Raw genomic sequence first — 72,089 nt, forward strand, 5'->3', positions numbered from 1 at the left:
TTAAAACAACTGGTGGCTTTAAATAGAGGAAGAGGTTCTTTGTAAAGTACAAATAAATTCTTCAGCTCTCTCTGTGAAGACGTCACTAACAACTCGTTTAAGCACTTCTAATAAAAAGAGCGTTTGTGCTCTGACAAGAAGTTTTGCAATCTGGAACAAAATGTCACTGATTGGGGAGATTCGGTTCTCAGCTACTCCTGAACGACTCCAGATTTCATTCCACTCATGCCAGTGCTGTTTTTCTGTATTGGCATACGGGCAATAGACCATACTTCAGAGAAGCTGGCATTACTGAACCATTTATTGGTTTAAAAAAAAAAAAAGCAACATCTTTTGTCCCCAGAAGCAGCATTGTTATGCCTTTTGCAGCAGAGAATGCCTGAAGTAGGTGAAGGCAAAGCCATGCAACTGGTATTGCATTTCATGAAAATAGCTGGCTGTGCAGATATTTTCCTTTCCTTTTGTGGCTTCACCTGTTTGTGCAGCCTCTGTGCTGCGTGGGGTGAGAGTATGTATCTGGTATGGCCTAGCAGCAAATGCTTTGTAAAATAAATCAGCCTGCCTCTGGTATCAGGAAGAAATTTGGATTATCCATAGAGGAATACAAAGGCTGGTACAGCACTACTGTTATCTGAATGAAAAACAGTGATCAAAATTGATAATAATTCTTCCATTAAGTGACAGATAAAACTTTAATTAAGACAGCCTACTCGAAGCTCATGATGCTTCATGTGTGACTAATTCTGACTGGCAAAAATACTGATTTTAACTAACATCAATTAACAAATTTTTTGTCTGTCGCAGGGAAGGCAGTTGTATGCGTGCCTATGCGCATGTGTCTGCGTATATGTGCACATAGGGGTGTGCATGTGACATCTTGGGAAAAAGCACAAGGGTTTTCACATATCCTGTAACATTTAATACAAGGTTGTCTGGTGTCTAAGCAATGTGTCTAAACACATGCATGCATGAATTTCTCGGTATGATAGGGTGCACTTAGCATACATAAACACTAGGAAGCCAGTGGCTAACGCGGGCTATTCATACAGTAAATGAAGCACAAAGATTAGCGTGGCGATACCTTATTTCTTCTGTGGCACAGTATCTGTAGCCATGCACCTCTAAAATGCATAACCATGCTGTTCCTCCTAGGAGGCTGTGGCAAACTGCTCAAGAAAAGTGGGCTCTGGAAGCCCTTTTGGGAGTCTTGGTGGTGCTTATAGATGAGGCTGCATTAGCACCTTCCAGTGGCTCATCAGTTGAGCACCGAGCTGGGGTTTCTCCATTTTTGTGTGCCTAAACTGAGGCAAATTGGGTGAAAACCTGGCCCTACTGCTGGAGGCTCCTGGCAGCCCCAGGGAGAGGTGACAGCTCGGCTCTGACCGCTTTCCCCTCTGGCTGAGCAACCTGGGGCTGTTTCCACCTCCCGGAGCCCCAGCACGTCCCCATGGCTCATAGCCCTGAGGGACTGCGTTGTCTCTTGTCTGAGAGCCAGATCAGGCTGAGGTCGGCAGCATAACGCGCCGTCCAGTTTCTGGGGACTAAGGTTACACCGCTGATGTTATGGGAGAAACGCTAAATGGCAGAATCAGCTGGATGTAGTGGCTACTTTGGAGTACTTTAGCCCCTGGCTTGAGCGTTTGGGTTATATTTTAGCAACTGAGATGACCATTCTTTACAGATATTAAGAATGCAGAGCCTTGTGAATAGCGGAAAATTTAACATTTCATGGATATCACAACTCATGCTCTTTTTTTTCAGTAATACTAGTGTGTGTTGTAATTCTTTTTTGCCCTCTATTATCCCTTTACTCTGCTACAGAATGTACTTTCATCTTTTGGAAATGACCCTTTAATGTAGTGACTAAAATTTAATTTAGGATATTTTGTTCTAAAAAGCACAAGCTTTGTTTCATAGGAGTAACACTGAGGCTTCCATGTTATTTACTGTGTCTTTGAGAAGCAAAAATGCATTTTGGAAGACTTTCTTTTTTTTCTGACTGCTCAGTCTGCAAACTCTCCTCAGACTTGTGTGCCATGCTGAGCTCCCACTGAGGTGTGTGCTCTTGCTAGCAACACAAATTCTGACTACACATCCTTCCAGTGATGGCTGTCTTGGCTCTTTCATGCTAAAACAAGCATAAAGTAATTTAACCTTAATTTTGTTTGTAAGATATGGAAGGAAACATGTTTCTAAAGCACATGGGAAGAGTCTTTTGAGAAAGAAACTGATTTTTTATGGGAGTTTTTATTTTTTTTTTTCCCAGTGTAATGCAGAACTTTGGATTTTGAATGAATTTTATTCTCCTGTGTGGGCCCTAATATAAAAGTTGTTACCCACCCTCATCTCCTGGAAGCTTTCAAACCATGGAACACCAGACAGTCCCTTCAGCTGGCCAAAGAAATTTCAATTTCAAACATCTTTATAAAGAAATGCAAGAACAGATGCTTGTATCTTGTTATTGTCTTAGTGCCTAATTTTCTTGACTTGTAACTGCAGAGGACTTCTGCCTGTATTAATGTAAATTTCAGTTTTTTTTTTCTGTGCAGTATCAAAGTTTTCTTCCTTTCCAGCTACTGATGTTATTGCTTAATGCTGGCAATACTCAGTTATCTTTATCTCATCTTGATCTATGCTTTTTATTTGAGTTGCAAAAAACCACAGTCACAATTCAGCCTAAGAAGATAAACTAAAGTAATTCAAGCCCAGTGAATGGTTTTATTCTCTTGTGTTCATACTTTCATAACTTACTACTTGTCTGATCCATTTTCAGCTGTAATGTACATATAATCAACCTTTTCAGACTTCTCACAAGAAAAGCTTTTGTTCACTGTGCAGTAATCAGTATTAAAGGCCTTTAAAATGGTGGAAGTCAATGACACTGGCACATTGTCCAGATACATTGTTGTTGATGAAGCGAACTGATATTACTGTGAAAGACCAATTTCATCTCAAAGTTCTTTCATCTGTGGTGATCACAACATTTTTCACATATTGTTCTTCACAATCATGTAAGTTGGTACCCACCTCTGATATTTCATTCTAGCTTTTTTTTTTTTCTTTTCCCAAGGTAGCTACAAAATGATTTGATAGCTTGGAATAGCATCGAAAGGCCTCAGTCCATTAATGGAGGCTCAACAGACACCATTTTTTTATATGGGATATATGTATTATACCATTCGGATCGGTGAAGACCTTGGTGTGACAAGATAGTCATCATGACTGTGATTGTGTCACTATTCGACACTAAGAGAGCAGCTCTTTAAAAATGAGCAAAAGCAGTGAAGTTATTAAGTCAGATTTCTCTTTCTAGGGGAGCACAGTACTGCATGCTTGGTTATAAACCTAAAACATAGGTTTCAAATCCTTTAATGTTAAACTTTTGATTAGATGCTTCAGTGTATGGAATTGCTGGGGAAATAATCATGTATTTGTCTCCCAATTTAAAATGTTTATTTTTGACCCATTTCAAATTAGATTTCTGAGGTGTTGGATGTCTGAAATGAGGTCCTTCAAATTTTAGTCACCATTAATAAGCAACTTATAATGGTCTCCACTGCTTTATAGCCTGTTGATTCAACTGATATTCAAAATTTGGTTCTATACTAGGGTGGGGAACACCCTTGCATCACCCAAAGTTGCCCCACAGAGGAAGAAAACACTGACTGGAGTCTCTGGCTCTGATTACTTTCTGTTTGCCCTTAGGGTGTCCAGCTGCTGAAAGGCAAGCTCTTATTAGTTTCACCACTATATGAAGCAGCTTTGAAGACAGTTGGTTTTGGGGCACCTTTTTGACTAGGGTACCAAGTAGAAGGGCTTACAGACAGTGGCATTCAAAACGAATTGCATCTGATGCAGTTTTATACCTTGATGTTGTCTGAAAACATATTTGGATGGAAACATTGGTACTTTTTAATCTAAGTCAAAGCTTATTAGGTGCAATGTTTTTTGTTAGATACTATAATAAAACTGGAAAGAACAGACAGCTGTTGGGCATTGGAAGCCTTCCTTATGTCTGAAACACAGCATCAGGCCTGGCTAAATAGAGTTGAAAATAGTTGCCACATGTTAACTATATTGGAAATGTTAATTATGGAACTGTTTGATACTCATGAGAAGAAAATAAAGAAAAAGCTTCTTTTCAGGTTTTCCTACTTCCATCCTGTTTAAAAAATAAATACCTATCTTCTAATTTTTCTCATCAAAGAGAATAAATAACGGTTTGGATTTTTTCCATCACTTTTTTTTCCCTCCTTTGCAGTCCCATCCTTCTCCCTGTTTTTACTAGTTTTTGGACTAACACTTTCAGATCTTTAACTCTGGAGAAGTTACAGAAGGGGAACAAAAGAAAATTGAAACTCTCTAAAGTGGTTGTGCTAGTTTCATTTTTCTTTCTGCTGTTACAACTTTTCCAAACCAAACTGAAATTTTGGATATCATTCACTTATTCAACTACACTAACAAAAAGGAAAAATGAGAGGAAATGGACAGGGAACAAAAATAATTCCAGCACTTGCAAAAAATATCATGTAAACAGTAAAAAAAAAAATCAAATTATTATATTTTGGACCTTTTCAAGTGGAAAACACGTGAGTTTTGATTTTTTTTAATGAAAAAGTTCTTCCATTTTTCGGCTGCTTTGCAAAATCTGAAGACCTCAGCTGTTTTCATCACTAGTGTTACTGCATTTCTACTTGTCTTGGATCTTGCTTTTACAAGATGCTATCGCTGCTATGCTGTGTCTCTTCTGAATTAACTGAGCTTTTCAGCTGCATATTTTAAGTCTACACGAGTCAAACGTTCATTGGACTCATCAGTCATCAGCCCCATATATCACTAATGCCAACTATGATACTAAGATGACTCATGTCCTAATTATTTTGAATAACAAGTGTGCTCTTGTGATAGGACAATATGATTTTGCTTGCTACAGAATGGATTGGCAGAAAGTGGCCACATAAAGCAGGCTTGCAAAACAATCATGAAAATGCATGTTGGCACAAAATTGCTCACTCTTCCCTATTTTCACAAGTTTTTTTTTTCCCCAGTGGGTCCATTAAGCCCCTTTCCCCTGGCTCTTTGTAGGTAACAGGTACTTGAAAGTTTAAACCTGACAATAAAATACACACTTTTAAATTACTTTTATGCAGTTGAATTATTTCAGCTGTGATGTGTTATGAAAACTAACTAGGCAAAAGATCCACCAAAGTGGTTGTATTTTTTTGTGACTGTAATTCCCTTTTGATCACTCAACATCTATAATGCAAGAGAACCCTGGTAACACTACTTTATGTGTATTACATCTTCTATACCTGTTAATAAAAAAGAGAAGAAATCTCAGGCAGACCTGGTGGACATCATGTTGGCTTTCATCATATGAGATAAATGTGGAGCCCAGGGAAACTACTGGACCATGAAATAGAATAGTTCATGTGGAAGGGACCTACAGAGATCATCAAGTCCACTGACCACTTCAGGACTGAACAAAAGTTAAAGCATGTTATTAATGCTGGACTGTAAATTGTAGTGTCTTGAGTGGGGGCCTGTCCTGTTCAGAGCATGGCATGTGATGGTGTGAAACACTTTGGACCGTAATTGCTTGCCCTCTTCTGGTTTAACACCTCAGTGATTCAACACCCCAAGATTTTGCCAGGAGATAGGTGGTGCTGAGCTCTGCTCTCCTCCAAGCAGCCTCACTCACAGCAGTACCCGAGCTAGCTACTTTAAAGCATCTCTATGCTGTTCTGTAGTTTACTGAAGACTTTATATTTACAACATTGACCACGGAAGGCTGCCTCTCATTTGCAATCTTCAGATGTAGTCAAAGAGGTTGTTATGTTCCAGCAACATCTATCACTCATTGACCAGGAAGACCCTTGTGCAGTTGTTGCCCCCACCTCCATACCTTGTAGCCACATGTTAATAGGTGGCAATTACTTGGTTGTGGTTTTATAACCATTTGGTTCCCACAGTACTTCAAGAAGCAATGAGCAGAGTTTTGCTTCCAAGTGAGCGTATTGGGAAGTTTCCTTTCATTCTTTGAGATGTGAAGTTGTCCAGACTATCCATGTTGTAGGCGGGTGACAATGAAACGCTTGGCAAAGTTATCCTAAATCCCCACCAGCAGAAAACAAACTGTTTCTGAGACAAAGTTGCCCTTTTAAGCTCAAATGGAAAACAAGAAGGTAAAATGTAGAGGAGCATGTGGACCACACAAAATGTAAACCGCTAGCTGATCTTTGGCCTGATCCAAACAAATACTGTTGAAATCATTGAAAATATGCCAATTGACTTCTGTGGGATTTGCAGCAGGTTCTAAGTTGGCAACTATCCTTTCTAGCAAACAAATCTTGTCTACTTTTACATTTCAGGCTTGTAGTTAATCAAGTTACCGAGACAGAAATGTCTTTGGCATGGACATGTTTCTCTGTTTCTTTTCCCTGCAACTAATAATGTTTCCACACAAATCACTTCCAAAAAAACTCAAAGGCCAGTATTTAGATAAGCAATATCAAAATGCTTCAGCATTAAGCTGTGATAAGTATTTCCTCCTGTTTGTTGTAAGAAAGAAGGTTTTACACAAGCCATGTAGTCTTAACTTTCACCAAGTTAAATAAAGGTTTAGTAAAGGATTTTGTGCCCTTTTAACCCCCAATAACCAGAGTGCATCCTGTGTGACCATTCATTACGTATGAAATGGCTGTAATTTATACCAAATGGGGTAGGTGAATTCAAACAGAAAGATACCAGCGATGATAAAAAGATAACACTTCTCCGTAACAGATGCTTCATTTTATGATGGAAATGGGGAAGCTGAATGCTGCAGGTGCCGGGCTGACACTAGGCCTGTGGAGAATCATTAGAGCCTCCTCAGAGATCTAGGTTTACTCTGTGTTTAATCAGCCACAGTCAGAAGAAATGGCTTCATTTCAGCTTGATGAGAGCCAGATTACAAAAGGAAGATAGATGGCCAATAAGGTTCATCACTATAAGCATATTGTCTTAATTTGAAGAAACAAGCTGGCATTCTGTGCTGAGGAAAAGTGAAGTGCAATATGGCTAGTATCAAAAACTAGTTATTTAAAGTCTCCCTGCTCCCCACAATGAAAATATTCTGGCTGTTCTTCCTTTGACTAAAATATTACAAAATATTGCATATGCTGCAAATGCCCAAGTTTACTCAGAAGATACCTCTGCTTTGGGTTCCGAAATGCTGAAACCTCTCAAAGTCATTTTGCTTGTCTTAATTCTCCAGCCACTTATTTATACTTACATATATTGTAAGCATAAATATGTTTCTGTGTAATCACGAGTGAAAAGGTTTGAATGGACTATTGATCAAAAAAAGTCTCTGAGCATAATATGAACACGCACCGTCTAAAAGGGTCGCGGTGCAGCCATCTATCATGACTTTCCACGACAGGACAATGAGGCTGTCAGCTGGGGGCTTGCCGTGACAGGGGATGGGCCTTTGGGAAAAAAATAATAAAATAAAATAGGGACCTATGCCAGGGAACTTGTTCGTATAAAAGATAAACACAACCAGAGTTCTCTGCTTCCCGAACGAACCGTGTGATTCATTGCTATTGCTTAGCTTTTCCTTAGAGCTGGCTTTTTCCTCTTGTGCATGGACTGACTTTTATAAGGTTCAGGAGTGCTCCTTTGAACCAGCAGAGCTCTCAGGATAGGAGTATTGGGGCCTAGCAGGATGATAGGAACAGTATAATTATTACTGTTTATTTTACAGTAGAATCCAGATGTTTTTATTGAAGTTGGAACCTTTTAGTATCAGGCAATCTGCAAATATGTGCAACAGTGATTTTTCTTCCTGTTTTGAATTGTGAATCCATAGGAATTTTCTCTTCAGTGGTAAATTTAAACATCCTAACAATAGGTTTACTTTTCTAAATTCTCACAGATCTCTTAAAGGAAGTCCTGTGCCCTGGGGCTACCCAGATCACTCGTGCAGAGCTTGGGGAACAAAACCATTGAGCATGATAGCTATAGTTAGGGAAAGCTGGGGACTGAATTCAAGATAAATTGGGAATTGTAGTAAATGAATCCCTGTCTCAAAAGAAGTGGTGTGATAAGTGCTTGATCCATAAAGCCTCAGAAATCAGACTTTCCAGTAACTTACTGGATTTTGGAGCAGGCCCAAAGGTGTAAGAAAGCAGAAGACTTGGGGAAAAAGAGAAGACAGAAGGGAAAGCAGGAGACAGAAGAACATGGAAAACTGAAAGCATTAAAAGGATGCTTTAACAAATGCTATTGTGTGTATAATTTTGTAATTGTAATGAGCATTGTAATGATTTTCTATGTGTTGAAGAATTAGTGTGTGGTGGATTGTTTTGACGGGTGAAACTATAGTTAATTTATGGAGTTTGGGAAGCTCTGAGACTAATCCTGCTTGAGGGAGAAGTGGATAGTCAGGTTGAGCTCAGGACAAAAACGACTGAGATGAAGGAATGGTTGTGGGGGGGCCCAACTGGGAAGCGTCCTTGGATTAAAACAAGAATTTTGCGCCTTGATGCAGTGGAGGAAGAAGAGGAACTGATAGAAAATATGAAAAAAGCATGATACAGCCAGAAGAATTGGGCCTTAAGTTGGTCTTGAACAATATTTTTGACAAAGTCCCAGAGGATATTGTGCTTTGCTCAAGACATACTGCAGCCCAGCGGAGTCACCATGGCAGAGGAAATGGAAAAAAGATGAGCAGAGTACTTCTCAGAAGACGGGGCCTGAATGAGTGTTCCCAGATAAATAGTATGTTATGCAGAGGAACAGTTTGCTTTTGTTTTTGTCCTGACCCCAAGAAGACTGCTGGTGTTTTTGCTCTTCCTTACACTCACTTTGTAAAAACAGGCTCATTTATTTTTTCCACCTTCCTTTGTTCTAACTTCACCCAACTTTGCATATTAAGATGAAAGTGAAGCAAATCCTACTGACTTTACAGGTCTGAAGGGAATTAGGAATTTGACTCATCAAAATTATCTCTACTCCCACACTGTTATTTTTTTTTTTCCTGAAACGCTGAAGAAATGCACTCCTTCATCCCTCCCACATTTTCCTAATGTCTATTTGGAACAAAAGCAGAATGATCCCAAGCAAGCGGCCACTTTCAAACAGCTCAGGCTACACCACATCTGTGTTTCTGCTGTACCTGCTATCCTGCTAGCCTGAGACAGCCTGAGCTGCCGCCTTATTTTATGGCTGTACTGACACAATCCTGCAGTGAACCATGCGACCCCTGAAGTGTTTAGAAAGGTGCATTTGTGTAGGGGAGACTTTTTTTTTTTCCCCTCTGGAGTAAATCAGAGGCTCCTAGATAATCTCGCATGAACGCATTATTGACTCGGACCTTTCCCTAGGCAAGGAAGGCTGCATTTTTTTCAGAAAACGATACGCCGAAGCGTTCACAAAGTGGAGACTTAGGAAGCTTAACAATTGGTAGAAATATTATCATCAGCTATCATGGTAACATTATCCAGCCATTCCCACCCACAGATACACATGCACTCACTCTGGATTTCGGCTCAGAAAGCCTTGCAAATAACGCGCTGTAGGTGTGTGGTCCTCAAAGTGTTTAAATGTTTGAGGATGAAGTGAGCAGGAACATCTTGCATGCACCAGCTGAAAGAGGGTTGGGAGAAGTGGGGGGTGGATTTCCCTGGACAGATGATAATTCTCTATCCTTCTATGTGCTGCCAAACTACCTCAGCTAGTTGGGGTTTATAAACTTTTTTTTTTTCTTTTTTTTTTTTTTTTTGTCTCCAAAGAGCAGATTTTCTAGTGTTTTTGGAATGCATCAAATGCAGTACAATTAAACAGGAGAAAAAAATATTCCCAGGGCTCTTCATTCACCTCCTTTCCCCTGTCAAGATATTGCTTAATTTAAATGCTGCCAAAGTTAATAATGAAAGACAGCATCCGCCAGCGTGTCAGAGCTCAGTGCCCAAGCAGAAAAGTGTGAGTGGCTTTCTGCACTCTTACCTTTGCTAAATTCAACCCTGAAAAAACACTAGAGCAAATTTAGGGATACCGTAATTAGCAGGAATTAAAATGTTCTCTTCAGGTCACTTATTTTGGCCCAGAATTGCCCAAGAACTCAACACCTTTGCCAAATATCTGATGCTGCCTACAGCCTAAAGTCAGAATTGCCATCAAGTCAGTGAGTCCAGGAACATGCCACCCACAGACAGCCTGTAAAAGTGAGCTGCCTTGTAGCAACATCTGCCCCTTATAAAACCCGATGGAAAGTGGACAGTGAACAGGTCATAGATACGCACCAGGATTTTGTGAATGTAACTGCCAGGGCTTTTAGCATGAGGAAGGAAGGGATTTGGGGCTTGCTGAGGACCTGGGAGGTTTTGGGGTTAGGGAGGTGACAGCAGTGAGGGCAGCCTCCACATTTTCTCCCTCCCCCCCCTTCCCACAAACCTAATACGCCACTGAGGTGATGAGCAGAGCAGATAAGCGGTGCCAGATCTCAGTTCTTTGTGTTTTTTTAGGAAACTTTTTTTTTTTCTTTTTCTAAAAATAATTGTGTGTGAATCAAAGGGGAAAAAGAAAGGCAACACACAATGATACAGAGCAGCTTATTAATTAGTTTGAGGTGCTCTCAGTGCTCCTGTAGATATGGAAGCACTAAAACCACAAAATACTGAGGTAATGTTTTTGCCACCACTGGGCCTGTGGAGCATCACTGTGATGTGCTCTTTGCCTGGTAGCTCACTCTTGGTGTCGTCCCAAGTGGGGTCATCCAAAACCAAGGGAAGGTTGCTCAAAGGGATTTGTAGTTTTGGCATGGTGACTGGGGATTGGGAATTGTGCTGGATTTGGGCAAGAAGGAATATTGTCCCACAACACGTCTGCTGTGTGCAGGTGACATTTGGTGGGTTTTCTGTCCCCTGTCCCTCCCCCTAGCAAACCTGTCTGCCAAAGCCTTCTTGCAGGAGGTACTTCGTGTTCTCTAGCTTAGCAGCCTTTGTAGGCTTCCTGGTGCAACATGAATGTCCTCTCCTCTCCTCCAGCTATGGCTGTAATCTCTGTTCTTTCTCCTTTTGCTGTAGAAGATTCCTTACACTTGGAAAAAAAAAAGGCAGGAAATTATCCTAAAGTATACTTAAGTTGTTGATGAAATCAACTGGGGAGCATTGCGTGTACGTGATGAAACAGAGAAGTTGCATCTTGTGCTGTGAGTACGAAGGACGGGTTAAACTTCTCTCCTCAGTGCAATGTGTTTAGGCTGAGGATGGTCCAACTTTCATCTCTCTTTAACCTCTCTTCCCTAAGTAGCTACTCTTGTTTATCAGCTGCAAGTTTTGGTCAATTAATAGTTTTTTGTTTTGATGAGCTAGCATAGCCTGTGTCATGGTAAGGTAGGAGAGAAAAGGTACCAAACCAAGAATTTCTATTTCTGGAGTTACTCTCTTCTATAAGATCAAATTTTACATAGCTTTTCCAAAGCAGTGAGTAGGCATGCCTGGATCCATCACCCGAACGCTGTGTACCTGCTTTCCTGCTGCATGTCCCCTCATTTCTTTGCTAGGTAGAGGGAAGAAAAAAGGCCAGTAATTTATGACTCCTATTAATACAGTAGGCTGGATGTGTTGACAATATGTCAATAATTATTTCTGGCAAGACCTTAACAATATAGTATGGGTCTCTGTAGGATGACTCATTTTACCAGAAGACAGATATGTGTGACCCGAGTTTTACGACAGATGTCAAATATATCGAAATGTGGTGTGAGGAAGATCATCTTATTGGCAAAGTAATGAGAGGCCAGAGGGAAGATTAATGCTAAGGCTGAATGGTGTGGTGCCTCTTTCATTCTCCTTTTTTGATAAGTGAAGCTGGGGCAGAAGGGAAGGGGTTTGTCTTCTGCCTTGTGTAGGCCAAAAGTAGGAGAAGTCTGGGGGAGCAATAACATTAACCAGTCTGACACCTTAATTTTGATGGGCAATCAGAAAATAAAAAGTGTTTTGAAAGGGGAGAGAATTGTCAGAGGGTTTTGATAAACGTGACAGTGCTGGGGGAGCAGCCAGCTAACCAGACAGTGTGGCCTAAATCTTTCAAGGTGACTGCTGTGGTGACAACTTAAGTGGGTCTTATTTTCAGCAGGTGCTAAGCCTTCCACCTTCTGAAAATCAAGCCCTCGTGTTTCATGCTGGCTGCCATGACGTGGAGATCAGCTGCCCCCTTAGGAAGAGTGGGCTCGGAAGCCTCTCCTCCTGCAGGGTTTCTTTGCAAGCTCGGTCCCTTTGCTGCGGGATGCAGTTGTTGCACAGCCCTGGTGACACGGGCAGGACCCTTCCAGCAATCTGTGTCTAGCAAAACAAAATATTTAACACTGTGCTTGAATCCCAGAATTACACAAAAAAACATCTCTTTTGTACAGAGAAAGTGAAGGATTAATCTACCCTCCGTTCCTTGCTCCTAATGGAAGATGGGGAGGAGTTGCCTGTCCACGAAGAGACGGAGAAAGCCCAATGCTCGGTGGAAGCAGGGATGCTGGCTGGAAAAAAACACACCCTGTAGCTCCATTGTTTATGCCCTGCTAATGCTCCACAGGGAGGGAGTTGTCTGTTCCCCAAAATCACAAAGTTATCCAGGGAGCCAGGTTTTTGGAAAAGTCTGCATTGCGATGTGCAGGTATTTTCTCCCTGTTTGTGCAAGAAGGCCACTTTTGAGTGACACAGGTGCTTGGAAGTAATAACAAGGTCAAACTTGAAAAAATGATATACTTTGAATAATTGAGCTGTATTTTTAGCCCTCATTTTGTGATCTGTGTCACATATATATATATGTGTGTGTGGCTCATTTCCCTGTTCACCAGAGACGCTTTTGCCATATCCAGGTTTGCTACCTAGAGAAGAGGTACATGGGTACTTGGTGAGGTAAGGGCACCTCTTGACTTCCTTGGGCACAAATAGCATTGTGGAGTTTTTCTTGCCTTATCTTTTTCTTGGAAAGGTTGCTATTATAATTTCATCACAAATAGGACAATTTTCTTTCATTCAGCTTTAATAATGGCACAAATTTAACTATATTGTGCTAGCAGGCACTGATATATTAATTAAAATATAGTCTAATTATTTACCCTAGTTAGTTCATACAAATCTCAGTAGTGTAATCAGTGGGCTCCCTTAAGGATTTTTGCTATATTCAGCTGTAGAAATGGTTTGTCTTTTCTACTCTGTTCAGGAATAGTTAGTGTGGGGTTTTTACTTCCCGGTCACTAGTTCAGTGGCTGACATGGTGCTGGTCTAAGCAGGGGGATTGTGCAGCTGCAGCCACACTGAGCGGTGCTAATGGGTGTGTAAACCCTCTTTTCCTATTTTTTGGTAAATCTGTGCCTGCCATTCAAATGAGGATCAACTGAGTGTTAACTCAACTTAGCAATTATATAGTGATCTCCACATCCAAAGGGCTGTATGAGTGTTAACCAGCTACTTTATACATGGGGATAATCGTAGTTATTGTACGGATTGTACGGGGGAACTGTGGCAGTGGGGTGAAGCGACTCCTCCAAGTCTCAGCTTCGAAGAGACTGACCTCACACAGGTTCCTCTGTGGTACGTTTGGTCACACGTAACCAGAATGGTTTCTGAGAAATGGTGCTCTGATATTCCTCAGCGTGAACAGATGTGGAACAATGTTTACACGGGGAGAATGTTCAGCCTGTTTCGTAAGAAAGGAAAGGAATGCCTGCTGGCAAAACTGAGGCAGAACGCTGAACGATGGGGATCTGAGCCTTTATTAAAAGGACAAGAGAAGCTGACATCTGGAGCTGCAGCACAACTTGGGATGCCCAACTTGTGTATACTTAGGGCTTATTTGCTGTCAGGTGTTCATTTTAAACACAGGTGGTATGAAAGTTGCAGATGGCTTTGTTGAAAGGGAAGGAAAAAACATTGAAAGCAAAGAGGTGGAGGAGACGAGGTAAGAGGTGAGGCTGTGGAGGACCGAGACCAACCCATTCTGCAGCTCTGGGAATCTCAGCAGCGCCTTTTCTCCCTTTGGCATGCAGCCACCACTCTTCAAACCCTGTCTCCAGAGCATGGGAAATCGAAAAGAGTGGGTCAAGAATTTTTAGGTTTTATGCACCACCCCCCCCATTTTTTTTTTTAATGCCATTCCTCTACCTTCTCATCTCACCTCCACTTTTTTCTTTTGCTGAAGATCAAGCAGCACTGAGCACAAAAGGCCGTATCATTTAAGCTAGTGGAGTAGACAGCGTTGCAACTCCATGCAGTTCTTCATACCTGCGTTTGAGATGTAATTAAAAATGTGTCCTTCCCCCTGCTGAAGAGAGGGGCTTGACTGCTGCACTTTGGGGTGTTGAGCACCGAACCTGAGTTGTCTGTTGTCTGTGTGAGAAGCGTGGGTAGCACCTGTGAAACAAATTCTCCACAGGCATTCTGCCCCTCCTTAATTATATACTTTCTGCAAACAATCACTAAAAAGATCAAACAGAAATTAGCATATGAGCTGAAGAATCAGCAAGGTAGTGCAAGACTATATAAAAACCTGCCTCGAACAGCAGAGTCGTCAGCACTCCTGGTAGTGCAGCCTGAATGTCTTTGAAAATCAGGTACTCTTTAAGCACATTTTCATCATAATATATCCAATATAGCTTTTATTACGTTTCTTGTCCCTGTTCTACTCTTGGTTTAACCATGTGTGAACCAAGCTAACATGATTAGACACCTTGTTTTTCACCAGTCATTTCTGTTTGCAGTCTTCCATAAAGTGCTTCAGATGAATTTTAATACGTTGATGGTACTTACTGAAGAGATTAATATTCATAATAAATACCCCTTAGAAATAATCTCCAGCAAATCCTTTTGACAGAGGAGTCAGGGCTGCTAACGACAATAACTACTACAAAATGCAATTTGGTCAATTACTTTAATTAAGTTTCACTCTGTAATGTCTTCTCATTTATATAGTAAACTAATAGGGGAAAAGTACATCATCCTTATTTGCCTTTGCTTAAATGTCCAAAACTGTTTCCTTATGTTTTGTTTTAACATTCGCAGCTCTCCCAGCCCCACAGAACATTTGAGATAATTATGGGTTTTACAAATAAAGCTTATTCTTCACCAAGAAAAGTTGAGACTTTCTTTTGAATATGCTTTCACAGAATAAAAGCCTTCGCTTCACAGATCCTAATCTGGTATTTACAGACTAGCTGATTTTGGATGGTGCCAGCATTCTGGCATAAATGGTAGAAGTGTCTACATTTCATCGAATGCTTTTTTTAATTATATTGTTTGAAATTGGAGTAAAAAGGAACACAGCTGTCTAGAGATTTTGGTAGCATACAGGTTATAATGAACTCATGAGAAATAACAACAGCACTTTTTAATGCACTTTACTGCGTTGAGCAAGGAATTTTACACTGTGGGCTACATTCTCAGCTGGAGTAAATTGCCATGTCTCTGGTTTCCTCACTGTACGACAGTCTGGTTCTGAGCTCCTCGCTAAAAAATTTGAACTCTTATTTTCAGCAGTTCATATAACAGCAGAGGATCTGGCCTGGGTTTATTATGGTGCAATAGTGTGTAAATATTAAGGTCATCTGTTATCTGGAAAAATGCATGAATTAAGTTAAAATCAGTAACTCTGATCCCACCCTGGTTCAGTAAAATCAATAAAGCTGTTTCCATGAGCACTGTGAATATTCATGTGAACAATCATAAGGCATACGGGACTGGGAAGCAAGCATGTGTGTCAATTCACTGACAATTTTAGGGACAGAATTGTGCTGGGGAGCCCTGCATCTGCTGGTGCCATAATTCTGCCACAGCATTAGCTGCAAATAAAGCTTCAAAAGGGAGAAATAGCTCGTTTTTATTTTGGGGTAAAATGTGGAGGGATGGATGGGGGGGAACCACTCTTCCTAAGCAAATATGTTAGATGCTGAAGTCAAAACTTCAATCTTTTTTAACCTGAACTGTAAACTGCCTCAGTTTCTTCCCGGCTCTTCCAGTTTCTCTAAGGCTGCTATAAATTTCATTGAGATGATGAAGTCCTACAATGCAATTAACTCCAAAAGTGGTACAAAGCAACAGCGTGCAGATACCGGGCTGCAGTACTTAGCACTTAACTCTGAAATTCTGATAAGCCCTATCAACTCCGGGTTGTGTTTAATGTTCACTCCTGCTTATATACTGGAGATACAACCTAGCGGTCACAGTGTTAACACTCCCCAATATCTATTACAATTAGTTTTTGATTAAGAGGCCTAGCATGGCTCTTGAAGCCTTTTATGTTGTGTCAAATGGCTAGTGATGGAGTGAGATGCACAGACACCTCCCAGTAACAAAGCATCTTGTAAAAGGTTTCAAGTGAACTATTTTATCATCCTAATGGAAACCAGATGACTCTAACTCCCCCTTTAATTTCAACTATTTACTGAAGAGTCCTTGTTTTGAATTACTTAAAGATTTATTCCAAACCACTATCTCATGCATTAAGAATCACTAATAACAAAGCCATTCTGAGCGGAGCAAAGCTTTTAAAGAATGTGACTATGCCATTGCATTTATTCTTAAGTTTAAGCCACGCTTTTTAATGGCTTTCACATTTTTCTGTCTTGGTTTGTTTTCTTGGGTTTTTTTATTTTTTATTTTAGTATTTTTCTCCCTTAAAATCCTCAGCACATTTTTCTCCAGACACTTCTAGTCTGTGCTGTGGTTTGCCCCACTGACAAGGTCATTGGGCTGGAGCTTGGGTGGTGGAGCCAAACCTGTTCACGTGCTTCCATCTCCCTTCATCCCACCCTCTGGAGAGCTCTAGTTTGGGTTTCCTCAGTGGCCTTAACAGAGGAAGGACTGCAAAACAATGGACTTGTGGGGAAATCTTGTTCACTAAATTTAGTTATTTCCCCTGATTGGTAAAATTTTCAGAAGATGAAATTTGTCACTCCATGTTGCCCAGCTCTGCAACAATCCCCCAAACCCCCAGGAGGATGGAGGGGCCTTGCCCACTGCTTGCTTCAGGCACATCCCTTCCTCCCAGCCACTTCACCCTCTGCTTTGCTGCTGAGGAAATCCTGAAAGAACTGGGATTAACGGGATTAGCGGAGCAGAGCAGGTCTCCTTTCTCTGCTGCTTTGGCACCCGCTGCCTCCCAGACTGGGGTGCGGACCTCCCCATTTCCGTGGAGCCTCGCAGAGACACAGAAATTGCTCTTAATGAGCACAAGCATTAACTGGTTTTCATCCCAAAATGTGACACTGTTGCTTACATCTGCCAGTATTTTACCAGGCTCTCCTGCTCCCTGCGGACACTACCTTCTAAAATGTTTCAGGCAACACAGCTGCAATATTCTTTTGCCAAAATGCCCTTTTGACTCAGACTGTAAAGTGCTTCAATATACATTTTAGTGGAATTAAAAGGATTAAAGAATAGTGTAGTTAATTAAATAAAGATAGATTTTTTTTAAAGGTAAATTTATGAGAAAAAGATACGTGTTAGGAAAAAGAGGGTGAAGAAATACAGCTGTCCAAGCATAAGAATAGGTTGTATATTAAAGTGTAGTCATTAAATGTCTTGTGGAAACCATAGCTGTATTGAATAAGAAATTTATACAAATAGAAGATGCTTTATTTTTAAAAACATTAAGCAGACTTTTGTTACAATGGATATCAATAACTATTGACCTTTGTGACCATGAATCTTCTGAGCCCCAGAAACAAGCAGCTAACAAATCAAACACCCACTCCAAATGGAGAGCTCTTCATCCTTCACAGAGATTTCCACTGTGTGAATATGCATTTTCGAAATCTAGATCAAACAGAGGCCCTTAGTACCAGCTTGTGCTGGCTGTTGGGTAGACGTGGAGTCCTGGCCATGGGATGAGGAGAGGGCAGGAGTGAAGTGTGTCAGTGGGATTAAGTCTTAGGTGACACCAGACAGGCTGCCAAAAGACGAGGTGTATTTGGCATACAGTTGTTCGCATCTTAAAATTGGTAAGGGCAGGGATGTATCTGCCTCTTGTCTTCTCTCATTCTACCATAGCAAGAAATATTTTTAGAGCAATGGATGAAAAGATATTACTTAATAATTTACTATCATTAACTGGGCTTCCCTATCATACAGTTAAATGGTAGGTCTTAGTTGACAAACGGGGAGCAGGGGCCACAAAATAAAATGGTTACTTGTTTATGAGATGGTAGAAATGTTAATTCTCAGTTCCTTAGTCCAGTTATTTGGCTGAATTACATTGTAAACCTGTGACTGCCTATTAACTGTATGCATACATAAGTATTTCTGGATTTGCAAAATCCATATGCACACAAAGATAGTGACTTCTGCATATTGTTAAGAAAACTTTAATAAACTATGTTTTGGTAAAAGTTAGGGAGAGAGGGTCTCCTGCCAGTATAACATGAGTTTTCTGTTACTGGTCACATCTCTAGGTCCACAGAAGACTCCTAGTTCTCCAAGCCGAACATCAGAAACGCTTTCTATTACATGATGAAATATTCCTCTTACTAAATTTTCTTAGGCTTTCCTAATATGTCATTTCTCCTATTGCTCTGCTCTCTGATGTCACCTTCTAGATGATCTTAGATGTTATTACAATTTTACTCAATGCTTGGATAGCACTATTATACATAATATTCAAAATCATCATTTTTTTCCCTTTATACTAGAAAACTGTAATACTTGTCTGTAGGGATATTTGTTTACACTTTCCTATAGTATGAGTACCACAATGATGATTGTTGCACTGTTTGTAATTTCTACTACCTCCCAATCAGCAGTTCTATATGTTTTGTACCATTTTTAGTTAAAATAATAATTAAAAATAAGAAGTCAGCTGAATGGTATCCATTGAATTTGGTAGTATGAAAACAAGCTAGGAGAAATACAATCAGTCACAGATCTGTCTGCCATTATTTCCCAGCCTGTATGACCAGGGACCCATTTACAGTCAAGTCCACTAGGACTAAATGTGGACATAGGAGTGAGACTTGACTGCATGTATTTGTATCCATAGAAAAACCCTTTACCCATTGAAGTTTCACATCTACCATTAATAATTTTGGTATTAATCTGGAAAAAAGAAGATAGGGCTGAAAAGGAAAGCTGCCTTGGAAATGAAAAGCCAAAGAGTATTGAGAAAAAAAAAATCTTGCTTATTAGGAAGCAGGGCGCAAATGCTGAGACCTTTTTAGGAAAAAGTGTTGGTAAAACTTCTGCCATTGGCACTTTAAGTCTATTTTGTTTAGGATCAATAGGCAGTTCTTGCGTTTGTTGATGGAATGTTAAATCCAAATATTCATACATTTTAGTATCCTTCCAGTAATGAACAAAGGGAGGAGTTATTATTATTATTTTTTTAAAGCCAGATATATTTGGGGATGAAATCAATTCTTTAAATATTTTATGTTCTGCAGAGTTATCTGCAAGACAGCATCAGCCTGAGGATCAATTGCAGAATGAAAATCTGTACATTACTTTTTTTTTTTTAGTCATTCAAATAACTTTACTGCCCATGAATTAAAAAAATAATTTGTTTGTAAGTTGAGAGAGAGAACAAAGAATGAGAAATTAATGCCTTAAAGTTAGGCTCCTCTAGGTTTAATTTTTAGATTCTTTTAAATATTGGTCCTTGCCCTTTCCAAAGTTATTTCTGTTAGCTATTTTCCTAAGCCTGCTGTAAACTGCCAGTTTTCCTCTGTGTTAATTATTAATATGACCTGTTTATGTACCAGTTATCCAGCTAACCATTAATGTCTGTTTACTCATTGATGACCTTTGCAACTACATGCCAGGCTCTTGGCCAGTAAATGTCAACATTTTTTAATAGCCTAAAAATACTCTTCATTGCTTAAGATTATCTACCTTTTTTTTTTTTTTTTTTTAATGTGAAAAACAGAAATTAAATGCCTCTTATAATTCACAGACTTTTGTATAAGGCTATTTCAGCCAAATGGCACAGTTAAAATAAAAAAAACCAAAACTCCGTGATATTCTTTGCTCGTAGTCTTGTTTTAAAATGAATCACAACAGGAAAAAATACAACTCCATGATACAGAAATAATAAAATGTTTTTAAAAAAGAATTACCCTAAGTAAATCTTCAGGATTTTTCCTTCAGATATTCAGTATTAACCCAAACACAAATAAGATCTCTCCTACTAATAGCTAAAGGCTACACTGGGGACACAACTGATTCAAAGCTGAAAGTGGTGACACTGATTTTTACCCGTGATCACAAACTCTATGCGTATTTTAATATTTGCTCACTAAATGTGCCTAATTTAAAAAGACAAGCAGTAGACAATGACGAAAAAGTATTTGAGGGCTCTTCCCACTCAAATTGATGTGTAGGGTGGCCTCATCCAATCTGCCACCGAGATAAGTGGAACAGGCAGCTTTCTTCTTCCTTGGTCTACTAACATCCTTTTGTAAGAACTGCCTTGAAATATTATCTTTGTGATCACAATTTGCAGGTCTGAAATTGGCCTCCTATTGAAATATTTTCAAGTATTAGCATCATCCCAACCATAAGTAATGGTGATGGCATTTACAGGGATTGCAGCTTTGATGTATATATAGGTATACATTCACATTTTCTTGTTCATTGGAGTTCTAACTTCAGTAAAAATTAGGTGTTTTTTTTTTAGTTACAGCCTTGAACACTTGCTGTGACTGTCACTTCATGTTGAATTTATCATACAGAATGTAAGTAGTAATGCTGAGGAGCAATCTGTCATAAGCCATTGTATCAATAATCTCTGAAGGGGTTTTTTTTGGTCCTGGGTGGGAGGTAAGCTTTCTAGATCCCCACCCTCAGTTGCATAGACCGTTTGGGCTCAGTAGTATTTTTTCAAAGGGATTTGGCTGGGCTGTAACACATCTACTTAAACAATGTGCTTCTGTAAAGGATGGTTATACAGTACTTCAAGCATATAAATGCCTTTCAGGTTTTCTGTACTGAATGATAACTCACCTTGTCTTTCTCGGTGAGGTAGGTAATAAATAGAAATCTGGACTGTAACTGAGACATTCTGACTTAGTTAGATCTTCTGGTGTCCTGAAAAAGACAAGTAGACTCAATTACCATGCCAGCAACTACATAAAGATTGTCAAATTAAATCCAAAAACCTATGTTTAAATAACGTTATGACAAAAACTGAGAAAAGGCAAGAATATCAAGCTCTTCTGACATTTTGACCTGAAGTTATAGCACTGTGGAAAAAAAAAGAAAAATGCTCTTTAAAGTGTGCGTTATTATCTTGAAAGACAGAGGCACAGGACTTGGTCAAATCCATCTTAGCCTAGAGACATGGACAAGTGGTGCTGTAGCCATCAATCCATTCTGTGTTCCCGCTTTTCATTGAGCTGATCCAACAGTTAATTTGACAAATATATAAATATACAACTAAAAGGAAAAAAAAAAAGAATAATATGCTATTTTTTTTTTGAGAGTCTTTCAACCAGCACCTTAATTAAGCCCCCAAAAGCCATATGAGTTGGATAAGTGTTTTGTTGAATTAGTGTCACCCACCACCGACATGGAGCTATCCCAAGGTTCAAGCACAACAGCTGTCTAATGGTGTATAGTGACACTGCACAACAGGGTAGAAACTGAAGAAGCATACAGCATCCGATTGAAACTGCGGGGAGACCTGAGAGAGAATGCAATTATTCCTGTTGGAACTTCTTCAGAACATTGGCTTGGCACCAGAGTCTTGCAAAGCATGCCGTGAAAACTTTAATGAGCTGCAGTTGTAGAGGGTAGGCTTTCTTTTAGACATCATTGAAAGACAACAACTCAGCACACCTTAGCATCAGGCTACGAAATGAATTCAGTGCTGACTCAAAGGACGGTGCATAAACCAGAATCGTCAGCACCATTCCTCACAATAACTAGGTCTTCCTTGGAGGTCTCTCATCTGAGACTGACCTAGCTTGACACATCTTAGCTTGTGAGACAAGGGACGAGGCTCAAATGCAATATTCCTCTGGGAACTCCTGTTCTGTGTTCATCTACTTTTATATACAAAGCAATGACATATTTAATCAGGGCTTCCCCCTCGCCCCCTCAAGATACATATTATTTACAGGGAGCTGTTTAAATTTTCCAGATAAATATGTATTCAGACTCTTTCCAAGCTATATAATGTAGTCTATAGATCAGAGCAACTCCATTTAAAATTGTTTTTTAGAAACACAAATTATAATTTGATAGACTGGAACAGCTCTATTGGTTTCATAGATAGCCGGGCATTTATTTGCCACTATAAAGATCATAATATTTACCCAATGGACCAGAACAGCTCCTTCTTAGCCTTTACTCCCTCTATTATGCAACAATTATTTAAATACAGAATCTGCTTGCATTACTTATTTTGTCCCCAAGTGGATGGGGATCACTTGGGTGAGTGAGTAAAAGGGGCAGGTGTTGTCTTAGACATCCCATCATCTTCTGAAACACTGTTTAAAGATCTAGGTAAAATAGGAAGAGATTAAAAATTGATGGCTTCCATGACTATTTTTATTTATAATGTATCCTTCAGTTCTCTGTCTTGTTCAGTGGGAGAGTGGCTTATTCAGCCATGTGTTGTGTGCATTGCAGGTGGGAGATATTTTAAATGCCTAAATGCTGACAAGGTGAGTGGTTAGGGCATGATTTCATTATATACACACATATATATATTTATATGTGAAAGCACAAGAATAATTTCTATGATTATTACATTCCTGCTTTACTTTTGTATAACTGCAAAAGGCAGGAGCATAAATCCATACCGCAGGGATATGTGTTATCTTGTTATTTATTTTTGGAGAGCTAATAGAGTGCCTGATGCCATATGGACCACAGCAGAGGAGACACATGTTCAGAAGTGCTTTTCTTGGTGGTATAATGGAGATATTGCTGCTGCAGTGTTTTCCTCATGTGGGGGCAATGCTACCTTAGATTTTCAAAACTCGAGGAACTTTTACCCACTGAGGAAGATCATCAACTATCATTGTCATCAATGGGCATTGCCTTGGGGTTCCCTGATGCTAAATGATGGCCATTTGTGTACTTTCTTCATGCCCTTTTATATTGCTTAATTTATAATCTCACTTCTCAGGGTGTCTGATTTAAAAGAACCCTTTCATCTGGCAGCATATTCCCTGATTTTGGAATAGGACTTATTCTTCTTTTAATTTAATTTAAAATATATATATATATATACAAATATATAAAATAAATTAATACAGAGAGCCAAAGGTAACCATTATGGAACTAAGAGCAATACATATCGAACCCATTTTAACTTGTGGTGAAAGATATGATCTGTCAGCTTATTCCCTTCTCTAACTTATTATTCTAGACTTTGTGTCTCTCTTAGCAAGAATGTTCTCACAGCTGTCAATATTCAGCTATGGAAGTAAAGGTAAAAACCATTTCGGTATACACAGTTTCCCTCATTTAAGAGGTTAACCAAAGATGTTGCAGGGTGCGACTGCATTTTTCGCCTACATGTGATGATGGCTGAGCTGCAGGATGGCTGAACTGTTGGATTTCTTGTTTTTTATGTTGTATGTTTCATCCAGCTCTGTGACTCCTTTCTTTCACAGCCCCTTTCTTCAAAGAAAATGCCCTGTCAGCAAGTTCCCAGTCCTCCGTCATGTTCTCCCCTTCTTCAGCTGGTCCAGTTCCAGCTCCACTACAGGCCTCCAACAACACAAAATATTTTCTTACTTCCAGAAGGCTCACTCTGATTTATATCCCAGATGAGCAACTCAAAAAGCATATGAACAGTGAAACACAGTTTGGATTTCAGCGAAACACAGTTTTACAGAGCTAGAAGAACTGAAATTCCCTGAAGTTCAGGGACCATCTATTGTGGGGCCTGAGCCAAAGATATTCCCTGAGCAAGAGTTCTTAAGCAAAGGATTTTCCTGATTGAAAAAGGAATGGATGGATGTCAGATGTTTAATCTGGGTTGTAAAGAGTCTTTTTTTCCTCTGGATAGTTATGGTACCAGTTACATGATCAGTGTATAGTCAATCTAACTGTAGGCTGCATTTTTAAATAAAAAGCAGTTGAGGCCTTAGCTGCATACTCTTTCCACCTAATTTGCATTTACACTACTTCTTTGGCCAGATTAACATGACCAAAAGCTTCTGTCTTTTTTATCCCCCCAGTAAGGTTAGTTCTGAGGTGGTTCAGTGAACTGACCCTGTGCATTTACACCATTGTTAGCACTGATGCAACAGGGACTTCAGGGACATCCAGCCCATGGTGAAGATGAAGATGAGAATGGCAGCAGCCTGGACACCAGCAAAACCCCTCCATCTGGGCACAGTTTTGGCCAGGACAGGATTACAGTCATGGGAGTTCGGCCCATCCATTAATGTCTGTCTAAACAGGGTCATTGCAGGGTCTGTTAGAGAGATCTAATTAGGGGTCTGTTTTTTTCTTTAAAAGTCCTTGCCTAGTATTTCCCTTACTTTTCCAAACACCCTGAAGTAGACAATACATCATAATGAGGTCAAAGCAGAGGGAAGGGAAAAAAAAAATGAATCCCAGCAGCCCCAGAACAATGACAGTTTTCATTTATTATCTAGAAGTCATGTGAGTTTTAAAGTCACCAATCATCATCAAGAGAAGAATGGAGCTAGATGCTTGACAAGGAAGGTGCTGTCTGTGGCAGCATAATATTCAATTTACTGCCAAGGCTAACTGACTTCTGAAGCAATAGGAGAATACGCGAAATAATTGATTTCCTACCTCAAAGGTAATATGGCATCAGAATTACACTAGCTATGTTCAGTTGCCCCCTTTAAAAACAAAAACAACAAAGCAAACCCAAAAACTTTCCTGGTTTTATTTTAGTCCTTGAAAAATTAGAGGTTCTTAAAGCTGTCTTGGGACCATATAAAAAAAAAGTCTTTCTTTGTGTATCAAAGGTGCAAGAAAGCCTAAAATACATACCTACCTAAAGCACATTATGTTGTCTGCCTGAGGTTGCAAATAACCTGCAACAAAATTTAAACTGCTTCTTTGGCATTAATTTTATTTTGTCCCAAAAGCAGCATGTTCTTTGTGAAGTTTTTGGTGGGGGTCCTTGCAGAAATGAGGGCATCGGATTTCCTTAACATGACCCTGCCCAATTCCTGTGCCTATATATTGTCTATTTAGGGAAACATTCCACTGTCCTTGCTCATGCTGAGCACTCCCGTAGATATAAATCATTATGCTGGGGAAGCAGGCACAATTCAGCGTGACTAACGGACCCTTCTGTGCTGATGAACATTAATGGATGTGGCATCATACATGTCCACAGAGCTGAAACCAGTGGGACAGCTGGAGTAAAGTGTTACTCACTGCGAGTAAGTGTAGCAAAGCCTGAGCTGTGGATAAGTAGCCTATTTGGGATAGGGATCTGCCAAATTATAGAAAGGCACTTTACTGAGCTGGATAGGTTAAATAAGTTTTAACTTTTACATTTATGTCAATAATCACACTTCACAGTTGGAAGGAGCTGTAAGAATATCAAGCCAACACATACATAGGTGCAGTAGTATAATCTTACAATGTGGGATAGTCTGTTGTCGTAATTGTCAAACGTAGTCAGTAAGGAGTAGTTTTTAATGCCCAGCAAGTGGTTAAGTTCGACAAACTTAAATATTTTCCAAAACAATTTATATTTATTAATGGCTACTACAAAATCCATTTGCCCGTAATCAAGCGAAACTTGAAGGTGCTGGCTTTCTTAAGTGCTGAGAGTCAACAATATGAAAGTAAATAGTGGAGGACATTCCAAGATAGTATTAACACATTGATTTATTGATGATTGCACAATGGGAGGTTATCTTTTGTTAATTGACTCTGTAAATAAGCTCATAGGCGTCTCAAGCAAAGAAAAAAATCTATTGCTACTAGAAAGTCTACAGGGTGAGGTAGCTACACCACTCCATAAAGTGTTCACAGTGCTGTAAAACTCCTTGTGTCTGGCTGAGAGGTATTTCTAGCAACAAATCCCAGCAGGTGCTCATGCATATGTGGTGACACTCAAAATGTTGTTAGCATACACCCTGTATGTGAAAAAGTTTACCTTGGGCTTCATAGAAAAAGACAAGCAAGGAACAAGGAGGGATCATCCTGGAGCTCACAGATACATTTACAAATCTTCATACAACAGCCAGATCTGATATTGCTTGTCCTGTTTGATCTTTCCTGGTGATATCTTGCAAGTCCACTTTTCACTTTGAGCCAGGACCCATCTTTGTCACCTCAAACCTGAGGCCAAATCATTGCTGGTTCATCAAAGCTATGTTGCTCGCTACCTCCCTGTGAAATATTTGACAGCTGCTTAGACATCAGGACAGAGCCATAAGCAGTCTGAACGTCCTTCTTCACTTGGTGTAAGATCCAAGAGGGAAAGTCCTTTGCTCCTGATTCAACAGACCTGAGCTGTGAGCAAACATAATTTCTACTCTTGGCTGACAAAAGCAGATAGACAGGTGGAACAGGAGCGCTTTGGCCACAGAGCTACTGTACGGGGACAACCCAGTAGTGCATTTTTATTCCCGTAAAATGTCATGAGCTCTCAAAGAAATTGGCTGCTTCTGGCTGGTGACCCTTATGAACCACCTGCACTGAGTCACACTCCTTTCCCTGTCATATCAACAACCTCAGTGGACAAAAACCAAACAACCTGTGCCACTTCTCTAGGAAAGCACCCAGGCTGTGAGAACAAAGGCTCTGCTGTTTCCTAATCTCAATAACAATTAAGACATCAGATTAATAGAATCTTTAAATGCTTTGACGGATACATGTGGAATGCTCTCTGTTTGCATTACTATAAAGCCTATCAGTACCCCTAGCATTAAAGGGCACAAGGGAACATAAAGTATCAGGGTTGCAAAAAAGACCAAGCATGAAGCCTTGCACTGAAATAAATAAATAAATAAACAAAGCACGTGTCATTTCTTGTATGCCTAGCTTCCTGAATTTCTGCTCAGCGTCACTGAAGCCTGAAGTTTACCTCAGAGAGGACAGGAAATTCCCTTCCTTCATGAGATGTAGTTTCCTTTTTTATCTCCTTCACCTTGTTCCTCGACACAAAATTGCATTCAGTGGTTCACTTAATGACTGTAATGCCCTTGGTTAATAGGATTTCGCTGCAATTCCTATCCTTTAACTTGGCATTGGAGCCCCGTGTGCATTTAGTTTTAGCTGGGTATTTTAAAGTGCTGTCTGCCTGGGAACAGCATGACAGCGCTTTCTCCCAATATTCTGAGTAGTAATCCTTGGAATTACCCCGGATCAGGCAGAAGTGTAGACCTTGTGTGGAGGACTCAGATTTCCCTGCTGGGATCACATCTCATGCAAAGATTAAAGGCCACATCCACAAAGATATTTAGGCTCTGCTAGGAGTGAGGTGCCTGAATACCTTTTGTGGGACTGGCCCTAGCTTCATTTAGCACACCTGTCTGACAGCGGGAGTCAGAGTGCTGACCTCCAGAGCTGGTGGTGAATGCCCACCGATTCCCTTGAAAGCAGCTGCTGAATTTTTGCAGGGACTTTGGAAAAAAAGTTTTTCTGGAAAGCAGGCCTGGCTAAAGGGAACCTTTGGATCCTTTTGTTGGGGAGAATGGTGAATTTCACAATTTTGATGAACTGTGAATTTTAGAAACAACTCAGGGATGAAATTTGTATTTTTCTTTTCGATCATCTGATCTGTTGTGACCCTTTATGTGCACGTTGTGACACAAAAGTACTTTTCCATTCTTCATTCCATTGCTTGGATCTATAAAAAGAGCGACCACGTTGGGGGATTTCTATACAGACTGTTTCGTTCCTGTCCCTGTCCCAGGAGGATTAGAGCTGTGGAAGCTTAGAGTTAGGCTCATACTTCCCTCCTTCCAAATGCCTAGCTCAGAGATAACGGCCTTTGTTTAGGAAGCCTTAATATTTCCAAGGCAGTACTTGGGATGATGTGTTTGCACATTGCCTCTCTCCCTCATATTTGGTGCACTCTCCCTCGTATGAATTCAGTAACTTCCCGTAATCCAAGCCATTCTCTGGAAGCATCAGTGACTCCATTTACGTCTTTGCCACCTTTTCTAAGAATGTGCTCATTTCATTGATCCCACGTTTCAACGCAGCAGTTGTCCCTGCCATTATCCTTGACCTAATCATAGCATTTAGGGATCCGCATGTCTCATGGTCACAGATGAGCACACGGATAGAAACTGCCTTACAGACTGACCCATATAGCTTGCTTTAGATCCATGAGAACGGCGTGCGAAATTCCTCTTAGGTCCAGTTTCTTCTGAGCTGCGAGGGCCAAGATAGTTGTACTTCATAATCTGCTGGAATGCCTCTTCGCTTGCTTGCCATAGCCAGTCCCGCGGAGGAAAGAGGGGGGAGAGGATGTGCTCCAGCCCTAAGATCAGATGTCGGGCACAGGTGCTGGCAGCGGAGCAGCGGAGCAGCCCCCTGGTATGAAATCGCAGGCTGGCCTCGTTCTGCGGACCTTCTGAAAACAGCCCGAGATTGTGTATCATGAGTTATGGCAGCGATATAAAACGGAAAGCCTGACTGCATCTGTTAGTTAAAAATTGCTGTGAGAGCTTGCTGCTAGCTCGGAGTTTCAGCTAAATCTCAAACAGGGTGGCTGCGCTGTACCTTCCTAATTAATTGCTCTCTTAGTTTTGGTTCTGCAATTTAATTTTCACTTCCCCTCCTGCTCACAAGCTGACATGGATTAGAGGCTTTCGATGGAGACACCTATTCACCACATGCACTTTGGATTTAGATTTAGATCTTGTCTTCTTCCCCAAATGTTGTAATGCTCTTCGACGTGGAGCTGCCACTTTCTGTCCCAGGGGCCACATGTCTGGGGAAGAAAAGGAATCTCCTTTCACAGAGGGCAAAGTTGCAGTTGACCTGAGACATATGTTGAAGCAAAACCTGAATTTTTTTAGCTCAAATGGGCCAAGAACATTTATAAAGACTGGTATTGCACATCCAGTTTTGCACTCTGCAAGTGAAGAAGCAGCTTTGTAGACAGATGCAGAGCACGTACAACCTCTTACACCTTCATTTTGATGGCATGTACTGTGTTTTTTTCTCACGGTCTGGTTGCTCATAGATGTTCTACTGTATGTTATTTTGTCATCCCCTATCATAAGTGAAGTATCTGTTCCTGTTCTCATGTAAATGAATGTTAGACATCTCCTTGGCTTCAGAGGACAGTGTCAAACCTCAGTGAGGAAGAGGTAGAACAGCACTGGGATGAGACACTCTTAAAAGCCTCTTAAATGATCCAGGAAGGAGCATTCATAAGTGCTCCTCTTCCCTCTAAGACACTAATGAGTCACTCCTTAATCAAAAACTGTCTATGCAGAGCACTGTCCTGCTGACACAAGAGCAAGCTTCACCTCTGCAGACCTTTAAATTTACTTGTCTGAGCCTTCTTTCCCTTAGAGGACATGGCTGACCACAGTGACCTTGCTCCCCTCCAGATCAGGTCGGTGCATCACGAGTTCATCCTAGAGATGCAAGGGGATGTGGTATTCCTTTCACTCCGTGTGTTAAACCTTGGTCTTGTAGTCTTAGTGCAGGCTGCTCAGGAGATTGCTACATGTCCGTCCCTCTTCCAGCGCTGGCAATGCTCCAGTAATGGGTGAAAAGAACTTTCTGCATAGTTTGCATATCTTTTTTTTTGTTTGTTTATGAAACACTTTGGGTCATTTTGAGATGACAGGTACGATATAAATGGAAGTCATTACTAAATCAATAAATAATATTAATGTTAGCTCCTTGCTGTCAGATGCTACAGCATGTTAGGTTGCCACATGCACAACACAGCATTATTTTTCTATTTCTTTTATGCTCTCGATGGATGAATGCATTTTCAAAAATGACTTACATAGAAATTTTTATGTCAGCCCAGTGTTTTCGGCACAGGAGACGCCTTGCAGAGTTTAGAAGGGAAACTGCCTTCCTAATAACTCATAGCTGTTGTGGCTACTATGTAAATCTCTTTATCCAATCAATCAGACATGAAATAAAATACACTGACCTGATGCTTGGCTAGCATGTAAATTCCAAGTCACATGAGGCCTGGGGAGTTATAGTGCAGAAGAAGGAGTTTTCATTCCCCATTTGTAAGATGATATCTGCTGTGCTCATTAAGCGAAAATATTTTGGGGTCTGTGTCTTACAAGGTAAACCTGCTCTATTGTGCAAAAGAACATTCACTGAAATAGCTAACATGGATCATCTGATGACATTAGCTTTGTAAGTAATTTCCATGATGTCAAGGGTACACTGGAGATTAAAGGAGGATTAAGACCTACTTGCACAGTCAAAGCATCACAGTAAATTGACTTGACTTGGCAGGCTGCACCTCAAGTTGGCAAGTTTTCACTAACTAATCATATAAAATCCAGGTTTGTGGTGTTAGTTAGACTACACTTTCACAGAGGCCAGGAAACGTTAAGCTTTCAAGGTGGGAGGTTTTAGGAGCTAAAAGAGGAAAAGGGAGGGGAGGCTGTCAAGGAGAGTTTTGCAGTGTCAAGGTGCCAAGAGGTGCTAAGTAAAATAACGACCCAGTTTTACTAGAGGAGACTCTGCGTTTTAGGAGCAACCTGGTTGGATTCCTACCCAAAGGGCTTTTCCTGCAGCAAAGTTTATTTTTTCCCCTCCCTCTCGCTGTCACAGAATGCAATCTCCTCTTAAAGGATCAGACCCTGCACAGGAACTTCACTGAATAAAGATGAGTTTATATTTTAAAAAGGAAACAGCTGGATTGCAAAAGCAAGGGAGGTAGGCAGCTCTTGTTTCATTAGCTAAGGGAAACTCAGGGCCCCAGAGGAGAACAACTGGGAGAGCAGCCATGACAGAGAAAAAAAAAAAAAAAAAAAAGGAAACAGAAGATCATAAAGAACTAATAATGAAAAATGGAAAGTGAGAATGAGCCAAGAAAAACAGGCAATAAATAGATTAAAAAAAAAAACTAAAAAAAAAACTTGGGGGGAACAGAGATGTAAAGCAACCAGGCAAGAAGAGAGCAGGGCACAGAATATGGATTTTCTGGAAATGAAATAAATAATTCTGCAGTTTCTCAAGAACTTGATGAAAAATGGGAAGTGTCTCATGGCTGATCTCTAGGTCTCCAGACTGGTGCCCACTTCAATATAAAAACGAAGGAGGAATGCTGTATAATTTCCCAGCAATTTGTTTGCTGCTTCCTCTGGAAGAAGTTTGGCTGGGCAGGAGAGTCCAGGCTCCCTCCATGCTGATGAATTAGGGTCCTGTAAGAGCAGCTTATAAAAAATGTATCTGATGATTGTTTAGAAGGGTCCAATCAACTGTTTATCTGTGCAGTAATCACTGGATGATGAGTTGGAGGTAACTTGGGTGTGGGACAGTGCATAGTGGGAGTCTCTGAACTGTTTCAGATGAAGAAAGGGTAGAGATTGAAGGAAGAGGGGGCTAGGAAGAAAAACAGATACTAGTCTGTCCTTCGTCTTGAAATCTGTTCATTGTGATAAAATTTATAAACATGGCCAAGACTTCATAGTCCAAGAGAGAACAGATTTTTTTTTCAGCTGCCCTTCAATTACATCCATAATAATCCTGCAGCTTTATATGGTTTACAGACGACACTTCGCCCAGCAGAAATGGTGCTATTCTTTAAATTGTGCTGTGCTCATTAGGTTTTAATAGAAGCAGTTGTTTAAAGGGTGGGTGGGGGCGGGAGGGGGAATGCACTTGGTGATGCATAGTGGAATGTACATTAATCTTGTTAATGACAACACAGTTAATGGCTGGCAAAACATTACTTTTGAATTAACCTTTCTCTTGTGCAGGCTATACTTGAGAAACAGAGCCAGGACACTGAAGATACAAGGAAAGTGCATGAAGACAGGGATACAGGATTTCCTATGATTTTATGTTGTTCTTAATTAGGAAGCATATTGGCAGCAAATGCTAACATGTGTTGGGATGTTTAGCTGTAGCCAAATAAATGTTTTCTATTACAACTCTGAATTCTTTGCCTAGCCAGAGCCCATGCTGTTCTGTTCATGTCTTACAAAATCCCTTTATAAGTCATTTTGGGGGCCAATTTTCTGTTGGCTTATACTGCAGAGTTGCTTTGAACATATGCACTCAGACTCCAGAAGGGTTGTTGTCCTCACATTTTTTTTTTTTAATTCTAATTTTTTTTGAGTGATAAATGGGGAAGCCCTTCTTATGAAATGCTTCTGTAACCCAGCTAAACAATAGCCTATAGTGAGCATGCTCATTTTAAGAAAAAAAAAAAAAGGGAATAGATATGGCTGGATTTCTACAGTCACATGTTCACACATAGGCTAAATGAATAATCTATAATGAATCATTTATCTGACATTTAATCTTTTTCTCCTGTTTATGAATGGTCTGCAAGTACTCTGCTGTTTCTTTTTTCAGTTCTGTTTGTCATTCCAAATTATAAGTTAAATAATTTTTGATCTGTTTTGTAGGTTATTTGAGAGCAGTTTGCTATGAGTATTCACAGTTTTCAACTCCTCTCATTTCAATGATGTGAACACATAACTAGAGTCTATCTTGAGTACTAAAAGTCTTTTCTGGTGCAAATGGAAATTTTGTGTTTTGCCTTTATTTACTATCTGGAATTTTTCTTGATATCTGGCCACCTCTAGTCAGGAAATCTGATTGATGTCTCATACCTTTGTGTTTGAGTCTTGTATGGTCAGATTATGGCCTGAAACTGATTATCAGGCAGTATGATCCCCATGTATCAACATAAGGTATAGCTCCCACCTGCACAAACTGAGTAGAAGAAGTCAGTCACGAAAGGCATATTTATTTATATGAGAACTTAAAATGATCTTCCGAGTTCTTGCATTAGCCTTCTTCAGGCCAGTGTTTTCTCTGGGGGAGTCTGACGTTGTTATTTCGGCCTTGTGTAAGCAGGCAACCTGATTTCCTCCTGCGAGGGATGGAAGATCATCAGTCCATGCATGCAGAAACACTTTGTTGATTTCTGAAGGACTAGAGGATTGGAGTGGAATACACTGAGTTTGGTTTACATCTGTTTCGTAATATCTTTGCATCCTTCTGTTCCAAACTATTTAGACAAAGGTGGAGAAGATAAGACATGTCTTCTTGAGAAGAGCCCTTGTGTGTTACTGTTGAGGCATTCCTGTTGGTTAAAGCCCTAAGCACTCAGGTGAAAGAGAAAGAAGAGAGGGAATTCCCTTGTGATGAAGGCTGTCTGGATTCAGGACATCCTTTGTCCTTTCTGAAATAACAGAAACATACCAGAAAGCTGGAGTGACTCAACATATAAAAGCTAGTGGGAATAACTAGTGGGGAACACAAATAACTGAGGTGGTTAAAGGTAACTCTCATAAAAGGGAAAAAATAGAATTGTCTGTGAATCTGGACAAGCCTCTTCTCCATGCCCCAGTGTCCTTCAAGGCCCAGTAGCAGAAAAGTTGCTACTCAGACCTGGTGGTAAATGGTGCAAAGTTTAAAGCTGTGATACAGTAAAAATTATTTTCAGATTTCTGAGAGGGAGCTTGAATGATTTTTAAGGTTATATGCATGAATTCATACTCTGGACTGATGAAGATTTTTCCCCAGACTATTGTGTGAATAATTCAAGCTAACTAGCCTCAAATCAAGTACATCTAAGTTGGTATGAATCTTCCACCATTTATCAGTGATCTGTTTGACTTCAGTCATATTTTGATTCTAGGTCTTCATCGTTTTTTTCTGATCAAAAAGTCCTTTGCTTCCCTTAGGTGTTCATAAAAAATAAAATAACATGAGTTTATCTGCCAAGACTGTTTTGCATGGACTCACTTCTTTGCTGCTCAAAGGGGAAGGAAGGTGCTCAGGGACTTCCCATTAATAGCATGTAAGAAAGACAATGAACAATGGAGCCAGTTAAAAATAACTCGCAATCATATAAGTATAGCAATTATTCTGTGTTGCTGCAAATATCAATTTATGACAAATAGAAAGAAGACAAGTCACAGTATTTAATTACTTGTGAATGTGATTAGCTGCTTGAAAACTTAAGGACCATTTCATATCAAAATCCCATGCCATAAAAAGATACTTGCTGTTAATTTTCCTCTCAAATTGGACCCCATTAATCACCGTGAAAGTTTCAAAATGGTTTGGCTGAAGAACTCAGATAACACAAGGCTTTCAGGAGGTCACGCTCTCTAATTGGCATTCTCATCCCTCTGTTGTCTCTTTTTCCCATCTTCTGGCTTTGCTCTAGCTGTAGTGACCTGTGTCTGGGCTAGGTTGCTCTGTTACCAGTTTGAAGTCCTGCATGGGCTCATGTTGCATTGGGCTGGACTATTCAACAGGGCACAGGGGAAAGAGAAGTGGCACCAGAGATCAGTGGTGCCTTGGAGTTTGGCTTCAAAGAAGGGTGGGGGATGCAGTGGCATGCATGTGAACCTTGCAGAGGTTATAAGTAGACCCCTGGAGTCCGGGATGGCATTTAAAGGTTTGAGGCCTGATGTAGAGCAAAGAAATGACAGTCTTTAATAGAGTGGACCAGGCTGGTTAGTAGAAAGGAATGTCAAAAGAAAGTTTATAGGTGTCTCTTAAAGTTGAAGTAAATGTGTTTCATTCCTTTGATATGAACACATTTCTTCTTGATTTACCTGTGAATGAATGTCACAAGAGGTAGAGGTGGTTTTAACAAATGCTTTAAGTGACATGGAGGAAACACAGGAACTGGGAGACTGGTTAACATTTGATTGAGGGCACACAACTTGCAAGCCTGCCTTATACTGGAGTTAAATCATCCCATCTGATGTATCTCCACCGTTGTTCTTGAGGCTTAAAGACACATTTGAACTGTTGAGTGGTTATTCACACCTAACCCTTTTTAGGATCACCCATTATTATTATTAACAACTGAGCGTTACCAAGGAGGAAAAAAATAATATCACTCTTTTCACGAAAAGGTAAAAACATAATAGTGAATTAAAGTTCTAAATGATAGGACTGTTAACATAATGCCTTTTGTCTAGAATGAACTATAAAACACACATATATACAATGGAGAAAACCCTGTAAATGTGTAATGTACAAAAAAATATATATATAATAAAACTGTTGAAAGAATGCATTTTCTCAGCACCAAGGCTATCCATAAAATTTTTACAGTTTTCCACTATATAACATTATCCTTCATAAAAAATGATATTTTAAAGCAAAAAGGTTGGCAAAAGAAACAATTGGTAGTTAACGGAAGGACGGGATTACAGCACTGTGCCTTTGCTGTGAACGGTGGAATAGAAAATGAAAAACATTTGGGGCATTATATGAAGCCCAGCAGTCATGCTCCATATGGTTTGAAGAGTTGAGCAATGCTTGACAAAGATTTTACGACTTCATTTTCTTAACATTGAATATTATTCCTTCAATCTAGGTCTCCCACCCCATTCCTTGTCTTAAATTTCTCCTGTTTCTCAGACAAAGAAATCTGTTTTATTAGTATGTATCATTTATATTGAGTTTAATCACATCTGGTTTAATATGCTGTTTTGTTACCAGCATGGCCTTTCGGAGGAATGCCCTGTGATCAAGGTAGTGAGGCAACACTGAGGTAATCTGGTTCCCAGATCCTCTAACAACTTCCTATTTGACCTGATGCAAGTTATTTAATCTTTTTCTATTTCAGTTCCCCAGCTGTAGAATTGAAAAAATAGTATGTTGGTACGTTGGAAATTATCGTGATAAGTTTTAGGATAGATAGTTAGAGTCATCTGTATGAGAGGACAGGTCAATATTTCTGGATAATTGGATTCGGAGCACAGAACTTCCTGGCTCCAAAACCTGTGCTCAGCCAGATCAGGAGATTAAAATTTTATCTCTTAGTTCGCATCATGGCTTTCAAAAACAAATATTGCTCCCCTCTGTCAAGAAATAGGGATTGACTAGTTGCTCATCTTCAGTCTGCAATCTACTGCCATGTGCGATGCTGTCAGCAGAAGGAAATCCCAGAAATTCACATGGATTATTCTAATATTTATTTGACATTTAAATCATTGGGCACAGCTGGGGATTGGGGCAAGTTGTACGTTCATAATGATGTTCGCACTCATCATGAGATGAGAATTCCTGCTGCAAAATGCACATCATGGAAGAAAGGATATTTGTGGCTCACCCTCAAAAAAAAAAAAAAAGTAAAAAAAAAAAAGTTAGAAGGTTCATGGATATCTCAGCATCAGTAGACAATGCTCCATGTAAGAGACATACAGTATGTTCGCTGTTACTACAGATGACCTAAAGTGAAAAATTCAGACCTACATCCAAACTTTTTGAAAGTCTGAGTACTTGGATCTGCAGTCTTAGCTTGGACGAATCCCTAGAAAGGAATTACTGTTGTCATTTATTACAGCGATTCCCATACTATCCAATACAAACGAGATCTTTCCTGAAACATCACTTTTCATTTCATTTATTTTACTTCACTCTGAAAGGCAGCAGTCCTCTAACCCTTCTCCTGCTGTAGCTGAATGCATGCCCTCACATGTGTCCCTCACATGCACTGGTATTTCAGATGGCATGTTCTCCATTAGGTGGATAGAGTATCACTAGTGGTATGTTTTATCCCATAGACTCAGTATACTGGAGAGCACTCAGCTGGTTAATATTTCATTTGGATTCTTTTCTCTTTTCTTTCCAACCATCTATGTAAACTTTTAGACAGCCGGTCTGGTTTTAGGAGGTGACTTCCTTGCTGTGGATTAAGGATCCATTTGTGAGTCACTCTTCAGGCACTTCAGAAAAGTAGATTTCAGACCTGAAAGAATGTATTGTAAACAGAATAATGTGCTTTCAAAATTAGCTCACGTACCAAATTATGTATTTACTTAATACACCTTAATGGCTTTTGAAGAAGCCATTAGGCTCTATTGCGTAAATACTATGGATACCAAAATATGTATTTAACCTAGATAGGGCAGTTTCCCATTGTTGATTTTTCCTTCCTTCTTTACAAAGTTTTATCTTCATGGTCTTTTTAAAGTCTATTATTCTTGAAGAATTTATCCTCCAGGAGATTGTTTTGGACAGTGGTATCTGAGAGGGCAAGGGGGACAAGGGGAACCTGGGTTTTAATGTGTAGAAAGGGGGAATAGATGTCAGAGTGGCTTACAGGACTTTCCCTCAAATATTCTTGAGCAAAACAATTTCTCTTAGAGGGAAGAATCCCACAGGGTTCTGTGTCCTGATTCTAACCTCGGGAGAGGGTCCTGCATCAAACAACTTTATGTTTTGATGCTGGGCTGAGTGTGAACAGCTTTCCATCTCCATGAAAGAGGTGTGTGGCAGAGGAAGAGCTCTGCTCCCACCACCGAGGTGCAGGACCTGCAGATGTTGGAGGTATCCTGCTGTGTGGGCATGCAGAAGGGTCCTTACACCCTGGACCCCATAGGGCCAGGGTCCAGTCTGACACTGCCAGCCTGGTGGTTCAAAGGGACCTAAAACTGTGCTGTGATTTCAGGCGAAGAACCTAAGCTTTTTATTTGCTTCTCCATCTGTGTATAAACATAGAGAACTGGGATAATGATCCTTGACAGTGGCTGTGTAAGGATCACTTGATTAATGTTCAGGATCTGCTTTGAAAATGGAATTGTAAAAGTATTACATGTGAGAAGACTACTAAACCAGTTGGGACTGGCAGGGAAATAAGTACAAACAAGCTAAAACTGCTGTGCTGCATGGTTTAACTGCTACCTTCTGTAACTGGCACAGCAAGCAAACCATATATCTGCTAACGTTGCAGGTGTACTCACAGCTAGGTCATAATGGAAAAAAATATCCGTAAATAACTGCTCAGTTACGGCAAATGCCAAAAATTACAGTTTGTTATTCACAGGTGATTCCACCAATCCTAGTCACGTTCATCAGTTTGGAAATAGTAACAAACCCATATCAAAACTCTAGGAAAAGATGTTATCTTGCGCAGAAAATGCAAAGAGGACTAGCAGCTAAGTGCTAAAAATAGAGGTGTTGTATGAAGCCCTGTACTTTGGCATAAACTCTTGAAATGCAGAGCGAGGGAGAGTGGAAGGCATTCCCGGCACTGGGCAAGAGAGAAACAAATGATGGACACATAGAGATGAGCAGTATAAGGGAGAAAGAAATATTTCCTAAGTTTTAGTGGAACTTGCTATAGTTTTAAGTGTTTTTGCAGGCTCTGTAAAGTTCTTGTCTATATTAGCAAATATATTAAGGGAAACACTTCTGCAAACAGTTCTGATGCGAGTCTGCACAAACTCCCTAACTCCACCTGGATACTTGCAAGATGGAAGGGGGCAAAAAGACTAATTGGTCTTCTTAAGAAACTAGTTAATTGCAAGTTCAATGAACATCACAGAACTGCATTCAATAATCTGAATCTCCGACATGAACTGCTCTCCTGCAAAAATCTCTTTTAGCACTCCTCTTGCTTATGGGATTTCAGGAAGATATCTCCAGTTAAAGTAGATTTTGGGTGTACTTGACATTGCCTTGAGTGATTTCTTTATCAGGGTAGGATATAAAATTATAAGAAAAATCATGAAGAACTGGGCAACTCCTAATAGGTCCATTAATGATGCATTTTTTTTGTCATTAACTTGTATGCATGTATGAACAGAGAAGTAAATCAGAAATGATTTTGTGCAAATTTATTCAAGCAGTGTTATCAAGTGCAGACCAAAAATGCAATCGGAGCTGTATTGTTCTTTTTCATTGACTTTCTGTTGACCACAGGAAAAACTGGTTTTAAAGTACAGCACAGTAACACAGTCGAAAGGAGTGAAAAACTTGCAGAGCCAGTTTGAGTTTTAAGGGTGTGCAAACTGGTGACACAGATGTGATGGTGTTTTTAAAATAAAATTGAAACAAAGACGTTTTGTTGTGTTTTTTCCATATTCCCTTTAGGAAATCATATCCCGTTCTCCTCTTCTCTTGTCCCTCGATCTTCCTCCCATCTGACCTACTGTGCCCCGCTTGCTCCTCTTGCAACCTTTGCTGCTTCCCTCGTCAATGACCATCCCGTCCCTTCCAAGATTTCTCTGACTGTGTATTTTTCCCACTTCATTTATTCTTGCACTGTTTAATAAACCTATTCTTTTTTTTTTTTTTTCCTCATTGGCATAAGTAACTTTTTTTGTATGTCAAATGACTTTTTAAATGAAAGGATGGAAAAGCTGCTCTATACCAGATTAATTTTATGTATTTGCATTGTTTTCTGTCTTATTTAACCTCTTGGTTATCACCCTAGAAGAGTTTTGGATATGTTTCCAAGTTATATAAAGTTTTCAAAGTTGAAAGATTTGCTTTGAAAATCAAACTCAAAAAATTTTCTTGAAGTTATTTAGTTATAATTCCTAAAGGCTGACCACAACTACTAAAAATATGCCTGTATCTTTTATTTCTCCCCTGTGAAACAGTATTTTTATTTTCAGTGGTGGGGGAAGGAAAAGAGAAACTGAGCCTTTCCACAGTTTAGATTAGACACCGTTTAGAGAATAGGTTTTGTACTTTGCAAAGTCTCTACAACAGTGACACACTTAACTCTATTAACCTGTAGCTGCTCCCTTAAAACCATGCAGTTTGCACCTTTTTTTTTGTTTCCCCAGGTACTGAGAAATTATTCATTCCTGGTGTTTCATCAGGCATGTCAAAGACAAACATTTCTATGTGCATCTGTACTTGGGCCACCCATCCTGAATGTGTAGCTGAGCTTTTCATGCTGAAGTCTACTGAGTTAAATTTCATGCTGCATTTTCTCTGGGTTACCTACAGGTGCTGTTTTTCTTGCTTTTATTAGGAAGCTAGAGCTGAGTTGTACTTCTAATGAAAAGCAGTTTTTTTTTTTTTAGGACCCATTGGCCACTTTGAGATAAACCCATCACATCAGAGGGGAAATGCAGCTTTGTCTTCACTACAGTGCTGTGGCATTAATTGTAAGGAATTTGTCTACAGATCTTCTATCAGAATGGTGATTGATAACCTTTGTGCTTTTACAGATTTGTACATTTACAGATTTCTACAGTTCTGCTCACAGTAAGATTTAGAGACATCATCAGTGACCTCTGAATAAATATGCAAAGAAATTAGATGGCCCAATTCTATACTTACAGATATGCACACTTTAAGAGAAAACAGCACTGTTTAACATTATTGTTCCTCAAAAATTCAAAAAGATGTAGTGAAATGCTTAGACTGTATAACTTTAATCCAAAGTATTTATTCAGCTCCAATTTCAACAGATGTCTGAACAACAGGGGAAAAAAATACCCTATAACAAAACATCAGTCTGCTTCCAGCCTTTCTATGCTAAAGTTTTTATGGTGGTCAGTGGAAAATGTATTTTTCTCTCTTGCTTTTGTAAAAACTACTTATCCTTTTTGAAGACTTGTTTTTTTCCTTACGTTGTTTGCTGCTGCCCTCTCTGTGTTGTCTGATTTTCAGCTCTAGGTTGAATACACTTACTTTTTCACACTGAAGACTCCCAGTTTTGAATCCCCTATATTGGTTTAATAAAACCAGAAAAAAATAATAAAAATACCCCAAACAACCCACCAACAGTGAAACATTTGGGTCCATCTGGTTAGATGTGGGAATGTTACGATTGTCTGGACATCTGGGCAAGACGGTAACTGCCATCAGTCAATATGGCAAATAGATTTGTCACTGCTCTAGCTCTTTCTGGATTGTCCAGAGGTTTCTGTTTGCCTAATGACATGTGTGGTCATCTTCTCTTCAGCTCTGCCTTTCTGCCTCCACTCTCCATCTCCACATCTCCACCGGTGGGGATTTTCCTCTCCTCCAGCGACAGCCACCCCTGCCTGTATCTCGCCGCTTGCCATGCTTTCCTCAAATAGTATCTTTCCATAGGGGATGCACAACTCCTGTTGTTTTACATCACATTGTCACTGCAGCCACAGGCATTTGTCTGCACATGTCCCCTATCAAGAGATGGAAATGTGTTTCCTCATGCCTGTGCTTGCAGCATGTGCGATCTCCTCCCCATCGCACGCATGCTGCCTGCCGGGGCTCTGCCTGTGGCCAGAGGGAAAGCAAGGCTGCCTGCATCTTGGCGAGCAACGTGGGAAGGGGGTGGCATCATGTGCCTGGGGACGTGAGCTGCCCATGGTGTCGAAAACTCCATTATTAGGTCTGTAACAAAAATATCACCTTGCGCTCTGCTCGACAGTCAAACCCTGTTTCGCAGGACACATAGAGCATCTCATGGTGAGATAAAGGTAGGGGCCAAACCCCCGCTGCAATCACTGTGTCACATCCGTGACCATCTCAGCTCCCCTCTGTCGTTTGATGCTGGGCGCGTCCATATCTGGCCCATAAGCACATGCTGGGATTCCTGAGCATGTGCGTAAAGTTAAGTACTTAAATGCTTTGCTGAATAGGAATTGACTGAACATGTGCTTAAGTATCCTGCTGAATTACAGCATTAATCATTTTTACAGCTGACAAAATCACTGCCCCAGAAAAATATTCTCCAATTAGAATGAACAGGATTATTTCTTTCATTTGTGTGAAATAAGTGTGTTCCCAGTTGTACTGAATGTGTTCTCTTTTCTGTGATATTAGAAATCATTTTCCATAAGATTTCATATTGCTCAGGAGAAAACTTGAGAGATTTTGGAGTTGATCTGGTCCCTGGTTTAGGGTTTATATTAAGAAAACATTGTAAGAAAAGATGTAATGGGCCAAAAATATGCGCTTGCTTTTTTCATTGACTTCACCTAAGGGCAGAACTCGGGCCAGTGCGTATATTCATTAATCCTCTCTTGTGGGAGCTACTTCTTTCCATATCTGATTTTAATTTGTTTGTAGACACTGAATGTAGTTTTTCATACAGCATAGAGCTCCTTTTTCTTCCTTATTTCCTTCACAATCTTTTCATAATAGAGTTCAAAACCAGAAAGAAATAAAATCCCAAACCAACAAACCAACTCTCTTTGTACGAGCAGGCAGTTACAAAGATAATAATGGTATTTTTTTCTGCTCTGCTAATGATGATAATATTGATATTTATCAATAACAAATAGCATGCCATTCCCTGGATGAATAGAGTATTTTGCACAGTGGGGTTTATGTCTATATATGAAATGCCGTCCAGTAATGGCTGCTAGCAGGCAGGTCAGGGAAGCTGAGCAAAGAATTGCCTCGCAGCAGAGCACCCAGTAACAGCAGAGGGGAAATTTAGTCCAAGCCAAGAGCAGAAATAATCCCTGTAGTAAAAAAGCTGCCGAGTCTGTAGTCTCAATATCCAGCGCAACAAAGACCAGGCAGCTAGGGTTTCGACTAAGTGAGCTCTCGCTGGAAACTGTGAGGGGCTCACTCTAGTTCATCTGGAAGGAGGAAGGTCCAAGGGAAGCCTGCTGGTTATCCAAAACAAGCCCAGGCAGCCTGAGTATTTTCAACTCAGTGTAGGCTGCTAAACAATCCCTTTGGCGTTCAGCATGCTTTATTTTATTAAGTATGCTAAAGGGATTTTGAGAGTCGTTATCTTCAGGAGATAAATTTACAGCTGCTTTGCTTCCTATATTATGTTTACGTTTGGAACCTGCGTGCCTGAATATTACCTGTTGGTAAATCTGACTTTGTAATTATTGATTCTGAGGCTTATGTTTGTTCGCCAGGCAAGGGGGAGGGCGAGAGGGAGGGGTGGTCATGGGACAGCCACCTTCTCCAAGACCTTCAGAGGGGACTCACACAGAAGCAAATGGCCCAAATCACTCACTGGAGCAAAGTACTGTACCTGCACTGACATCCCCTGAGCTTGTTTACTGAGGCCAGCTTTGGTTGTGACCTTTGAGTTTCATTGCGGCAAATGCCTTGAAGTGTAGATAGAAACATTAGGTGTGTTGTACTAGCTACCTGGGTGAAATAGGGACCCAGCTGTGGATCGACCAGATGAATACGTCCAGGTGCTGAAGTTGGGCATGAGGGTGGCTGGGGAGAGCTTAGACACTTGCTCGTGGCATCACCCATGGGTTTGACTCAGATGGGTAAGTTCAGGAGTGTCCCTTCCCTAGGTGCCCCATGCATCCAGATCCACTGCCCTAATCAAAGGTCACAGTTTGTTATGCTTGTAGTTACTACCAGAGACAAACTAGACAATATTACCTTTTTAAAGAAAACAATAAAGCAATAAAAGAACAATAAAACCAACACTCCAGATGTCTTTCCTATGTTAGATAACATAAAACTAAAGAACAGTCACATACATACACATTTTTGTATTTATTGTTTTAGTATAAGCTACAACTCCAAAATGTGATTGTCCATATCAGAAAAACCCCAACTCTGTGAATCACAATCATTTGTATATTTCATTTTCTTAGGCCTGTACATTTTTCCTGAACAGCAGGAAAAAAAAGAAAAAAGCTTTTAGTTTGCTTTAGTTTTTCCTTTAATTTTCAGCAGCAACACCAACATGTGCATTCCCCTCCCTATGTGCGTTTCGCTTGACATGTTTCATGTTACAGAGACTGTGAGAGACTTTGAGAGGTGTTATCTTTGATAGAGGAATTTATGGCCATTTTCCTATCTACCGTATGTTTACATTTTGAATCTGTGTTGAACATTTGTTATACTCACTTGTTGTGTCTTGTCTTAATTTAGATCATAAACATTTTGAGGCAGAGACCACGTCTTGCTATATATTGCTTGTTTATTTAGGCCCTACTGTTATGGATGTGGAAGTGACTGAGGGTGATTGCAATAATAAAAATAATACTACTAGAAATAATTTTGCCCTGATAAAGAAATGTGCAACTCCTGTTATCAGAACATATAGGAGGATAAGGTACTTAGAAAAGATTGTAAAAGAGTAATCATCTTTGCAAATGTTTTGAACCTTACTGGAAAGAAAAGGGAAGGAAGAAGATTTATATTTTGATTTACAAAAGACCCTGTCAAAACCATTCCCATTCTTTCCCTAGAACTAGTTGCCAATATCCAAATATTACACATAGACTTGCATGTGCATCTAACAAAGGTTTTGAACAATTACCCCTAATTGCCCTCTTTTAATATTCTGGTGAACAGAAAAATCTTCATTATAAGAACACACGGCTTGTAAATGAAAGGGATGAAAGCTCATGAAAAGACAGAGGCAGACCATACGTCATCCCACACCTAGGCACAACGGGATGCATTAAGGAAGCATTTATGGAGAGGCATTCCATCAAGTCAAGGTGTCAGAGGACATATGGTCTCTTTCACCATTAACTCAGTGAATTTCCATACCTTTCCACCGGTCCGTATTAATCTCACTTTGTGACGGTCAGCCTTGTTAGATATCATTCAGGCTGTGCTCTGAAAATGCCCAACATACACATACAAAATTCACGAAAGTAAATAACTAAAAATCACCCATTTGAGCTTGCTTTTTGTGAAAGAGAAATTAAAAAAATAATAAATAAATGGTTCATAGAGAAACATTTTCAGTAATCCAGACAGAAATATGGGCATGAATATTTAGGCTTATCAGGACAGATGCCTGCTTGACCCTACTTCTTGACTAGAAAAAATTGTTAGTATATGCCTTTGGTACCAATTTGTTTGGCATGTGTAGGTGTACCCATCCATCTTAGTCATTAGTTGTGATCCCAGAGATATCATTGGGATGCTGGTAATTGCTAATAACATGCATGTGTAAAGGTGCCTATGACAAATATTAGTGTAGGAAACGATAAAGCCAGGTTACATGTGAGGGGGTAAGGGTGACAAAATTAAGTCTTGCTTTTAACTCTTCTAACAAAAATACACTTTCATCTTTGTTCTCTTCAGTTGTCTTTGGGGACCTATGGGAGAGGGGGAAGCAAGAGGGAAACCTGCCTCCTTTTTTGAGGTTTTTCTGTATTCTACCATGGACAACAGTAGGATGTCTAAATTTATGTAACAAAGTCTGAGCTAATGCTGAACTCAAAGCTATATTTCCCTCTCTGTGCATCTGTTGTTATCTCAGAAGGTATCATGCAGACACCTTCATCATCAAAAAAACGCTGAAAAATAGCTTATACACATATGATCATACTAAATAGAAGTTGTTTATTATTATTATTATTATTATTATTATTATTATTATTATTATTATTATTATTATTATTATTATTATTATTTAAGATGGGCTCTGTTTTTATTTTTGGCATTTTTTCAGCTAAGAAATGATTATACCCCAAAAGCTCTGCAACTTTTGTCAGGGAAAACTTGTGTAATGACATTGTGTTTTTCTTGCAAATAATTGAAATAATGCTAAAATATCCAAGAAACCCTAATGCTGGGGGGAAAGGGAAGGAATTTGTGAAAGTGCTGGGTGGGAATAAGAAAGCTTTTAAGACAATCATTATAATAATACCATCATAATAATGCCTTTATCTTGAAAGAAAAAAAAATAGAAAAAAGAAAATTATCAGACAAGCAACCACCACTGAAACTGGGATTAAAACAATCTCTCTGAATTTTCAATTGTCATGAAGCGCTGGTGTTTGCTGGGGAAAAAAAGCAAAAAATATGTCTTGTTTTTATCGTGGCAACTCTTTTCATAGTACCTTTCTCCTGTCCTAGGGGTTTCACCCAGTCTCTCTGAAAATCTTATTTCTCAGTCAGACAGAGAGCTTTACATATTTGGATTGATCAAAATATTGCTGTGTTTAGTAGTTTAAATTTAAGAGTCTTTTCATGAATGTTTAGAAGCATTGGTATAGCAGAGAGGGAAGACTCTCTGTATACATCTATTCCATTATGTTTTCCCAGCAGAGAAAATGCTCGCATGTCATACTGCTGTATACTTCCCAGCCCTCCAGTGTGGTCTGTGTATGTACATACATGTGTGTTTAATATATGTAAAATCCCTAAAATGTTTGCACAGAGAATATTGTTATTCCCTGTGTATTTTATTTGATGTTTACCATGAAGAAAAAACCCAGTGGACTAAAATTTTGAATGAAAAGCCAAATGACTTCAGACCCTTTGCTTAGCCTAGATGCTAATGACGCACTGGCCAGTGTTTTAGAATATATGCATTCAGAAGATCAAGCTATTAGAGAAAAAATCTCCAGCCTGAAAAACAGGCTTATCACTGAATCAGGAATTGCTGCTAATGTCTCCTCTGGGATGCTCATTTTTAAATTGCCTTTTGGGAGGCTTTTATGACTGCATCCACATCAGTGCTGTGATTCAGAGCTGTGATGCAGTTTTGAGGCAAATCCCCCAGACCGTCCCATTTAGTGTGCAGTGGTTCAGTTCACAGAGTGGTTTTGTAGCACAAAACCTAGTGTCTGTTTGGAGAAAACTTAACTGGAAGCTTTGATCCAGGCATGTGCCAAAAGTACTTCAACTCCTACTGCGGAAATAAGAGGCTAAACCAATGACTAGACCTCCAGATGGCTTGGAATCACATGCCGGGACATTTCAGTTCTGGGATCTGGGCTAAATCAAGTTTAAAACAATCCTGTCCCTCCACCTCTTCTGTAGAGCAGATAAAGAAGCCTCAGCAGCAACTGCTACAACCTATTGATCTACCCCTGTGGCTGCAACTGCCTTGAGAAAGTAGATGTAGCCTATGACATCTTGAAATTATTCCAGGTTTTACAAATGTTTTCTGTGCTATGTTAGTTGTTTTTCACTTCTCTGTTGCTTGGATATGGTGCAAATATTCTTAAATGAATTTGAAATGATCTGAGTTTGTGCCCATTTTTTTCTTGCAAAATCTAAGATCAATGTAGGTTTTTCTTCCAAAAGATCGTACTGAACTGTGAAGCCATTTGGGTGGTTTGGGAAGGCTTTTTTTTTTTTTTTTTTTTTTTTCCCAATCTACATTGAAACTGCTATTTATGGAGTTATTTAAGAGGAGGATATACATTCCTGCTCTCCAAAAGGGTGAAAGGAAATTGCAAGAACTGTAAGAAGTCTTTTGCAACACTTTCATCCTCAGATTTTCATAGCTGCCTAATACTGCCTCACAACTGAAAATAGTCAACTCCCAAGTCAACATTATGCCAGTGGGCACCAAAGCTTATGATCAAGTTTGAGCGACTTGTGATATTTCTAGCTTTTTGTAGAACATGGTTGCTTTACAGGTTGTTTAAATTGTGATTTTTAATTTAGATATTCATCTCTTTTGTATGTTTTTCCTTATGCACTCGGCCTCATTAACCCATCTGGTTGACCTGCATCATTCTCGTGTTGACAAAGATAGGCGTTATGAACCTTAAAATGTCATAAACACCTCTAAAATGTGACCCTACTTGCATGCAGTGGGGAAGGTTTGACAGCATTACACCAGTCATCTGATAAGCTCAGGTCAAAAGTCTCCCAATTGCTTGCCTTTTGTTTGGGTGTCAAAGAGGCAAAAGCTTTTCATGTTTTTAATAAGCAAATTAACGAAATACTTACAGTACATTGCATATATTAACTCTTAGGTAGCTGGTTTTCTTCTGGGGCCATCTTTCCAAAGGTCAGAGGCCATAAATGCAGTTTCAGTTTTCCAGGAAACAAAGAGGACAGTATATTTCAGTAATCCTTTCCTGCATGTAGTTAAGATTCCCTTTTTTTCACTTTGGCTTACTTTCTAGAGGCATAGTAACACTTGCCAGCTAAGCCAGATGTAGCATTTCAACCAAAAAAATGCACCGGATGCACGTTCCAAGTTTGCCAATGGCTATGCATGAGGCTGGAATGTCAGAGCAGGAGCGGCGGATTAGGAAGATTGTGTTCATGTTACTCAAAGCAGAAGGAGCCCAGAAAACGTCTCTGGAATTTCACTGTTTCAGCCACTTTTTCTTCATAGATATAACACGTTTGTCTGGTAACATTTTCATGTTCCTTTCCATCACTCATTATAGTGTTGCTTAGATTTTCAAAGTGATGTGCAGATATTAACCAATTAGTCCTCATACATATGCTCCGCAGTAGTTTAGAAAGTCTGATTTTTCTTTCTCTTATAAAGAGAAAGACACTTTTGCTTACCTGAGGAGACACTAAGCCATGGAAAGCTAGCTTTATGTCTCCTGCTTTCTCTCTTTTTTCCATACAAATCTATGGTGTCTTAATTTTTTCAAGCAAATGCTAGATGCATGTAAATTTAGTATTAGCAATATAGTGTTGGCTGGGAATGATCATCTATCCACCTATTACTTTCCTTTGGGGTCAGATGACCTGATATAACTTTGTGATGGAAGAAGTTAAGCTCTGTCTCATTTTCCATGACTGGGTGGCAGCTCTTCTAGCTTGCCTTTTCTACTAATTTAAACCATTATGTGGTGTCTGCTATCTAACACATCACATTTTTCATCCTTAACCTCAAAAGCATGCTGCACAAATGGGTGAGCACCTTCAGGCTCCCTTCACAGGTAGGGAAATGAAGGGCAGGGAGGTAACTGAAAAGCCAGGGGAAGATGTCTCCTGCTGGGAGCTTTAACAGGGACTTTCACTGACTTGCAGACTGTGTAACACCTGAACTTCTTTCTCCTAACGCAGTTCACAGTCTTCCTTTTAGCAGAACATCTGTAGTTGGTACATTCGCTAAATGTGTATTTCATTCATGTTATGTTTAGGTGGACGACCAAACCCTTGTCATTTTAAGTGTTTCTGCCTGTCTGGAAAGGCTTCCTAGATAGCCTCTGATGCTTTAATTCGAGAATTACAACATCACATGCTATAAATATAGTCCAAGATGTGTTTTACTGAAATTCACTGGATGCTGTGAATCTCTATGAGGCAGGTTGCTGGAAGTAATCAAAGCTACTGAAACAAATTGACTTCTTAGACCTGTGGTCAGGGTAGAAAATCACCTCTTCTATTAAGCAGACTACTGATAAGAAGAAAAGAGCTAAGTCAATAAAATATTGAAGGGGAAGGGAAGTATACTCATTCTTTTATGCAACTAAAAGTCTGCAAGTATCTTTAAGCAGTGCTCATCATTTCATTTCATGCAAGATTCACTCTTGAAATCCAATCCAGCAGTAACAGACTGTTTCTCTTGCAGACTTTGACTAGTTCGTACAATGTTACACACACAACCAAAGAAGCCTCACAAAATGAAACGTGGATGTAAAACACTGGCTAAAATAAGCTGTTCCTGCAATGGGCCGTGCAATCCAGGCTAGTCTGAAACCTGCATTTTGGGAAATAACTACAGCCTGGGTCAGGCTAAAATGTTTTATTTTCTAAGGTTTCATCTACAGCACCGTGCACAAATGTTTTGTAATTTCCTAATGAACAGATATCTAAGTTACATAAAAAACATAAGAAATACAACCAGGAGATGATTTTATCCCCTTTGCACTGGTTGGACTGCTTTCATTCTAAAATGAAATAAAAAAATGCAGGGAAAACTGCCTTATTAACAAAAGCTATTAAAGTAATCTAAACATCACATTAAGCTTTGCTTGCGCAGCAGTAGACACAATAAGAAACACATATTACAGTCATTTAGATGCAAGATAATTTACTATTTTTAAGATCTTATAGCATCCTTGCTCCAAATTCTTTTCTTTTACTCTGCTTTTTCCAAGTATTTTATTCCTTCCCCAGCTTTGTTTGCTGAAAAGCATAGCCACTTTTTTTTAGCTGGAAAACCTCTCTCGGAGAACATGTCAATGCTTTGATATCAAACTGGGCGGTCACGTCAGTGGAGATTTTACAAGGGTTTAGCCTAAGCTTGGTTTGTTCAATATTCACTAACCTCTAGGACTGTGCTATAGAGCATGCCCTTATCAAGTTTGCAGACGGCACCGAGCTGCCAGGGCGTGAGCACTTTTGGAGCAGGATTAGAATTCAAAATGACTTTGTTAAATGGGAGAAGTGACCTGCTGTTCAATAAAGACAAGTGGAAAGCACTACAATAAAAAGGGAAAAATCAAAGTTAGTACCAGCCTTCTGCAGGAAAGACTCAAAGGGTTAATGCTGGGACACACGCGGAATGCAAGTCAATGCTATGATGCTGTGCATCCTGAGGTGCAATGGGAGCATGGCATGTATTTGCTCTCCTCTGGTGAGATTTTGGCTGCTGCTTGGAGCCCAGCACTTCAAGACACAGACAAATCAGAGAGAGTCCAGAGGACTGCAGCCGAAATGATGAGAGGTTTAGAAAACGTGACCTATGAGGAAAGGTTGAAAGAACTTGGTTTGTTTAGTCTAGAAAAGAGAAGACTGAGGAGGTACATGATAACAGACTTCAAATATTTAAACGGTTGTTATAAAGAGGAAGGGGATCAATTATTCATGTCCACTAAGAATTGGACAAAAAATTAGGAATGGGTTTAATTTGTAAGAGGAGGATTCCAGTTAGAAAGCTTTCTGACCGCGCTGGAGCACATTAGCAGTTTCCACAGCCTCCCTGGGTATTAAAGGTTTATAGGAATGGGTTGAACGAACTTTGTAAGGGATGGTTTAGATCTGCTTCTGCCTCAGAGTGGCTCTTAGGACAAACAACTTCTTAAAGCCTCTCCTGGCCTAATTCATATAGGGTATAATATAGATTTGTAATGTACATGTCCATATGTAATTACACAAGTGTTAAATTATTATCTTAAATCTTACTCATTCTTTACTTACCTCTCCAGGTATGTGATGTAGTGATAGTGAGGAAATATCTGGACTCTGCTATGTGCTAAAAGAGAATTGCTCAAGAGTCTTAAGAAACATTTCTCTATATGCAACCATGGAAAATAAGAACTCATGCCTGACCTCATCTGACAGCTGCTACGGCCCTTATAAAGGGATTAACAACCTGGACATAAAACAAAGGTTATTGCCAGTCATTAAGGGGTGATAGCTCTCAGCACAATTAGGACACATTACAAGTCTGCATGGGGTTATGCCTGAGTGGAGAGAAAAAGGGTGATTTACCAAACTGTGGGAAGAAGCCCTGATGCTGTGATGAAGGGGATGCTAAGGCAGGGCTTGGGAGCATCCTGAGAAAAACTAGAGAGCAGTGATGCTGGGGAGCAGAACGGCCTCCCAGCCCAGACAAGATGTGCTTCTGCTGCTGAGTAAGGAGGTGTTTTGGTAGCTTGATTCTGCGAATCGGCATTTAGCAACTGTAACTCTTCAGAGATGCATCCAAAGAGACAAAATGATGATTATGCTACATTATAGGTGTAAAGACATATAACAATTGTAATATTACTGGCTAGTTTTCATAGCAATTTAGAGTTGAGGGCACGTGGTTCAGTTGTAAAAGAATGAGTTAACTTATAATATGCTAAGTTCTTTTTATTAGTTGATTAATTTTTCACTTAAATCCTAAAAAAGTCATTATTTCTTCATGTTTAAACTTTCACTTCTGCTGTCTTCTTTTGTAGTGCTTTTCTTAATTACCTCCAGTAATTTGCATCAGCAAGAAACTCAGAATGCTTTGCATGTCTTTGGTGTCTTTCCTCCCCTTTATCTACTGATGTAGCTACTTTGAGAGAGCTCAGCACTGTAGCATCTGGTATCTCAAATCACTATTACAAACATTAATTAAATAAACCTCTCCATACTTTTGACAGGTAGAAGAGAGGTCAGGTGCCCATTTTACAGGTAGAGAAAGTAAGGCTACATTTGAATTCAGGGGTTTGCAGATGCTTCCCAGCTTCCAGGGCCTGGGTGCATGCCCTGGCACAGTCCCAAATCTGTGCTGGGCCAAAAACCAGGCTTGTATTGCCCAGAGGACCTTGGTTTCCTTAGGAAGGAGACCTGAGTGCTCAGACGGGGAAGGGTGGAGAGCACAGCGAGGTGTTGAGTCAGTGTGGGTTGCACTGCAAAGCGTTATCCCCACAGTCTAGACATAGCCAAGGCGGCGTAATGGGTTTGAAGGAGGCTCATGGTGGGAGCAGATCAAAAAAAATCCTGGCTTCCTTGTCACACACTTCCTCCCATTATTTAAGTATCAAGATGACCACACCAGTTTTGAACATTTAACGAGTCCAATGCAAACAAGATTTTTCCCCCAATTTTCATCAACTTCAAAATGTTTTATTTTCAGGGCTCTACAAAGGTAAATGTACAATTCAAGTAAAACCACAGCGCTGACTGCATAGAATAATAATCTCACTTCATTTTGGAGCGGGGCTTGGAAAATGTGGCTATAACCTAGCCTAGTAGAAAACTGCAGCATAGTCTCTCCCCCTCTTTCTATCTCCCTTTAGCAAAGGCCACAGGTAGCAGGGACTTTTCAAGTCCATTTACTCACAGTGCAGTGGGAACAAGCTGGAAGATGGTTTTCAAAGCTGCACCTAAGTCACATGCATCTTGATGTTGCTAAATTTCTCTTTACAAACTTGAGGATGTTTTAGCAATTAATATATATATATATATATATATATATATTCCTTCCTGGGAAAAAATGTTAGTTCATCAGCCTGTGGACAATTGCAGTAGATAGTCAGGTGGCACTGTACCAGCTAATGCACTTCAGTCAAAATGCAAGGGTCTTGGCTTTCAACTTAGAAGTTTGAAAGGAGTTCCTTAAAAGGAACTCCTTTCAAATCCAGCAGCCACTTTTTAGGTGTTTTTGCAGTGTTCAAGAAAACATGCAAGGGGGAGACTTATGAAAGGCAAACTGCTATCAGCGTACAAATATGCCCTGAGACTTCAGGAAAGGGTGCCATATTCTTTGCCCATGTCCAGAGGGAAGGAAGAGATTAAAAAAAAAATATTCTGAACTTGCAGGAAATATTGTCATAAGTGCAAGTCAAGGTGAAGAATGCTGCATACCCTTGCCAGTAACAGTCATTCTTTGTTTGACAGCTTCCCCACACTCCCTTTTAAGTTTTTTCCCTCTAGTTTTACAGTCTTGTGTTTTAGCAGTGACCTACTGAATCGATCATCTGTGAGTGGTCAAGCAAGGCACAGATACAGTGAAATCAAAGAGTATTATTTCACTGGCCTCTTTAGAAGTGTTGGGTTAGTCCTGTTGCCCACAGTTTAAGAAGGGATCCCTATCCAGAAAAGCACTTCAACACGTGATAATGGTTAAGCGTGTGCTTAAGTGCTTTTCTGAATCAGGGCCCGTATAAGGAAGCACTTCTAGCAAATGTTTCCAGCTAGTTCAAATAATGGCTAACTTTTCCAGATATTAACTTTACCCTAAAATACATAAGCAGAACTCCTTCCAATATTGAAAAGCCTCGCTGAATTCTTCCCTTCAAACAATTGTTTGGAGGTTTTCTCTTTTATTGATATAAGGATTGATTCAAATTGCAAAAGAAAAAATGTGTTTATGCAAATATTAAGTGCCTGAAAGCTACACCACAGCTGTTTAGCTTTTGGATGAAAGCCTTGGCTTGTTGTGTAAGATGCATCAGCATCTATGAGACTTAGAAAACATCCTTTGTTCCATGGTTATTTTAGTGGAAATACATGCTCCAAAACCTTCTCTTCCAGAACAAATTAAGATTTCTCTGCATTTAGCATTGTAAAAGTATGAAAAGCTTCTTGGCATGCATTCCTTGTCAAAATGAATCTAGAATGTGATAGTAACAATGAGGAACAACAGTTTTGGGATAACTTATGACCTTAAAATCTTGTAGCATGGGTTTGTGTCCTAATTAGGGGAAAACTCGAGCTGCAGTGAGTTCAGCCTGCCTACAAGAGGTGGTCGTCCAGTGCCACAAGTAGAATTGGATGATTTCATTTCATATGTAAACATCATAGATAAGAAAAGGAAGCCTCCTATGTTGCTTTTTGTCTTTTGTTGCGTTAACTTCAGACCATGCATCATCTCTAATGAGCTTGATAAAGCATAGCAAGGAAAATATGCCATAATTCATCATGATTTCCATTTCAAAAGTGACAGCAAACTTCAGAAAAATAGTCCATTTTGCAACAAAAGAAAACCAACAAATGATAATGGAAACAATATATCCTCAAATGCAAACTTAGTCCCCTCAGATCCCACTCCCATTACAGAGAAGAAGGCTTGGTTTTGTTAATGGTACCTGCAGATCCTCTCTGGTTCATCTTATAAATAGAATATTTGATTTTTCTAGGTTTTCCATCTCAATAAATAAATAAGTAAATAAATAAATAAAAGAAACAGAACCCCCAAATTTTATTGAGTAATAAGAGCTGGTATATGGAGAAAAGCAGGAACAGCATTTTAAATTGTTGGAAAATATAACATCAGATTTAATTCCTTCCCATTAAAAAGCTATGGTCCATGCTGCAATGGAAGGTATAAATAAACTGTTTTCAATAACAGTAAAGGAGGAATCTGTACGTTTCAGGGAACTTTGAAGAATTTTTATTTGTTTGAGTGAATATTCAAACTATTTTTTTTCTTTACTGTAGAACTGGGTGCCTTAGCTATCACAGCATTTATATGCATTATCTTTAATCTTTAAAATAATTTTGTTTCATACAGATGTGATGACAAGAGTATGTCATATTGCAATTTTGAGGTAAATGATCATCACAGAAAAGGGCATGCTGGTATAAGATCATGGCAGAGATGACCTTTGTAAATCAGAAGACAGGCCAGCAGCCTAAGCAGGGTGGCCTCCTGCGTTGGGCTGGGCTGCCGCATCCCAACTTGGAGGCAAAATTTGCCAAGAAACTGGGAGATGCTGCCTCCCAAAAAGGCAAGATGTTGCTCTCTTGGTGTATCGTTTGCTAAGAAACTGAGAAGTCACATCCCGTCTTAACTGGGCTAACAGGTCAGATTTGTGGTTCTATGGCTGAAACAGATAAGAGTAATTGTGGTCTCTGATGATATCTTTGCTGAAGACAGAGCAGGCATCCATTTTCTGTGAATACTTTGAAATACCCAATTAAAATTAACTGTTTGGAAAACACTAGTTTTTTACTAGTTGATTGATGAACTAGGGTATCGTTACAGAAATAGAAGAAACAGCAACGACCGGTGTCAAAATGAATTTATATGAACCTTCTAATGAAAATTTCTCCAAAAATTGTACTCAGGATCATTCTTATGCAGTAGTTAATTAACGCATGGAACTCACTGCCACAAAATACTGTATCTTTGAGGCATGAGTTTAGTGGGATTAAAGGGATTTATTAAACACTTATATGGATAATGAGACCATCCACAGTTACATTACACAGGATGAAACCATACATTAGGGATATAAACAATTATGCTTCAGGCCACAAGCCAACTACTGACTAATAGAGTTAAGGAGGAAAATCATTCCATAATTATCCAGGATTTTATGCACCTTTTCTAAAAGTTCTCATACTGGCACTGTCATGAATGGACTACTGTCTCATAGGAAATGTTGGAATACAGGAAATATAGGAAAAATAATGAAATTATGATTTCATTTACGTCTAAAGATATTGTCTTATTTCCCCCCTCCTTAATAGTAATAACTATAGTCTTTTATAGAAAAAAAAAAAAAGAACAATAGACAAAAAGTTAATCCAAAACTTACTGAAGCTAATGAAGCAGGCCCCTTGCCTCCTCCCATGCATTAATTGAATATCAGCAGTTGTCTGTGTCTTTTTAAAATGAGGATCAAGAACCAAGGACATTACTTTAGCTGGTGCTACACCTTCTATTTGCATAATGGCATTATAATATGTTCAGCCCTGATTTCTGAAGTTTTATTTTTCCATCCTAACACACTGTTGTTTTAATGGCACTGTGAGCATAGACTTGCACTGCGTTGTTTAAAAGGATGCTGATACGCATTAACCTATCTTTGACAGGAATTTTCATACATTATCTGCAAAGGGCTTTGAAGTAATTCAAGTCTCTAAGAAGTAGTACTGATGCACCCAGCTAGAACTTGTACTGCTCAGTAGACCCAAGACACCGTGCTTTTCATGCAGGCACTTTGCCTTCCTAAGGTAGTCCGCAGAACATACCTCCCTGTGCTCTCATTTTCTGCTAGGGGTCGGACTCCGTTCACAAGGAGCTGTGTCCTTCTCCTCCCAGCCAAAGAGGAGGCTCCTGTAGCATCATATAAGATAAAGCACAGCCTACAGAAGTGGAAAAAAATGCATGGGAAATGACTGACTTGCTTTGACTTATTTCAGGACCAAAATGTTTTGAGCAAAAAAATGCCTTAAAACAAACAAATAAACAAACAAGCCTTTTTTTTTTAAATTATTATTATTATTATTATTATTTCTGTAAATGGAGAAATCTCAGTATTCTCTGTCCATCAGGAGCATACACAATGCACCTTCCATGGAGCTCAGGGTACAACAGCATGGGAATTGTTGAGTCCCATCCCAAGCCTCTTTTGTAAGGAGTTCTTGCTGCAAAGGGGGCAAGAAGCCTGCAAGCACTGGGATCTCCCAGCTTTGTCTGTGACTTTTGTGGACAACCATAGGCTCTCAAGAAGCACTTGGTTATAAATTCCTGTGCACGCTTGCTGACAGAAGGCCCGAGCACATGCACTAAATCTGATGTATCCAAAGAGTCTCAGGTTTGCAGTGCACATAGATCATTGCAGTGCAGCTCATGTAGTGCAATGGTGGGGACTGTCAGATGCTGAAAAAGTTGTGGGAATCCTAAATAAATACCCAAGGCTCTCAAATTCTGCCATGGTGAAAATTTTTGGGTAGAAAAATTGGTTATGTCTGGGCAAACCCAACCCCATACTAACTGGATGCTGGTTCTCAGCTGCTTCCTCCAGTGTCTTTTGTTCTTCAAGGAGGAAGATTCATGGGCTCTAGGTCTTCTGTGCTTGTGTTACGGAGGCATTGTAATGCCTCAGCTGGTGTACCAGAATGTAGAGGCAGAGGGCTGTGCAAATGATACAGCCAGAAAAGCCTATGAACCTGTATCTCTGGGGTCAGAATCAAAATCACTGAAGTCAGTGGAACGACTCCAGAGACCTCCTCTATCAAGCAGAAGACACAACTATGACTTGAATTAAAGACAAAAAGCAATAATAAATAGGAAAACAATGGGAGTAGCAGGTGTTCAGCATCTTTGAAAGGCAGAAAAGCAAACTTTTATGTGGTAGCAGCGATTCTCTGCAATGAAACTGAAGTCTGTCAACATCCAGATATGTTTCACACTGTATGTTTGGCATCGCAACAGGTGGTTACTGCCAGATATACCAGTGAAAAATATTGCAAATTTTTTAGCTATTGCATGAAGTCTTTCCACCAGATGAATTGGTTGCATTTGGCAGCAGTCAGTTGGTAAATAAAAAATGATCTAGAGTTCATAACTATTGTAGCCTTAAAAAGCCAGCTAAATAACATTGTTTTTCAGCAGTGACATTCCTCACCCAGAAGGGAAGTCCCAGAGAAAACAGAAAAGGATGAAAGCTCTGACAGTCAATAAATCTGGGCAATGTTGAATGAAATGGTTAAATAAGTAAGGAACTCATTATTAAAAATGTCCTTTAACAGCCTATTTACATTTAAGGAAGAGGACTGAGAAATGAGGTAAAGCTTCTGTACAAAGATAAATTTGGTAAAACCACTGTGTTAATGTCTAGGGGACTGCTTGTGTATACTCCAGGGCTGATTTTCTTCTTTTTTTTTGTGCTCTGCTTGGTCTTTAACCTTCTGATTTTCCACTATGTTGCACAGCCCCAGTGGACAACTTCAGGCTGTTTTTACCTACAAATACAGCTTTGGCTAAGAATGAGGTTTCAAACTGCAGTCTGCTGGGATTTTTTTAAACAAAATTCCTTTTTCACTGGAAATTTGCTGACTGCCCGAAAACGGAAACTGAGGAAAGATCAGTCTGGATGATTTTCCAACTTTGATAAGAATCTGGAAAGAAAAAAATAATATTGAAATTGCCAGAACATTCCTTTCTGCCATTTTCAGCAGAAAAGCAGCCCAACGCCAGTACTGACACAAACAGTTCGACGTGATCAAAACAGCTGGTGGGATGGCCCGCTTCCTGCTCATCTCCTGTTACAACCCCATGATTTGCTATTTTCTTTTTATCATTGCAGCCCCGTTTTCCTCCTAACGCCTTACCTGTGCTTCATAACCAAAATAAAGGCTTTGTTCTGTGCCGCTTTTGGTGTATTTGCAGCATATTTCTGCCCATCTTTTGAGCTGCATTTAACAAAGTGTTTAAATATGCCAGTCTGAGCTAATGGTTTTAATTTGTTAGAACTTCTTTACAAAGACATTATATACCATTAGAAGTAATAAACTACAGTATCAATTTATACTGATAATTTTCCAGCCCTATAAATCCAGGGAAGGAAGCGATAACATGAGACAGGTCTCATATGGGTTTTTACCACCCTAAGGCCTAGTTTTAAGGGAAACTCCCTGTTTTTCTAGTCTGCAGCTTCCCCCTTTGCTCCAACGGATGGAGTTGCCCTGGCGGAGCCTTATTGGTGTTTATTTCAAGCGTTAAGTAACCTTGGGGAAGTCTTTTTCTTCCTTCTGCCGTTCTTTCGCCTGCTCACAAAGCAGGTTTCAGGTTTGGGCCTGCTGGTTGAGGGGAATGCTTAGCTCGCCTATTTAAAACACAACTGGATTTTGCTATTCAAATGTAGGAAACCTAATTACACATTGGTAAATTCTCTTCAGTCTACCAAACACAGAAAAAAAACAGTGACAGAAACTGAAAGGCCAAAAAAGAGAAAAGAGTCCCTAAGACCTAATGAATCCAAACTAAACACCTCTCCACAGAAATGTCAAACATTTCTCTTAGCACAAAACAAGGCTTAAAGAATTCCCTGCTTTTGTCTCTGGGCTAATTCCTTAAGCAGAGAGGGGGATTTTCTTCTGGGAGTGTTATTTCACAAAGAACTAAACAGCAAATAAACAAAAGACTCTCAAAGAGTGAGAGAGTATAAATAAAATTCATGACTCCTTAAAGAGTTTACACTGAAAGAATGTGGGGGATTATTTACAATTAAAGCATAGTCTGCGGAATACAGTTATTATTGCAAAAATGAATAAGAGGGTATTTCAGTTAGCTCACAATAAGGGTGCACCTGGGTCTTCTCCATTTGTTAAAATTGGAGGAAACTCCCTTGCCCTCAGAATCATCTCTTCGGCCACTTTTAACAAACCCTTTTTCCTATACCAGGCCGGGTAATCCAATTGAAAAAAGTTGTTTATGAAGTTACAAATTATGTATGTTGTACATGTCAAAAGTGCCAAAAGGAAAGGACAAAAACCAGAGGGAGCAACACAGGAAAGCTGAGAGCATCCCTCCTTTACAGGAGAAAACAACAATAACAAACACACACACACACAAAAACAAATAAAAGTTTCTCTGTTTTCCTGTGAAAAGTATACTTCAAATCCCCACCCTCTCAGCCAGTCCTGCAGAAATGAAGAAAAGCTTGCTACAAAAAGAAGTGTTTTTATACTGCAGGCCTGGAAAAACAAAAAGTTTTTAGTTAAGTGAAAAGTAGCAAGCAAGAAAGAAAAAGTTTGAGGGAATCTTCCTTCTTCCTAGCCAAGCAGAATGTGAAACAATGGCGTGGGTTAATAATGGAGGCAAGGTTAGCTGAGGGATAAGATGAACGTGGAACAAATACAAGATTTCACTTCCAATAAATTAAGCAGACACAAATGAATGGTTATTAAGATAAAGAAGCATAGGTTGAAGAAGTCATTTGATTATAAATTATAGAGCAATTAGTCCTCTTTTCAGTGCATTTTTTTTTTCCTAAGCATTTTGTATGCTACAGCAAATGTGTCATAAAACAATGCTGATAATGACGTTGTTGAAAGGCAAGGTACAGCAGCCAAAACCCATGTATAAATATATATATATATGTATGTGCATGCATTAATAGAGGTGTAAATGATGTATGGATGTGTGTATCCATAGGGGTGTATGCATTTCTACATATGTGCATCTGCATGGCTATGTGTGTCTGCCTCCAACATAAATATCACTAGGCACATCCATGTGCAACCCTATTAATTCTTTAGAGATATGATATATTAATATAAATTAAAAAAGAAATCTATACGAGTGTCATGGAATGTACTTTATCTATCTATCTGTCTATATTATGTCTCTCTGTCATGTTAAAAAGAAAGCCTTATAAGAGAGGTTAGGCCTTGGAGACTTATTTCATGTGCCTGAGTGACAGAGACAGAATTTAAAGCTTTGCTGAATTTGCAGCAAAGTTTTGATTGAGTCTTATCCTGCCATGCCTGTCTGTGCAAAATATCTGAAACATTTGGCTACACACGATTAAATGAACAGTATTTATTTTTAGCATCTGCTGCCCCTGACTCAAACTTTGCTACTAAGAAAATTCAGCTCTGTGGAAAAGAATTTGAATTCCAGCTGGGCAGTTTTCAAAATAAGATGAAAAGTTAAGCAGGCAATTGGTGTGTATTTAGGGCTCAAAACACCTTGCCTCCTAAGAAGTCTTGAAGGAGTTAATCCCTTCTCAAGATAATCCACTAAAGAGCATCCTTCATTATGATGTTAAAAGCAAGGATCAGTGCTGGGGGAGTCTAACAATAGGACAGGGGTGCTTTTCAATCCCCATCACATTCTTCCCAGGTTAGAAACAGAAACTGCTGTTATTCCAGCCGAAAACCAGGACGGTTTCTCTCTTGGTGTTAAATATGCAGATTTAAAAAGGGAGGGGAAAGGAAGAAAAAAAAAAAAAAGCAATCGCTAATCCACTACATTAACTAAACTTTTCTCTTACTGGGTATTTTTCTGCCAACCTTTATAACTTTTACAACGTGGTGGATGTGGAAGGGCTGCGTCGAAATAACTTACAACTCTACCAGAGATCAAAGAACTTTTGATAAGAGGCTTGTAAATAATTTCCTGGTAGTAACATGTGGGTAGAGAAAACCTGAAGCAAGTTGGTCTAACTCCACTGAATGAAAGGACGCTGCACCGCTTTACTCCGGGCAGGAATCTGACTTCCAATAAAACACACACCAAGCTGTTTTGTGCTGCTTTGTGTTACTGATGTGGCTGATTTTCCTGGTATTTAGCTTTTGCCTTTTTTTTTTTTTTTAATACTAAATATCCTGTTTTTAATTAATGGAAATATAGAGAAGTGTAAAAATACAGGGTTATTTTGTAGACCTTACAAAACTGTTTGAATATTACTCACACATAGACACACACATGCACTCACACAGTTTAGTAATGACCAAATTCAAAAAGTTTTGCTAAAGTATCCAACTAGAAAAAATGTAAAAATATTCATAAAGTGAGAGACTATGTTTGTATTTTTAATACAGTAAGGGAGGAAGATTCAACCTTTAGAGACTGTAGTCAGAAAATGAAGAAAAAAAGCTATTACTTTGATAGCTGGCCATGCAGCTGAATTAGGATATGATCCAAGTCCTGTGGATCTCCAACAACCACAATTGGTTTTTGGATCATGTCCTCAGAGTACAATAACAAGTTTTTGTAGCATGCATAATTGATGGTTTTTAAGGAATCTCATGTAAAACATGTTTCATTGTGCCTTGGAAATGTCACCTTAAGGAATTCTAGCCCCCATGTCAGGGCCAACGGAGACAACAATAATATTTCAGTCATGATAATTAAATGCTGTAAGCACCGTTATTTTCCTATTTGTTGTAATTCCAGCTAAGAAGGGCTCTGATTGAGACCTGGCAAGAAGTGGTTGAAAAATTTCACTTCCAAAGGGGGAAGCTAAAAGAGCACATGACTCAGCTGCAGATAGTAATTTTGATTCTTTTGTCCAATATAATCAGCAGATGGGTGGTAGCTCCAACTCTCTGCTGAAGTCTGCAGCAACAGTAGCTGAAGACTTTCTGAGATAGGATCACTGCTCTTCCTTCTGAGATTCATCATGCACCTCTTCATAGAGGACAGGCTTGCCCCTCTTCTGGTGCACGTTCCTGTCATTTTACCGAAACAGAAGTGGGGCTGCATAATAGAAACACAGCTTGGTATTTGGAGCTGCACACTTCCATAACACATCTCTTCACAGGAGTAAGATCATGGCTGGACATGCTACAAACCGTGTCTCTGCTGTAGGCTGAGATTTCCAGTGCTCCATGCAGCTGGAGCGCAGGGCAGCTCTTTTCTTCTTTCCATCACCTCCACGAAGGAGATCCATCTCCATGCAAGGTGGTTTTATGCTTAGCTAATTTGAAGGAGATGATTTAAGGGAAAGTGCTTCTGTACATCTGAGCACATGGGACCTTTTATGGCTATTCCTTCTTGAAACTTTGTCCCTGATCTACAGCAAAGTGGAAGTGTGTGAAGTTGTACTTTTGGTGAAGGGGAGAAAATATCAACTCTGCATATGCTGCAGATGACTGTTAACTTTTAAGATATTGCAAGGCTTTCTGGATGTGTTGAACAGGAAGAGTAAAGTCTTGTCTGTTTACAGTGCAGGCAAACAAAGTCCTGGGGTTACTACAAATGTTGCATACTCGTGCCCTCCCTTGACAAGTGGCTTTGGAAGGGATTTCATCACTTCTTGCTAGTCGTGATTCTGAGGGATTTCACAGTTGTTCTGCTCTATATTGGCAATCCCAGGAAGAAGTGAAATGCTGGAATTTCACCACTTGCTGAAGGAAGGGAAGGAACTATTCTGTATTTTCCTGCTGACCTTCTCTAGGCATGTGCGTGTTGAAATAGGCAACCAAGGCCATAATTCTGCTGTCCATACCATAACTTTGGATTTACTAGGGAGTGGTTGAGCCATCACTTCAAAGACTGTCACCTAGGTCAATGCCCATGGAAAGGAGTTGCTCTGCTTACAAATCTTTAGGGGAGGTGATGAGTCTTGCATTTTGTAAGCATCATTTTTAAACCTTAACAATCCCAAATAAGCCATAGCTTTGAGGAAAAGGATACAGGTCTCAGAAATCCTGGGGTTATAACAAAGATATGCTCTGGCTTTCTGACAAAAGGAGATAATTATGACACACTATATGTCTGTAAAAGTTGTTAACAACCAAAGGCTCCGATAAAGATGAGTTCTTTAGTTAAAACCAGGCACTGAATAAACAGAGGGAAGGACACAACCTGAGTCCTTACAGGAGCCCGCTTTTGAAGTGGAGTCCATTTCAGGATAATAGGAATGCCTGATCCAATTCCTGCCCTTCAACTGCATTCAGTTTCTGGAATTAATTTATCAAGCTACATTTAAGGATTAAAAGATGGCGCCTGACATTATAGAACAAACCAGAAAACCCCAAAAACCCCAACAAAAAAACCTGTCACAATTCAGCAGAATTTGCAAAAGAAAAGAGGCTCTATGGGATAAAGGAAACCAGCCCAAAGTCCTCTTAGGTTGATGATCTCTTCAGGTCACGGTTCAAGTTATCTTGATTTTCAATTGTACCCACCCAAGTCTGTACTGCTTCTCCTTAGCTATTTTTTTTAAGACTTTAAGTCGCTGCCTAAATGCTCTTCTCCTTAATGAGAATGGAACTGACTGGCTTTTATTAATGAATCCCATCTTTTGTGCATAGGTTTTAGTTTCTCTTTAACATCTTGAAAAGTCATTAATTTATTGCTAATTTAAAAGAAAAAGAGAGAGCGATCCTGTTGGTACGAATGAATACTTTTCCTTTGGTTGAACCAATAATTCAAGCTCCTGATTATACCAATTAAAGACCAATTTGAGGAAAGGCCTCCAGCACTGAGCTGCAGCTGCCAGTTAGCCACAAATTATGGGCCTTATATGTGGGTGGACATGAAACTCTTTCAGAGAGAAATAGATTGAGAAATAGGGAAACTATTGTAGGGATTTCAGCAGAAGGGGGACCTTAATTGGATACATTGCTTGAAGTCAATCAGAGATTCAGCTACTCTGTGGGCCTTTTGACTTCAAGACCCTTCTCTTTTTGTTCATGTACCTTCAGCTAGATTAATCACAGTGACTAAACAAGCAGAGATATTTTTCATGTCTTTTTTTTTTTTTTTTTGTGGCCGTGAAGAGGGGGCAGCCTATTCTACACTGAAATGACTGCTGAAGATGATGAAAATGAGTGTGATGGTTTCAGTCTTGAAATTGCTTCTTTAGATACATTGAGTTAAAGATATACAAACGTGATCTCATGATGAAAGCTTTTATTAATTTGATATTGGTGGATCCATTTTATTTATGAAATATGTTAATTAAAATGCAATGAGATGATAAGTTTTCAGTATTGTTTTTCTACTAGAAGGGAAAGGAAAAACTCTCTTAAAAAGTTTCTCAAACTATGGACCTGTATTTATCAAAAAGGGGAAAAATATGAGAAGCAGCAACAACCAGAACATTAGTGAGTCCTTGACACAATATGAGGTTTCAGTGCTTATAACCTAAAAGCAGAGTGCATTAGTTGCCATTAGACTAGTGTATGTTATCTGAGTTCTATTGTTCTAGATTCCCTTTTCCAGCCCACAGAGAAAACTGGTGGCAGTAGTGGGATTAGAACAGTACTGTGCTTGGTCTCCAGTCCTGTGCTAAATAGATTAATTCTCTTAAAATGCTAGAAATAAATACAAGTAAATACATAAAGTGGAACTTTTAGTAAAGAAATATAATAATAATTAAATATGCCTGCATATTTGTATATACATAAATAAAATGTTTACTTTTCAAGCTGCAGTGATCTATAAGAAAACTCATTGTTCATGATTTCTTGAAATTGACTTTAAGGTATAAATACTCATTACTGGAAAACCAGAAATTTTTCCTATAGCTCAGCTTAGACATAAACTCTATTTATGTGAACTCTAGAATTATGGATCCACTATATACCCAGCTATTCAGTTTTTCCATAACCCTAACTTCTTTGATTTTTTTTTTCTATTCACATTGTTATAACTCAGGTTGATTAAGCCAATCAAAATTCTCAAAGAAGTGGCCTGATCAAGAAGTTGAAATATCTATTTCTCAATTATTTTTGAGAGCTGTAACAAACTCTTCTCAACTCTTTAATAGTTAAATTGAGATTTGCAAACTAAATGAGTCAAGAGGGTGGATAAAGTATGTGGAAAAAGATATTGAAAAGGACCACTTGCTTCCATATAACTGATATAGAACCTGTTCAATTCATTTTCACATCATGAAATTTGTAGGCATTTATTTTCAAGAGATGTAAGAATTGAGATATGTTTCCCATTTTTAATTAATGGGACCTCAAATAATCTTCAGTACTTTCTCCAGCTTGAAATTGTTAAAAAAAAATAGGAAGGGCTTCTGTTCTAAATTTCCATATTTCAGTCAAACTTGCTAATTTTGTCCTGGTTAGGAAGTGGGATTAATAAAAGCTGCTTTTGATCCACCCAATGGAGGAAGTTGTGGAAATGCTGCAGGAGAGTTTTGTCCTCCTGAAGGAAGAATTTGCTTTGTATAAATATGCTGCCTCAACTGCTTGATCTTTAGAGGCCTGTGTTGTGCGGATGTTACTCCGGTGATTTTGCAGTTATTCTGGTGGTTATTCAGTATGGAAGCAATCATGAGTTTCCATCTCCACAATAACCAGATTCCAGTTTTTCTGCATAAATTTCTATTCTTAGGTCCTACTCCATATTTCATAAGAGATTTTCCTTTTGCTCCATAGTCTTTACATGAGGATTCTCTCCTAACACTTGCTGCTGAAACACCAGATGTTAAAAGAAATGTCACATTTGATTATTTCTGCCTTTAGTCATTGCTGCCTTCTTTGTGCCCAGTGCTCAACAGATCAGACAGAACTGGTAAAATCCAAAAAACTTGAGTTCAACAGGTGCACTAGAGAGCTGAGAGTCTATCACCCAAATTGTCCTGCCATGTGCTCTCAGCTTTGATCCAAAACATTTACTCTGTGGCAGGGAAAGGGTTTTGTGTTATGTTAGCTGCTAAACTGGCACACCTGCGTGTGGGCAGCAAAGCAAGCCAGCACATCTAATTGCAGAGAGGTAATTTCCTGCCGCCATACCTGAAGAAGCCCTGCCTCAGAAAAAGAATATTTTCTCCCCAAGAAATTGCACAATGCCCATGCTTAAGGAATAACTTTTCAAGCATCTTGTTCTATACTAATTAATCTCTAAGCCTTAACATTTATCTCTCCAGTACACAGCATACATATCACTGTGAGCTTCAGTTCTGAAGTCTGATAAAACTAATAAACCAAAACTGCCAGAGGTAGCACATTAAACTGGTAAAATGGTTTTCATCTTAATTGGATATGAGCAGTGTTATCTCCAATAACCCCAGGATACTTCTAATTGGAGTTTTCTTTTCCGATCCTTTTTTTTTTCCCTTTCTTTTCCTTTATTTCTTTTTCTTCCCTTTTTAACACTATTGTCATTGACCAGTGTTAATATTTGAAGACCCCCTCATCCAAGCCACCCTGTTGGATTGAGATATTTTCTGGAGCAAAAGTTAGCTGGATTTCAGTGCAGAGAGGAAGGCATATTTGTATTCCATTAACAAAGGTGATTTTACGTGTGCTATCACTGGAGATTTTAATAAGATAGAGTTATTGATGTTAGCTAATAATGTTTCGAAAGTTGGTTGTGTTCACTGCCCTGAGATTCACCTCGGGCCAGCAACTTCTCAATTTTCAGATGTTATTGCAAGACAATGGCTGTCATTGTTTAGGCTCAGATTGTAATTTTAGTGTAAATCTTGCCTCGGTTCTTTAGTGGGGTAAAATCATTTGTGGCGCTTCCTACTAATTTTTAGACTCCTGTGAGAAGAATGCATATTAACTGGCAATACTCAAGTACCATGTATAATTAAAAGGCAGCTAGCTTTCTGCAGCTAATACCCTTTTGTTTTATTTTGCCCGGGTTACTAAGAAATCCTTATGTGGATGAGGAAATATTCGCGCCGCTGAAGCTCACTTTTCATAGGGGAGATGCGGTGCAGTCGATAGTGATGAGCTGCGTAGGGAAGGTTGCACGACTGCTGCACGCAGGAAACAATTTTTCCAAACTTCTGTTCACTGTTCTTCGGGATTCTCTTTCTCTTTTTGCTCTTTATTTTCCAGACGCAGCCCTGAATTAGCTATTCCACTACATCAATTTTACATTAAGTTTTTGTCATGCAAAATCAACTTCAATTTCTCTTTACACTGCACTTGTCTGGCAATACAGGTATGCTATTGGCTCCAGAAGAAATAAAAAGATAAAGAATTGAAAGAACTGAAGGGACAGGAGGTCTAAGAAAAAAGAACTGTATAAATAGCATAAACTACCTCATTTTTTCAACAGGGATTAAAACTTGAAGCCTGCATATGTTTTAAATGTGAGAAATTTTACTCCTGAGACATATTCAGGAAGATATAATTCATTTTCCTGCAGAACACACATGCACATACACTCACACACAACTGTGCACGTGATGAAGTCAGTGCTGTTTCCTCCATCACATATGTTTTTAAGCAAATGTTATCAAGTTCACAATGGTTTTAACTTTTTCTATATAATTAAAAATATCTATTTGGAACTCATTAAAATGTTACTGAAATGCAAAAGAAACACTTTCCAGTGTGAAAAAATCCATAAAAAAACAATAACAATAAATAAAATTAGCACAAGGATCTGCTCAGTAATTTATATTTACCTTTCAGGCAATTAAATCAGCAATACCTGGAGTGTGGATTAGTAAGGATCAAAGGCCTTTCACAAAAGGAGCCTTTTATAGTATCAAAGACCCTGTGACATCATGTTTGCCTTTTATGCTGAATTAGATAATTGCAAATAATTGTAACTCTGAAAGACATTTGGTTTTATAAGAGATTTTTTTTCCCCTTTGCAGGTCAATGTGCAACATTTTGACCCGTCATAGTAGCAATAAAATCTTTGTTAGAAAGACAAAGAATATTACTTTCTCAACTAACAGCATGTATGATTTCTTATGTCAATAGAGAGAGCAGAACAGAAATCTCATGATATGCCAACCCTTAGAAGACGTTTTTTGGTGGGAATAAAATAACCATTTTTTATTCTTTTTTTTTCTTCTTCTTTTCTTTTTTTTTTTTCTCAGCTTTCTCCAGAATTTACCACATCACATGGTAACAGAAATATGAATTATAAATACATTAGGAAAGATACTCTGCTCCTCATTCTTGTACTTGAATCTTTCTTCCACACCTTTGCATTCTCATATTGCATTTAACCTCCTTGTAGCAGACTAGTCTGGTGTTTTTGTGCTTTCCGTGCTTGCTTACAGGACCCAGGCAATGGAGGAGAGCCAAAATACAATAGGCTTGGTGTAATTCTTCAGAGTGTTAAGTGGAAAATTCAGCAATATATTTCAGCAGCAGATCTCTACACCTACCAGCCAAAACATTTAGAGACAGCAAGGTCTGACTCACATCCCCTACCCTACCCTACTGGCCCAGGAGACTTTGCTGCATGGGATACCTGCAGGGTTAACTCCCAGTCAGTTTAAGGACATAATATAACTCATGACATTTTTCACTTCTGGACAAATATAAGTAGTAACATGAATTTAACCTTTTGCCTTGCAGTAAAAGTGAAAGAAAATATCCGGGCCATGGAAGTCAGCGGAAGTTTTACTGTCTGGCTTGCTGAGCCCAGAATTTCCACCAAAGCATAGGGAAAAAAGGGCAATAAAGATGCCTATGAGCTTGATGAATTCAAAATCTGTCTCTGCGGTTTATCAGGCTAATGAATTGCTCCTGGTTTTGCTGTCACGCCTCCTCATGCTGGTGAGCAGCTGACATTGCCCTGTTTTCCGTGGGTGGGGTGGGAGATGGGGTATCAGTAATGCCAGTTTAGGGGAAAGTTCGTGAACTGTCACTCTGTCCTAGTGGTGTAGGATTCATGGAAGCCAAGTCTTCCCCTTGCACATTAGCACTATTTCTGATTTGCAGAAATGCATATCAAATTTGGTTTTCACTGAAGAAAATGAGAAAGCAGGGAGGGACACAAATAAGGGAACAAAAGCTGCAGAACTGCAGACATCACCAGGTTACCTTCGGAAGTGTTGCCATGCTTCAGTGCTGCCACAAGTTAGAGCCTGCCAAGTGGGTAGGATACCAAACTAAGATATAGTTCTTATATGGCTCAGCTGTCTCGGGCCTGGTGGTTCATTAAGGACTGAAATCATCCCAGGAATGCCAAAATACCAGGAGGCAATAAAGATGATATAAGAAATTTATAAGTGATTTCTTCTGGGATTAACTCATTTAAAAGGCAGTATTAGATAGAAAAGCAGACTCTTATAAGGTTGTAAAACAGCAAATACAGAAAGGCATATCAATACTGGGTATTGTTCACCTACAAAGATACTTGCTTCGGTACTGGGACCACTGTGGGTCTTCTGTGGTTGTGTTTCTGGCTGCTGGGCATGCTTTAGTTTGGGTGGCTGTGGCTAAAATTAACCTGCTAGTTTTAAGCAGCTATCTGAACAGCAGTAGTAATTATATATTTGATTATAGATAAGTGAAAGATTGTATTAGGTCACCAAAAATGTAGGGCCCTTCTTAAGAGATGTAACTTCCATTAAACACTCTTGAGAGTTTTAATAAACCCTGTGGCTCCAGATGAGTTCTGAAACTTGGCGTTTTGAATGTAGCTGGGAAGCTGGACCAATCTGGAGTGAGGGGGTCAGATCCATATGACCTCTGGAGACCCTTCCCAATGACAATTACTCTATGATTTCCTGTTAGTGATTCTCATTGGCAACTTGAATTTTGGGGTGTTCAAATTATTGTAGATGGATCCCTGTCTTGTTCATTCATTTCTAGTGAATAAGCTTGGAAAAATCCCCTTTCATTTTCACAAATGTCACCATCACCAATGAAGCACATTGAAGCAGGCCACAGAAGGACTTAAGGATTTAAATTCTCATAAACTTAAAAGGCAGTTGGGCACCTAAGTAAGAATGCGGTTCTTAAATACCTTTATGGACCTGCTCTCTTCCGTTTAGCCAGTGTGACTGAATCAACCTCCCTTTCCCTTATAGTCACGTAAATAAAATATACATATTTGCCCTCCCCTTCTCTTCATCAGAAAAGAGTTTAAGATAATTTTTTTTTGGTGTTTGACATCAGGAAGATTATATTTCATGCAGCTGTATTCAGAAGCCTGCTGAAAAAAATACTCTTTGTTTAGAGGATGTTTGTATTGCTGTGTAAGCACAAAAATTTTCAAAATGTTGCTGTTGTTTCTACTGCCCCAACTGCAAAGTATGGAAATATGTATTTCCATACGGGAAATCACTACTGGTCTATTTACCTTGGCAACCTGCTCCTATTAATGTTCAGCTTTTCACTGGAACTTGTCAAGCTTTAAAATATTGTGATAATTTTCCGATGTTATACCATCGGGTGCAGTAGAATTTCTCCTGGGCTGCAATTAGCCAACAGCTTATGTTAATTTTAATTAATTAACTTAGGTTGATAGTAATGCCATGTAATAAAACATTTTGCTCTGTGTGAAACTTGTCCATCACATTTGTTTGTGACCTAAGTTAGTAATTATGTGTGCTTAAGTCAGTGGTAAATGGAAATAAAATGATGCGTCAAAGCCAAAATGAGGTAATTTGTGTCAACTCAGTTGGTTGATAGTGTTATAAAGGTAAAAGACACTAGAGTGCTGGTTAGAAACTGGTCATTATTTTGTAATCCAAGGAGTCTCTCATGATGCACATTCAGTACTAATCAAGACACCATTTTCTTGTGTGAAAAGACTGTCTTGGAGCACAATAAATCTAACTAAAACTCCAACTAATGTACAAGGTTCAGGAAGAAGGTTGACATTTGAATTAAGATGAAATTGCTGTAGTTTGGGTCTTCCTCAGCCTTTAAGATCTAAGTGAACAGCAAAAGTGAACATCAAGATTGTGACTAATCATTGAATGATTGAATTAATTACAAAAATAAATTGTTCAGGGGATTGGTTTTAATACCAATGCCTTACAGTGTAGTATGGAACCAGAGGATATATTTGCTTGCACAATATTTACAAAACATGCTGCTCTTCCATTCCAGGTGTGTTTTGGAAACAGGGGTTTTGGCTTCCACTGCTGTTTCATCTCACCCCACTAATAATTTTGAGAATCGTTTTTTTACCTCAGAAGCTGAATTTTAATTTAAAGTTTAACTTCCATCTGCTTTCTTTCAGTTTGACACTTGTATTTTTCAACGTTGCCTTTGGTACCAGTGTAAAAAGTAATTTGTCGTCTGTATTTTTGCAACTTAAACCAAACTAACTAATTAGGTAAATGTTCAACTATTCTGACTTGCTTTTAATGTGCAAGTTTCCAAGACTTAAAAAACCCAACAACCTCAGCAAATGAAAACAAGAACACAAACAAATTCACCCTGTGGATATCTGCATTTTTTTTTTCCTCTAAATGGTTTGGCTTTACTTTTCTCTTGATGGAAAAAAGGACTGATTAAAGAAACTGACGATGTTACTGAGACCACCTCTTCAGGCAGCATGACAAGGCCAGTCATAGTACAGCGTTGAGTGACTTCCACTGGAGCTTCTCACAAAGAAAAATAACTCAGTTTCTTATTCAAACTTGTATCTGATTGTTGTATTCCTTCTCCCACATAAGTCTTCTTGAGCAGATGTCAACATGTAAAAGTGTCTTTGATCAAAACACACTTCAGTACCAGTTCATTTCAATATAGCAAGTATTAATTACTCTCATATTAGAAAAAAGCTGCTAGTGAAATTAGATGTACTGTCATGGACATTTTATGTCCGGTCCTGGAGAGAGCATGGGAAGCCAATGACAGTAAATAATGTAATTATCATCATCTTAATGTGTTAGAATCACAGAAAGATGGCTTTTTATTTATTCCTTGTCAAATTGAAATTTTTGTTTCAAATCAGTACTTAAAATTTTCCCTGACCTGAAACTGTGTGGTTCTCTGAGGGTTTGAATTATTTAATTCTTTATGAATAGAACTGAATTCCAAAACAAGAAAGCTGTTTGGAAAAACAAACAAACAAACAAACAAACAAAGAACAACAACAACAAAACCAAAAACATTTAATCTAGAAAATATAATTTTTAATTTTTGATTTTTTCACATTAAGTAAATTGATCTTTCCAAGAGTGGATAAACTCATATTATATCTCCATTCTTAAGATAAAATGATATTTCTTGAATTTTCTTCCTTAAGGAAAGAGCCATTAACTGTACAGCTTTTCCATTTCAATAATTTCAGCAAATTGATATATTCTTACATACCAAACAAATTCAAAATGAATTCTTGTCTTG

The sequence above is a fragment of the Anser cygnoides genome, chromosome 11, assembly GCF_040182565.1.
Source record: "Anser cygnoides isolate HZ-2024a breed goose chromosome 11, Taihu_goose_T2T_genome, whole genome shotgun sequence".
Classification (NCBI taxonomy): Eukaryota; Metazoa; Chordata; class Aves; order Anseriformes; family Anatidae; genus Anser; species Anser cygnoides.